Consider the following 72,089-nt stretch of genomic DNA (forward strand, 5'->3'; position numbering starts at 1 on the left):
ATTTCTCAGGTCGTAAGTGAATTGAGAAAGCTATATTTGGAGGATGGGAACAGGTGGATAAGAGACTTTCTCATAACTCACTTAAGAGTCAGTTATAATGACATGGGCACAATGCAAATCTCAGACCATAATTTTTTTTTTTTCCCCATATATTTGAGAATTGGGCAATTTGTTGTTTGGGTTGTTAGGTGCAATGGAGTCAGTTCCGACTCATAGGAACCACGTGTACAACAGAAGGTTCTGTCGTACATGTGGCCCTGTGCCACCCTCACAATAGTTGTTATGTTTGAGTTCATTGTTCCAGCCACCGTGTCATTCCATCTTGTTGAGGGTCTTCCTCTTCTTTGCTGACCTTCTACTTTAGCAAGCATCATGTCCTTCACTAGGGGAAGGTCACTGGTGATAATATGTGGAAAGTAGGTGAGACAAAGTTTCAACATCCTTGCTTCCAAGAAGCACTCTGGCTGTATTTCTTCCAAGACAGACTTCTTTGTTCTTCTAGCAATGGATGACATAATCAATATTCTTTGCTAACAGCATAATTCAAAGATATCAATTCTTCTCAGTTTTCCTTTTTCACTGTCCAGTTTTCACATGCATATGACACCACTGTGAATATCATGGCTTGGATCAGGCATACCTTGGTGCTAAAAGTGACATCTTTGCTTTTTAACACTTTAAAGAAGTCTTTTGCAACAGATTTGCCCTATGCAGCGCTTCATTTGATTTCCTGACTGCTGCTTCCGCAGACATTGGTTGTGGATCCAAGTAAAATGAAATTCTAGGAAATGTGAAACTTTTCTCCATTTATCATGATGTTGCTTATTTGTCTACTTGTGAGAATTTTTGTTTTCTTTATGTTGAAGTGTAATCCATACTGAAGACTGTAGTTTATGATCTTCATTAATAAGTACTTCAAGTCCTCTTTGCTTTCAGCAAGCAAGGTTGTGTCATATGCATGTTGCAGGCTGTTAATGGCCCTTCCACCAATGCCGATGCCACATTGTCCAGCTTCTCGGATTATGTGTTCAGCATACAGATTGAATAAGTGTGCTGAAAGGATGCAACCCTGATGCACACTTTTCTTGGTTTGAAACCATGCAATATCCCCTTGATCTGTTGAACTACTTCCTCTTTGTCTATGTACAGGTTCCTCATGAGCACAATTATGTGTTCTGGAATTCCCAATCTTCACAATATTATCTATAGTTTGTTATGATCTGCAGAGTAAAATGCCTTTGCGTAGTCAGTAAAACACAGGTAAAACATCTTTCTGGTATTCTGTGCTTTCGGCCAAGATCCATCTGACATCAGCAATGATATCCCTTGTTCCAGGTTCACTTCGAATCCTGCTTGAATTTCTGGCAGTTCCTTGTCAATGTACTGCTGCAACTGCTTTTGAATGATCTTCAACAGTTTTTTGCTTACATGTGATACTAATGATATTGTTTGATAATTTCCACATTGGGTTAGATCACCTTTCTATGGAATCAGCACAAATATGGATCTCTTCCAGTCTGTTGAACAGGCTGTAATCTTCCAAAATTCTTGGCGGAGACAAGTGAGCACCTCCAGCACTGCATCTGTTTGTTGAAATATCTCATTTGGTATTCTCTCAGTTCCTGGAGCCTTGTTTTTTGCCAATGCCTTCAGTGCAGCTTGGAGTTCTTCCTTCAGTACCGTCGGATCTTGATCGTATCCTATGTCCTAAAATGGTTGAATATTGAACAATTCTTTTTGGTAGAGTGTCTGTGTATTTCTTTCACCTGCTTTTGATGCTTCCTGCATTTTTCAATATTTTGTTCATAGAATCTTTCAAAATTTTAACTCAAGGCTTGAAATTTTCCACATGTTTTTTCAGCTTGAGAGTTGCTAAAGATGTTCTTCCCTTTTGGTTTTCTAACTCCAGGTCCTTGTACATTTCATTACAATATTTGACTTTGTCTTCTCGAGCTGCCCTTTGAAATCAACCATTCAGCTCTTTTACTGCATTTTTTTTTTCCTCTCACTTTAGCTACTCTATGTCCAAGGGCAAGTTTCAGACTCTTTTGATATCTAGTTTGTTCTTTTCTTTCTTTCCTGCCTTTTTGATGACCTTGTGTTTTCTTCATGCATGATATCCTTGATGTCTTCCCACAACTTGTCTGGCCTTTGATATTTAGTGTTCAATGTGTCAAATCTATTCTTTAGATGGTCTCTTAATTCCAGTGGAGTATACTCAAGGTTGTACTTTGGCTTTCATGGACTTGTTTTAATTTTCTTCAACTTCAGCTTGAACTTGCATATAACAAATGGACGATCTATTTCACAGTCGACCCCTGGCCTTGTTCTGAGTGATGATATTGAGCTTTTCCATTGTCTCTTTCCACAGATGTATTCAATTTGATTCCTGTGTATTTCATCTTGAGAGGTCTACTTGAATGGTCACCATTTATGTTGTTGATAAAAGGTATTTGCAATGAAGAATTTGTTGGTCTTTCAAAATTCTATCATGCCATCTCTGGCACTGTTTTTATCACCAAAGCCATATTTTCCAACTACCAGTCCTTCTTCTTTTTTTCCAAATTCTGCATTCCAATCACCAGTAATTATCAATGCACATTGATTGCATGTTTGATCAATTTTGGACTGCAGAGGGTGGTAAAAATCTTTAATTTCTTCATCCTTGACCTTAGTACTTGGAGCATAAATTTGAATAATAGTCTTATTAACTGACTTTCCTTGTAGGCTAATGAATATTATCCTATCACTGGCAATGGTGTACTTCAGGATAGATCTTGAAATGTTCTTTTTGATGATGAATGCAATGTCATTACTCTTCAAGTTGTCATTTCCAGTATAGTAGATCATAAGATTATCTGAATCAAAATGGCCAATACCAGTCCATTTCAGCTCACTAATGCCTAGGATATCAATGTTTAGGTGTACTATTTCATTTTTAATGACTTCCAATTTTCCTAGTTTTATACTTCTTACATTCTACGTTCTGATTATTAATGGATATTTATAGCTGTTTCTTCTCATTTTTAGTGATTCTTTATCTGCCTGACTCCACCCACATCATTAAGGCTGACCTCACTTTGAGGAGGTAGTTCTTCCCCAGTCATATTTTATATGCCTTCCTACCTGAGGAGCTCATCTTACAGCAGTATATAAGATAATGTTCTGCTGTTATTCATGAGGTTTTCACTGGCCAACTGTTTTTTCAGAAGTAGACTGACAGTTTCTTCTTCTTAGCCTGCCTTAGCCTGGAAGCTTTGCTGAAACCTGTCAAGCAAGGGTGACCCTGCTGGTATTTGAAATAACAGTGGCAAAATCTTCCTGTATCACAGCAATCTGCAAGCTACCGCAGTACAACAAACTGAAAGATACATGGTAGTTTGATTTGTAGCGGATCATTAAAAGGCAAAACTTTCTGCGGAGAGAACTTGTATAGCAGTACTTCCTGTAAGAATAGTTGATAAGGCAATTGGCTTATAAAAGATATATATATATCTTTCTTAGTTTGGTTAGAGTGTGGTATTTACAAGGGCATTTGATGGGAGGGGGAATCACAGTGTAGTTATGTCATCATTACCAGACATTCAAAATGTAGTTAAAACAAAAAACCCAAACCCAGTGCCGTCGAGTCCATTTCGACTCATAGCGACCCTACTGGACAGAGTAGAACTGCCACACACAGTTTCCAAGGAGGGCCTGGTGGATTCAAACTGCTGACCCTTTGGTTAGCAGCCCTAGCACTGAACCACTAGGTCACCAGGGCTACGTCATCTGTATCAAACATTCTTCCGTTAGAAACACCAGGGAAGATGACTGCCACTAGAGAAAAAATGGTAGCAGCTAACAAGGATTTGCACCAAAAGTTCAAGACAGTCATTTCAGAATTTTTCAGGTACCTCACTTTAAATTTCCCTTACACAGGTTTAAGGATCTTTATCTCAAGATCTAAAAGATATTGACATCTACCCTCTTTAGAGTCTAAATATTTCGTTTTGATTTTAAGTGCTTGATCTAACTAAAATTAATTTTTACATGATATGCAATAAACGTCAGCTTCAACCTCTTCAGTAAGGATAATTATATTATCAGTTAACTTGTCTCCCAGAATCTATGTGCCACCCATTATTGCCTATGTTGGTGGTATTTTTCATGCTTCTTTACTTACAGTAGCAGCTTTTAACCTCTCCTTCTGTGAAATTAGAAATGTCTTGTGTGATATCCTTCTACTTCTTGCTATCTCCTGTTCTGACACTCACATCAACTATCGTCTACTCTTCTGCTTTGTGGGTTCTGTTGAGATATTCACTGTCTTGATTGTCCTGATCTCCTACAGTTTCATTTTTTTGGCCATTCCGAAGATGCGTTCTGCTGAAGAGAAGCAAAATGTGTTTTCCGCTTGTTGCTCTCCCCTAATTAGATTGTCAATTTAGGCTGGAAAAAAAACACTTTATGTACATGGGGTTAAGTTCCAGCTATGCTTTTGTTCATGACATGATAACGTCAAAATTTTACACTTCTCTGATAGCTGTACTGAAAACCATCCTATACAGTTTGAGGAACAAAGGTGTAAAAGAAGCAGTAAAAAAAAAAAAAAAAAGTGAGAAAAATTGGTTTACAAATAAAGTATATTTTTAGCACTAAAAATTAAATTAAAAAAAATAAGAGACTAGCCTATGTCTCGATATGAAGAAGATATGACAAAAGTGAAATTTTTGTTTTAGTTTATTGGTTTCTTTCAATTCTTCTTAAACATTTTGAAATAAAGTTCAGGGTCAGCCCTCAATATATGCTATTTTAACATGTGCAGGAAAAAAATGTGCAATCAATTTGCTTCTTACTATGTTCATACTAACTTATGTATGTGTAGGTGTGCATGTATATATACATATATATTCATTTGTATAACCTACATACAAATATGATTCCTATGGACATATATACACACACATATGTGTATATAATCTTTACTTAAAGCATTGTATGTTTTTATTCTCTTGCTTATAAAAGTGTTACTGGAATAAGGTTCTTGCCTCTCACTGGTCAAAAATGAGCAGGTAAGGCACGTAGTTTTCCACACGAGCAAAGCTTTATTGAAGAGGCTTGCAAGTGGAGACAAGGAGGTCCTAGAGCAATGCTTACCCTCATCTCACAGAACAAAAGAGAGACCCGAGTTTTTAAAAGTTCTTGGAGGGGAAAAGATTCATGTTTATTCACAGGCAGAGGTAGGGATATGTTAGCTAAGGTGCACATGCAACAGCTTTCCAAGAAGGCTCCCGTCCTGGAGGCCTCTGGAATTCATAGCGGGACTTATTATTATGCAGTGTCGCATCTGCGCAGTCTCTCGCTCCCTGGGTTCGATTCCCTGGCTGGGGCTGTAGCCCCTCACTGCCCTGGTGGAAGGTCACACAGCGGTCACAGGTGGATGTTCTGCGCATGTCCCTGGGCCTGGTTTTCTCCAGCTGCTTCTGAAAGGCAACTTTAAAGACATTTGCTGATCATTTTTATATACCCGGCCCTATTGTTCTGGGGAATGGCTTTGTTTCTGTGCCCTGGCCTATTTCTTGTTGCTTTCTTTGCAGATTTGTGAGCCCCTATGTTCCTTGTCTTACTAAGTCTCTAGGTTTCATACTCAACCCGCTATTACCTCCCTTATAAAAAACTAAAATAGTATAGTCTATTTCTCTTTTACTTGCTTCTCCCCTATCCACACCAGTCTCTTCACTATTTTTCAAACAGGCACCCTCCGATCTCAGGGCCTTTGCTCCCTGTCTTAAAAGTAAATTGGAAAATGGAAAGGATAATAAAACATTTATTTATATTTTATAACTTGAAGCATTAGAAACATTGAGAACTAAAATTTTAATTATTTTTTTTTTAAATATGAATCTGGAGTAGTTTGGACAGCCCTTGTTTTCTATTTCTAATGAATTTTATATATGCAGCAAAATCAGTGAATAATATACAGTTAAATGAATCAACTCGGATAAGTCCACAAACATACATGAGTGACAAAAAAATGCAGAATAAAACACTCAGTATTATAAAAAGTAATTAAAGATATGTTCATAACTGCAATGTTTCAATAATGAGTGCATAAATATATAGTTACCTAGTAACCAAAAGCCTGTTAATAAAAATTGTTTGTGTTATCTCTGGTTAAGGAGACCCTGAATGGATACTTGTGAAAGATTCATGGTTTCAATCCAACCAGAGTCACCTCGAAAGATTTTCCAAAAGATCACAGCCATTTAAAACCATATGGAATGCAGTTGTACTCTGATACATTGGAGTTGCCTTGATCAGAACCGGCTAGATGGAGACTGGTGTTAGATATTAGGAACGCCAAAATTAAGAAGGAAGAGTTGTATCCTGCACAAAAGGAGTGAATATTTTAGGGAATGAGATGCTAGTTGTCACAGTTTCTTTCTGAAAGTTAAACTAACATTGAAAATTCATTACAGTGCTGGAAACAATATTCTGATATTTAATTTCATGGTATAGAATGGATATTTCATTCATTCATTCATTCCATTGGTCAGTGAGTTAGTTAACAAATAATTTTTGAATACCTTCTCTTTCCTGAGTATTATTTTAGAAACTAGTAATAAAAATGTAAAATATCTAGACATACCCCTTTCTGCTACAAAGCTCATGGACTAGAAAATGCCCCAGAGGGAATAAGAAAAATTGTTATTTATATTTAGCAGTAATAACTATACAATATTTAAAGAAAATTGCAGGCTGATATGAAAATATATTTTTCACTCAAATAAATTGAACAAAAAAAAACTAGAAATGATACCAGATATGATTTATACACTGATTAATAAAATAGATAGTCTCTACAAATTTCACATTATGTATTTGGCAAATATCATCTGGTTTTCACAATAAATATACCAGGGCTTGTTCTTGACACTAGAAGGGAGGCTTTGTGTTAAGTTCTATCCCTAATATTCACATTAAATTTGTTCATTGGAGCCAGAATCCTGGGCTTTCCAACTGTTGAATTTTCTTCAGCCGGCAGCTAAGAGTACTGCCCCAAGAATATAAGGGTACATTAAAAAAAAAAAAAAAAGATGGAATTATTGTATATATTTGTTATTCAATGTCATCATTTAAACAAGTCCTTAGGCTATCTCCACATTTTCACTGGGTGAAATTTTGAAAGGAGCCTTGCCTAATGAGCCTTCAATTTGTCTTTTCTTTCTCTGGGGAATCAGACTTTTATCTGGGAATTCTAGTCCTCATGTTCAGGGATTGGGACCTAGAAACAAACATATTTTAGTGAGAAGGTTTTCAGGGACTTCAGACCTTTGTAAAACTCTCCAGCATGCTTCATGGAGTAAACTTAGGGGTGGATCTCAGCAGATCTCTCTGCACGGGTAAGTTAAACCAAATGTTTTACCTATTACTAGGTCTAGTTGTAATAACTAAGTATCCTGAAAGCTCTAGCCATTCAAATCAAACGCAGACCTGAAATGATTCCTTCTCTGTCCTCTTTTCTAAGTGACTACACTCTTTGCCCACTGATTGCTCAGTGAAAGTGGCAGTTGTGTAATGCCTTAAATAATAATCAAACACACTTACTGATAAATGAGACTGAGCATTGTTAAAGACGTTGTGTTAAAAAAAAAAAGAAGAAGAAGAAGTAAAATCAGTGACCAGCTTTGATTATCTAAACGATTGGAGAAGAATTGAGCATACTGGTTTTTACATATGTTGAATCTGATATTTTTAGGGAAGCAGGTTTTTACCAGATAGTCTTAATCCAGGTACAGTTACTGCAAAAACATCCAGCTGTAATGAGTTGTGACAGGGTCCTGTAGTTTTGGAGCACAAAAATGGAAAGATACTAAACCTCATCTTTTAGCAATGAGACTAACAATGAATTGAGAATTACAAAATTTCTGTATGCAGATGTCAATGTTGAAAATGTTTTTGATCATTTTTTAAATCCTTGACTAATTATACCTTACCCGGCACAGTGTTACATTATGAGCAGTTAGATGTACAAAGAACAGAAGTAATTTTGTGCCCTAATTTCTTCCATTGTTTATGAAAGCCAGGAAGATGGGATGATATGGCATAGGCTTGATTCTTACTTACAGTCTAAAGAAGTGAACATGATGATATTTGATAACACAGCAATAACTTTATGAAATTAAATATATATGTATATATATAAACACGTATACATACGGACTCACATATATATGTGTGTTTGCATATATGAATATTTTAAGCATACACATATTTATAAATCTTACACAGATGGGAAGTAGAAATTTTATTTAAAGTCGTAGTGAAACACTATTAAAATACATTTTTCATATAAAAGTAGTTCAAATTAACGAAATTAAAGAAAAATAAGTACATGATAATACTGTGCATATAAAAATATGGCAAAGTTTTCAGACATTATATACATATTGAAAATTTGGGAATCCAATTTCCAGAGCAATACAGAAAATGAATGGTCATTCCAGGGAATATACATCACCTTGATATAAAGGGAAATATTTTCTGCCTTAGAAATAGCAGAACTGATGGATGTTTTAGAGGGCACACTATACCAGATAAGGAACCTCGGTGACACAGTAGTTAAGTGCTCAGCTGCTAACCAAAGCATGGGCAGTTCGAACCAACCACCTTATCCGCAGGAGAAAGACTTGGCGGTCTGCTTCCATAAAGATTACAGCCTTGGGAACCTGATGGGGCAGTTATGTTCAGTCCTATACGGTCACTCACTATGAGTTGAATCAACTGAACAGCACTGGGTTTGGTTAGGTTTTCAGTCTATACCAGATAGGAAACTTCTCAAGTGTTCCTGAAATACAAGGTTCTACATCTCCAAGAAGGAGCTTCAAAATCTCTTACAGTCAATAAAATTGAGGGTTCCCCCCCCGCCCCTTCCTGATTTTTGCATTGCCCAGGGTGACAAACCGTAGGAAGAAAAGAATCCCCGGTCAATGGTGGCCACTGAGAGTCCATACTGAGAAGCAACTTTTGCCCTTAACACGCTACACCTCCAAAACCTCCAAATAAGTTAAATGGGGATATACTCTTGAAATCAACTCAGAAGCATTTTAAGAATTAGCTGACAGCATCATTTCTTTTCCAAATTATGACACTTTTGAAAGTGAGAAGGGACATTAAAACCATTAACATTAGGTACATTTTCTCAAAAATGTATTTACTGACAAGTTATTATGTGGGTAGGTCTATAAAATATTTCTGTTTAAAAAATAAATTGAAAATTAAAATCATCATTAGTACATTAACATAAGTCTTTTTTGGGATGAATGCTAAATCAGACAAGGTGCTGGGGTGGGGGGAACAGGAGAAAATGGAGGCTGTTCTACAGAAGCTATTTTTCTGACATATACTCACTGAAATAGGGCAACTCTAATGTTTCCATCATTTGTATATCAAAGGAGAAGGGAACTAACAAAAAACAAACATACTAGATACATAGGAACTTTCTCCCTCCACACAACTAATTGCACAAATGCGTAGTAAATGGTGCACTGAGTGTAGCAACCAGACAGGAAATATTTTCATCAAAGTGAGTGTTGCTATGAGATTTTCCAGGGTGAGCTTACCTTGATATAAAACTTGTCATTTTGATTTCATGGTAGGAGACAAAAGATATGGGCTAGTTGGTGCAACACAATGAGATCAGATTATCTGAAACATTTGATGTAGGGAATAAAGTGCCTTCAAAAGAAAAAAAAAATTGGGGGGGGGAGAGTCATGTTTGTGGAAAAACATGTTTTGCTAAAGATATAGTTAAATATTAGGTGGTCCAGTATTTTGCAGACACCAAAACCAAGAAAACAAACTCTTTGCCATCAAGTTGACCCCAACTAATAATGACCTTATAGGATAGAGCGGAACAGCCTCATAGGGTTCCTAAGGCTCTAAGTCTTTACAGAAGTGAACTGCCACATGTTTCTCCTGCAGACTGGTTGGCGGCTTTGAACTGTCAACCTTTCACTTAGCAGTGGAGCACTTACCCACTACGCCACCACAAACACCTAATTTACATACAGAAAAGTATACTTCAATTGCTATTTCTTTTTTGGCTATAAGACCCTTCAATCAAGTAGAATGTGACCCTGATGTTGAAATTAAAAAAAAAAAAGAAACAAAAAAAGAATAAAATTACTCAAAGCAATCTAACAATAATAATAACAACAATAAAAACTACATATAACATCTATTTGAAATCATTAAGTGCCAGGCTTTGTGCTCCCTAAACTATATTTGTGCATTTTTAATTTAATTTGCACTATAAGAGAATAGAAGTCCTGGTGGTGCAGCAGTTAAGAATTTGGCTGCTAACCAAAATGTTGGCAGTTCAAATCTAGCAGCTGCTCCTTGGAAACCCTACTGGGCAATTACACTCTGTCCTATAGGGTCTCTATGAGTCAGAATCGACTCGATGGTAAGGGGTTTACACAACAATATAAATATTTGATAAACTGCACAGAGCTCTTATTTGGTGGACTAAAACAACAACAAGAAAAAGAACAGCAAACTAAACAACACAAATTAAAAAAAAAAAGAAATCAAACCATAAGTTTAGTCCATGTCCAATCAATATCCTATGCAGACTCTGAGTAAGTTAACTTCACTGGGCCTCAGTTATCTCATCGGACATGGAAATACTTACATCCATCTCTTAAAACTCTAATGCTAAACAAGAGATAATTATTTCAATATATTTAGCATACTTCTAGGCACATAATGGGAGTCCCTGGGTGGCGCAAAAGGGTAAGCACTGGAATACTAGCAGAAAGTCTGGCGGTTTGAACCCACTCAGAGGAGACATGACTGACAATCAGAAAAGCGGACTTAAAATCACTATGGAGCAGTTCTCCTCTGCATGTGTGGGGTCCCCGTGAGACCGAATCTGCTATATGGCAACTACGACAGCAACAAGAAGTCCATAATGGACCCCCCAATAAAACATATTCTATCACGCTCATTTTTCTATAGAAGCAAAGTGAAATGATTGAAGTTAACAAATCAAAAATGTAAGTAATAAAAATTAACTACAGCACCAACAACAAAACAGGCTTCAAACAGTTTAAGAAAAAGGGAGAAGCTGGAAAGGAAGGAAGGTCTGCTAAAAAAAAAAAAAAAGAGAGAGTTGTCTGGGAAGGAAATCTCAGTGATGGTCTGGTGTATTTGGCAGAAGAAAGAAAATGTGATTAAGAAAGAAAGATGCAGTCTTCCTGCAACTATAGAAGGAAAAGTATTGAGATGCAGGTCTATTTGTGCATAGCTGAAGCAGAGTGACGTGGTACAAAATTGTTAAGGAAAAAGCCACAGTGCTGGAAGTGTTTTCCACTATACACTGAAATACCTAAAATATCCACACGTGATAACAAGGTATGGGCTGGAGGGGAGGCATGTGGCAGTTAAGCAGAAAGATAGCTGGAGGTCACTCTGGCTCACCAGCTACAACTCCTCAAAGACAGTTCTTTTTTATCATTACAAAAACAGTGGGAGAAAATATATACATCTCATCCAATATCATTGGAAAACATGCATACATATGTATTATGAATTATGAATACTTTCTAACTACTGTTCCTTTTTCTTTGTTTCCAAATTTTACATTTCAAACACCAGTAATTATCAGTGAATGTTGACTGCATGTTTGATCAATTTCAGGCTCCAGAAATTGGTGAAAATCTTCCGTTGATTCATATTTGGCCTTCGTGGTTGGTGGCTGGTATTTGGATGGAATATACAGGAATCAAAATGATTGTACCTGTGGAGAGAGATGATGGAGATGTTCTGTGTCATTAGCCAGAAAAAGGATAGAGGCAACAGCGCAAGAGACCATAATTTGCTCGTACACAAGTTCAAGTTGAAGAAAAAGAAAATTAAAACAAAAGTAAAACCTTGAGTATATCTCACCTGAATTCAGAGACCATCTCAAGAACAGATCTGACACATTGAACACTCATGATTGAAGACCAGGCTATTTGTGGAATGACATAAAATAGAACAAATACATAGAGTCACTGCACCAAAAATAATTGGTCAATGTTCAACCATTTCAGAAGGTAGCATTTGATCAAGAACTAATGGTATTGAAGGATGAAGTCTTAGCTGCACTGAAGGGATTGGCAAAAAAACAAGGCTCCAGGAATTGACAGAATACCAACTGAGATGTTTCAGCAAACAGACGCAGCACTGAAGATGCTCACTCATCCATGCCAAGAAATTTGGAAGGTAGCTACCTGGCCAACTGACTGGAAAAGATCCATGTTTCTGCTCATTCCAAAGAAAGGTGATCCAAAAGAATGCAGAAATTGATGAATAATATTAATATCACACATAAGTAATTTTTGCTGAAGATACTTTAAAAGCAGTTGAAGCAGTGCACTAACTGGGAACTGCCAGAAGTTCAAGCCAAATTCAGAAGAGGAAGTGGGATAAGGGATATCATTGCTGATGTTAGATGGATCTTGGCTAAAAGTAGAGAATACCAGAACGAAGTTTACCTGTATTTTATTGACTATGCAAAGGTATTCGTCTGTTTTGTTCATAACAAATTTTAGATACTATTGTGAAGAAGGGTTATTCCAGTACACTGAATTGTGCTCATGAGAAACCTGTACATAGATCGAGAGGCAGTCATTAGAAAAGAACATGAGAATGTATAGTTTAAAGGAAATGTGTACATCAGTGTTGCGTCCTTTCACAATATGTATTCAATCTGTATGCTGAGCAAATAAGCCAAGACGCTGGACTATATGAAGAGTGCAGCATCACGGCTGGAGGAAGACTCATTAACAACACGCAATGCACAGATGACAAAACCTTGCTTCCTGAAAGAATGAAGACTTGAAGCACATACTGATAAAGATCAAAGACTATAGTCTTCATCATGGATTACACCTCACATAAACAGGACAGAAATCCTCACAAATGAAGCAATAAATAACATCATGATAAATGGAGAAAATATTGATGTTGGATCCACAATCAATGCTCATGGTAGCAGCATTCATGACATCAAACCACAGACATTGCATTGGGCAAATCTGCGGCAAAAGATCTCTTTAAAGGGTTAAAAAAATATATGTCACTTTAGGACTAAGGTGTGCTTGACCCAAGACATTGTATCTTTCAATATTCTCATATGTACATGAAAGCTGGACAATGAATAAGGAAGTACTAAAAAGAATCGGTGTCTTTGAATCTTGGTGTTGGCAAAGAATACTGAATATACCATGAACTGACAGAAGAACAAAGAAATTAGTCATGGGAGAAGTACAGTCAGAATTCTCCTTAGAAGGAGGATGGCGAGACACCCTCTCACATACTTTGGGTCAGTTCTGAGGAGGGACCAGTCCCTGACATCATACTTGGGGGTCAGCATAAAAGAGTAAGTCCCTCAATGAGATGGATTTACACAGTGACTGCAACTATGGGTCAAATATAGTAAAGACTGTGAGAATGGCACAGGCCTGAGCAGTTGTTTCCTTCTGTTGTAAGTAGGGTCTCTATGAATTAGAACAAACTGGGAGGCACCTAACATTAACATATGATAGATATGACATATGTATATATAATTCAATATTTAAACTATATTTAACACTGAACAAATAGTTTAGAAAAGCTACTCTAAGAATAACCAGTTTTTCTCTGATGAGTTTGTGTTTCTGAAATTCGTGAAAAGATGGAAAGAATAACAATCAAGAACTGAAACTCTTTAGTGTTTGTAAGGAAAAGTAAACTGGTTTTCAATAAAAATTTTACAAGGAATAACCCTCTAAAAGCAAAATTAATTTTATCGTCTGTTAATCTCATTCCATTTTTCCCTTTTAGAGATGAAAGCGACACAATTAATGGCTACAGGGAATCTCACCCAGGTGGCTGAGTTCATTCTCATGGGAGTCTCAGATTATCCTGAGCTCCAGGTCCCCCTTTTCTTTGGCTTCTTGGTGATCTATGGGCTGATGGTTACAGGGAACCTGGGCATCATCACCCTGACCAGTGTGGACCCTCGACTTCAAACCCCCATGTACTTTTTCCTTCGACATTTGGCTATCATCAATCTTGGCAATTCTACTGTCATTGCACCTATAATGCTGGTCAACTTCTTGGTTAAGAAGAAAACTATCTCCTACTATTGCTGTGCAGCTCAACTTGGGGGATTCTTAGTTTTCATAGTGACTGAAATTTTCATGCTGGCTGCCATGGCCTATGACCGTTATGTGGCCATTTGCAACCCCCTGCTCAACATGGTGGTGGTATCTCGGCAGATTTGCCTTCTGCTAGTGTTCCTCACATACCTCTACAGCCTGACCACAGCACTGACTGTCTCTTCCTGTGTGTTCTCTGTGTCATACTGTTCTTCCAATGCAACCAACCATTTTTACTGTGATAATGTCCCTTTGCTAGCATTGTCCTGTTCTGATACCTAAATTCCAGAAACAGTAGTGTTTATCTCTTCAGCAACCAATTTGTTTTTTTCCATGATCATTGTTTTAATATCCTACTTCAACATCATTCTCACCATTTTGAGGATAGAGTCCTTATAGGGGAGAAGAAAAGCTTTTTCCACCTGTGCTTCTCACTCAATGGCAGTCACTGTGTTCTACGGGACTCTCCTTTTCATGTATTTGCAGCCGAGGACCAAGCACTCATTAGATACTGATAAAATGGCCTCAGTCTTTTACACCCTAGTGATACCAATGCTGAATCCCCTCATTTACAGCCTAAGGAACAAGGAAGTGAAGGATGCACTGAAGAGATTCCTGAATAACCCATGCCAATTGCTCAAACTAATATATGACTACAACTACCTTCTTTTAAAAGTCTTAATTTGCTACTGACTAATCTTCTGTTAAGTGAAGAGACACTAAATGGTTAATTTAAAAAAGTATGAATTTCAATGGAAAAAATACTGATGCATTTTATCTCAATTCAAATGTGAGTCTTCCTAGAGAGAATGCTTCAATTATACAATGAAAATAAACTTATATAAGTAATAGACAACTATTTGAAAGTAAATAAATACACATTATAAGTAAAATGTAACCTACTTAAAACACTAGAAATGGAAATACCATATGATCCAGCAATCCTACTTCCAGTAATATACCCTAGCTGGCACATGATTTTTTTTTTTTGTCACACGAATAGACGTATGCACAAATACGTTTATTGCAGCATTATTCGCAGTAACAAAAAGATGGAAACAACCTAAGTGCCCATCAACAGAGGAATGGATAAAAAAATAATGGTACGTACACACAATGGAATAGTACACAAGGATAAAGATCAATGATGAATTTGTGAAACATCTCACAACATGGATGAATCTGAAGGGCATTATGCTGTGTGAAATAAGTCAATCACAAAAAGACAAATATTGTATGAGGCCACTATCCTAAAATGTTAAGAAAAAATATACACATAGGAGAAAAAAAAATCTTTGATGGTTACAAGGGAGCATAAAGTTGGAGAGGGGAGGGGAAGTCACTAACCAAATCGTAGACAAGTGTTAACTTTGGTGAAGGAAAGACAACACACAATATAGGGAAAGTCAGCACAACTTGACAAAGACAAAGTCATAGAAGCTTCCTAGACACATCCAAACACCTGAAGGATTGAGTTACTGGGGCTGAGGGTTGGCAATCACAGTCTTGGAGAACATCTAGGCCAAATGACATAAGATAGTTCATAAAGAAAATGTTCTATACCCTGTTTTGGTGAGTAGCACGTGGTGTCTTAAAGCTTGCAAGCAACTGCCTATGTTACGTCTGTTGGTCCTGTCATGTTCAGGGCAAAGGACAATGAAGAAAACCAAAGACGCCAGGAAAGTATTAGAAAGGTCTAACGGACTACATGAACCGCAGCCTCCAACCAGCCTGAGCCCAGAAGAACTAGACGGTGCTTGGCTACCACCGTTGACTGCTCTGACAGGGATCAGGATAGAGGGTCGGACAGAGAGGGAGAAAAACATAGAACAAAACTAATTCACAAAAAAGACCAGATTTACTCGTCTGACAGAGACTGGAGGAACCCCCCATGACTATGGCCCCTGGACACCCCAATAATTAGGAAGTGAAGCCACTTCAGAAGTCCACCTTTCAGCCAAAGATTAGATAGGACTATAAAACAAACAATAACCCTAGTGCAGAACATGCTTCTTAGTTCAATGAAGTAGACAAGACCAAACGGGCAACACTGTGCAAAAGCAGATGGATAGGCAGGAAGGGACAGGGACACTGAATGAATGGACACAGAGGACCCAGCGTGGAAAGGAAAGGGGAGACAGTGCTGACATATTGCCAGGATTGCAACCAATGTCACAAAACAATTTATGTATAAATTTTGAATTAAAAACTAATTTTTGGGGTAAACTTTCACCTAAGACACACACACACACAAGAATGTAAGCTATTAAAAGGATTCATTCTTACAGACTGTAAATATGGTATCTAGTTGTGCAAATAGTTTGAGCTAATCTAACTCTCGGTGGATCTAACCTACCCAGCGGTACCACAGAAGGCCTGGTGATCGTCTTTCTTTAAGGTTACAGCTAAGAAAGCACTATCGGGAAGTTCTATTCTGTAACACATGGGGTCTTCAGGGGTTGGAATTGACCTGAAGGCAACTAACAACAAAACACAGTCTCTAAGCAAGGAAGGAAAAGCCTGATGACGGATAGTGGAGGTACATGAGAGTCATTGCTTGGAAGATGATAGAAAGCCAGATCTTTCTCCTTGGCACATATACCATTTGTCCAAGGACTTGGCATTTCATTAGAATTTTACTTTTTCTTTTCTCTTTTATACCATTTGACAGTTTTTATAGAAATCGTTCTGTGACACTGGTTACAATTTTCACAGTGTGTGAGCATTCTCTTTACTTCTGTTCTGTTTGCTCTGTTAACTTCGATCTAGGTTCCCTGCCCTTCCTTGCCTTGTCAACTTTGCTTTTCGCTAAATGTTGACCTTTGGTCACATATAGTACATTGTTTAAGGGACCACATTGTTGTTGTTGTTGTTGTTAGGTGCCATCGAATCAATTCCAACTTATAGCTACCCTATGTACAATAGAATGAAACACTGCCCCGTCCTGCTCCATTCTCACAGTCGTTGTTATGCCCAGGCCCATTGTCATAGCCACTGTGTCAATCCATCTTATTGAGGGTTTTCCTTTTTTTCACTGCCCCTCTACTTTACCATGATGTCGTTCTCCAGGGACTGCTACCTTCTGATAACATGTCCAAAGTGTGTGAGATGTAGCCCCACCATCTTTGCTTCTAATAACCATTCTGGTTGTACTTCTTGCAAGAAAGATTTGTTCATTTTTTGGCAGTCCATGGTATATTCGATATTCTTCGTCAACACCGCAATTCAGAGGCATCAATTCATCTTAGATCTCCCTTGTTCATTGTTCAGCTTTCGTATGGGTGTGATGCAATTGAAAACACCATGGCCTGGGTCAGGCACACCTTAGTCCTCAAGGTGATGTCTTTGCTTTTTAACACTTTAAAGAGGTAATTTTTGAAGCAGTCTTGCCCTGTGAAGTGTGTCTTTCTATTTCTTGACTGTTCCTTATATGATTACGGATCCAAGTAAAATGAAATCCTTGCCAGCTTCAATCTTTTCTCTACTTATCATGATGTTGCTGATTGGTCCAGTTGTGAGGATTGCTGTTTTCCTTATGTTGAGATGTAATCCATATCTAAAGCTGTCATCTTTGATCTTCAGCAAGTGCTTCAAGTCCTCTTCACTTTCAGCGAGCAAGGTTGTGTCATCTTCATAATGCAGGTGGTTAATGAGTCTTCCTCCAATCTTAATGCCACTTTCTTCACCATATAGCTCAGCTTCTAAGATTATTTGCTCAGTATACAATTTGAAGAAGTATGGTGAAAGGATACAACCCTGGTGCACACATTTCCTGACTTTAAACCACACATTGCCCCTCTGTTCTTTTCTAATGACTACCTCTTGATTTATGTACAGGTTCTTCAAGAGCACAATTAATTATTCTGAAATTCCCATTCTTCACAATGTTATCCATAATTTGTTATGATCCACACAGTTGAATGCCTTTGCATGGTCAATAAAATACAGGTAAACATCTTTATGGTATTCTCTGCTTTCACCCAGGATCCATCTTACTTCAGCAGTGATATCCCTGTCCCACATCCTCTTCTGGATCTAGCTTGAATTTCTGGCAGTTCCCTGCTGGTATATTTCTATAGCCACTTTTGAATGATCTTCAGCAAAATTTTACTTGCATGTGATATGAATGATATTATAATTTCTGCATTCTGTTGAAACACCTTTCTTTAGAATAGGCATAAGTATGGATCTCCTCCAGTCTGTTGGTCAGGTAGCTTTCTTCCAGATTTCCTGGCATAGAAGAGTCCAGCTGCATCTGTTTGTTGAAACATCTCAATTGCTATTCAGTCAATTCCTGGAGCTTTGCTTTTTGCCAGTGCCTTCAGTGTAGCTTGGACTTCTTTCCTTCCCAACCTTCGGTTCCTGTTCACATGCTACCTCCTGAAATGGTTGCACGTCCACCAATTCTTTTTGGTATAGTGACTCTGTGTATTCCTTCCATCTTCTTCTGATGCTTCCTGCATTGTTTAATGTTTTCCCTGGAGAATCTCTCAAATATTGCAAATCGAGGCTTTATTTTTTTTCTTCAGTTCCTTCAGCTTCTGAAATGCCAAGCATGTTCTTCCCTTTTAGTTTTCTGTCTCCAGGACTTTGCACATGTCATTATTTTACTTCACTTTGTCTTCTTGAGCCACCCTTTGAAATCTTCTGTTCAGCAGTTTTACTTCATCACTTTAGCTACTCTAAATTCAAGAGCAAGTTTCAGAGTCCGTTTTGGCATCCATTTTGATCTTTTCCTTCTTTCTTGCCTTTTCAATGAATGACTTCTTGCTTTCCTCATGTATGATGTCCTCAATGTTATTCCACAACTCGTCTGGTCTTTGGTCATTAGTTTTCAATGAATCAAATGTTTTCTTGAGGTGGTCTTTAAATTCAGGTGGGATATACTCAAGGTCATAATTTTGCTTTCCTGGACTTGCTCTAGTTTTCTTTAGTTTCAGCTTGAACTTGCACATAAGGAATTGATGGTCCCTTCATTTTTTTCCATGGTTGGCCCCAGCCTTTTTCTGACTGATGATATCGAGCTTTTCCCTTATCTCTTTACACAGATGTAGTAGATTTGATCCCTGTGCATTTCATCTGGAGAGGTCCATGTGTAGAGTCACCATATTTGTTGTTGAAAATAAGCTATTTGCAATGAAGAAGTTATTGGTCTTGGAAAATTCAATCATGTAATCTCCAGCATCATTTCTATCACCAAGGCCATATTTTCCAACTACTGATCCTTCTTCTTTCTTTCCAACTTTCACATTCCAACCACCAGTAATTACTAATGCATCCTGATTGCACATTTGATCAATTTCAGACTGCAGAAGTTGGTAAAAAATCTTCAAATTCTTCATGTTTAACCTTAGTGGTTGGTGTGTAAATTTGAATAATAGTCATATTAAGTGGTCTTTCTTGTAGGGATATGAATATCATTCTATCATTGACAGTGTTGTACTTCAGTATAGATCTCGAAATGTTCCTTTTGAGGATGAATGCAATGTCATTCCTTTTCAAGTTGTCATTCCTGTCATAGTAGATCACATGATTGTCCAATTTAACAGGACCAGTCCATTTCATCTCACTAATGTGTAAGATATTGATCTCATGCCTTCTATTTCATTTTTTATACTTTCCAGTTTTCCTAGATTCATACTTTGTACATTCCACATTCCAATTATTAATGAATATCTGGAGCAGTTTCTTCTCATTCTGCCACATCAGCAGATTAAGGCCTGAAAGCTTAACTCCATCCAAGTCATTAAGGTTGACTCTACTTTGAGGAGGTAGCCCTTCCCCAGTCATATTTTGAGTGCCTCCCAACCCGAGGGGCCCATCTTCAGGCACAATATCAGACAATGTTCCCCTGGTGTTCATGAGATTGTCACTGGCTACTTCTTTTCAGAAGTAGACTTCCAGATCCTTCTTCCTATTCTTAGTCTGGAAGCTCAGCTGAAACCTGTCTGCCATGGATGACCCTGCTGGCAACACTTGAACACCAGTGGCACAGCTTCTGTCATCACAGCAAAATGCAAGCCCTCACAGTGTGACAAACTGATAGACTTGTGGAGGATGGAGCACATTACTTGTGATTTTTTTTTTTTTTATGATAAGCTAATTTATTATTTATCTGAAATGTGACCTTCATTAGTGGCTTTAGTTCCAAATTAAAAGGATATCTTAGGGGCAGTAGTCTCACTGGTTACTCTAGTCTTTACTGGTCCACTAATTCTGATATTTTTTAAAAATTTGAATTTTATTCTACATTTTTCTCCCATTCTGTCCATGACCATCTGTTGTGTCCCTCATCAGAACAGCCAGTAGTTGTAGCCAGACACCATCTAGTTCTTCTTGTCTCAGGCTACAAGAAACCATGTTTCCTGTGGGTTATTAGTCCTGTGGACTACTTTCTTCTTTGAGTCTTTGATCTCCTTCATTCTGTTTTACTTCAGATGAGTAGAGAGCAATAGCTGTATCTCAGATGGCCACTAGCAAGCTTTTAACCCTCCAGGGATCCATGCCTTTTTAAGGACATATATCAACCTTTCTAGAAAAGCTACATATGTAGGGAAAGGAAATTAAAAAGTAGATGGGCATGAGGTCTGCTTATGGTCATGGGATATAGTATTAGAGTAGAAGTAAAGCAGCAAAGCACTATAGAAAGCCGTTCAGGACAAGCACACAGTTATGGCATACTGTGAGTTTGATCCTGTGATACCACAGGTGAGTTGGTTTAGAACTCTGTCACTTCACTACAGCTAACTACAAGGAAGGGTGAGAATTAGTCTAGCCAAGTTCCCAGGAAAAAAAAGAAAAAATATTGGGTAATCACCCAGCCAGTCTGCTATAGGGAATGTTTCAGGGTTTTTTTTTTCCCCCATTTCAATGTCTACTTTATAAACATTACCCTAAAATTATCACTACTAAAGACACTGAAATATTAAAACTATATTAAAATTACATGTTTAGGGAGGAAACTGGAAGGCATTATGCTGAGTGAAATTAGTCAGTTGCAAAGGACAAATATTGTTATAAGACCACTATTATAAGAGCTTGAGAAATAGTTTAAACTGAGAAGAAAACATTCTTTTGTGGTTACAAGAGGAGGGAGGGAAAGAGAGTGGGAGAGGGGTATTCACTAACTAGATGGTGGGTAAGAACTACTTTAGGTAAAGGGAAAGACAACACACAATACAGGGGAGGTCAGCACAACTGGACTAAACCAAAAGCAAAGAAGTTTCCTGAATAAACTGAATGCTTCGAAGGCCAGTGTAGCAGGGGCAGTGGTTTGGGGACCATGATTTTAGGGGACAAGTAAATCAACTGGCATAATAAAATCTGTTAAGAAAACATTCTGCATCCCACTTTGAAGAGTGGCATCTGGACTCTTAAATGGTAGCAAGCAGCCATCTAAGATGCATCAATTGGTCTCAACCCCCCGGATCAAAGGAGAATGAAGAACACCAAGGACACAAGGTAATTACGAGCCTAAGAGACAGAAAGGGCCACATGAACCAGAGACTACACCATCCTGAGACCAGAAGAACTAGATGGTGCCTGGTTACAACTGATGACTGCCCTGACAGGGAACACAACAGAGAACCCCTGAGGGAGCAGGAGAACAGTGGGATGCAGACCCCAAGTTCTCATAAAAATACCAGACTTAATGGTCTGACTGAGAAGGAAGGACCCTGGTGGTCATGGCCCCCAGACCTTCTGCTGGCCCAGGACAGGAACCTTTCCTGAAGCCAACTCTTCAGACATGGATTGGACTGGACAATGGGTTGGAGAGGGATGCTGGTGAGGAAGGAGCTTCTTGGATCAGGTAGCCACTTGAGACTTTGTTGGCATCTACTTCCTGGAGGGTACATGAGAGGGTAGAGGGGGTTAGAAGCTGGCAAAATGGTCACGAAAAGAGAGAGTGGAGAGAGAGAGTGGGCTGTCTCATTAGGGAGAGAGTAATTGGGAGTATGTAGCAAAGTATGTATAAGTTTTTATGTGAGAGGCTGACTTGATTTGTAAATTTTCACTTAAAGTGCAATAAGTTTTTTTTAATTACATGTTTATGTCTCTATTACAATCTCTTTTTTATTATTTACTTGATTGTTCTTAATGCATTTTTGTATTTAAAATCCAGACCAGTATTTAGAATATTTTTGAAATAATATTTATCCTATCATATCTAAAGTTATATATAATTATAATTATTTTACTTGTTTTGATATGTACATATACATATCAAAGTAAATAAAAATAATTGTAATTCCATGCTGTTAAATATAATTAAATGTTTTATTTCAATTTCTTATCAAAAAATTAGTATTTGGTTGTTGTTGTTGTTAGGTGCTGTCAAGTCAGTTCCGACTCATAGCGACCCTACGCACAACAGAACGAAACACTGCCTGGTCCTGTGCCATCCTTACAATCGTTGTTATGCTTGAGCTCATTGTTGCAGCCACTGTGTCAATCCACCTCGTTGAGGGTCTTCCTCTTTTCCGCTGACCTTGTATTCTGCAAAGCATGATGTCTTTCTCCAGGGATTGATCCCTCCTGACAACCTGTCCAAAGTATGTAAGACGCAGTCTCGCCATCCTTGACTCTGAGGAGCATTCTGGCTGTGCTTCTTCCAAGAGAGATTTGTTCATTCTTTTGGCGGTCCATATTATATTCAATATTCTTCGCCAACACCACAAGTCATAGGCGTCAACTGTTCTGTGGTCTTCCTTATTCATTGTCCAGCTTTCACACGCAAATGATGTGATTGAAAATACCATGGCTTGGGTCAGGCACACCTTAGTCTTCAGGGTAACATCATTGCTCTTCAACACTTTGAAGAGATCCCTTGCAGCAGATTTGCCCAATGCAATGCATCTTTTGATTTCTTGACTGCTGCTTCCATGGCTGTTGATTGTGGATCCAAGTAAAATGAAATCCTTGACAACTTCAATCTTTTCTCTGTTTATCGTGATGTTGCTCACTGATCCAGTTGTGAGGGTCTTTTTTTCTTTATGTTGAGGTGTATCCACACCGAAGGCTGTGGTTTTTGATCTTCATTAGTCAGTGCTTCAAGTCCTCTTCACTTTCAGCAAGCAAGGTTGTGTCATCTGCATAACACAGGTTGTTAATGAGTCTTCCTGCAATCCTGATGCCCAGTTCTTCTTCATATAGTCCAGCTTCTTGGATTATTTGCTCGGCATGCAGATTAAATAGGTATGGTGAAAGAATACAACCCTGATGCACACCTTTCCTAACTTTAAACCAATCAGTATCCCCTTGTTCTGTCCGAACAACTGCCTCTTGATCTATGTAAACGTTCCTCAGGAGCACAATTAAGTGTTCTGGAATTCCCATTCCTCGCAGCTTTATCCATAGTTTGTTATGATCCATACAGTCGAATGCTTTTGCAGAGTCAATAAAACACAGGTAAACATCCTTCTGGTATTCTTTGCTTTCAGCCAGGATCCATCTGACATCAGCAATGATATCCCTGGTTCCACGTCCTCTTCTGAAGCTGGCCTGAATTTCTGGCAGTTCCCTGTCAATATACTGCTGCAGCTGCTTTTGAATGATCGTCAGCAAAATTTTGCTTGAGTGTGATATTAATGATATTGTTCTATAATTTCCACATTCGGTTGAATCACCTTTCTTGGCCTTAGGCATAAATATGGATCTCTTCCAGTCAGTTGGCCAGGAAGCTGTCTTCCATATTTCTTGGCATAGACGAGTGAGTACCTCCAACACTGCATCTGTTTGTTGAAACATCTCAATTGATATTCCATCAATTCCTGAAGCCTTGTTTTTCCCAATGCCTTCAGAGTGGCTTAGACTTGTTCCTTCAGTACCATCGGTTTCTGATCGTATGCCACCTCTTGAAATGGTTGAATATCAACTAATTCTTTTTGGTATAATGACTCTGTGTATTCCTTCCATCTTCTTTTGATGCTTCCTGCGTCGTTTAACATTTTCCCCATGGAATCCTTCACTATTGCAAAGCAGGGCTTGAATTTTTTTTTCAGTTCTTTCAGCTTGAGAAACACTGAGCGTGTTCTTCCCTTTTGGTTTTCCATCTCCAGATCTTTGCACATGTCATTATAATACTTTACTTTGTCTTCTCGAGAGGCCCTTTGAAATCTTCTGTTCGGTTCTTTTACTTCATCAATTCTTCCTTTTGCTTTAGCTACTCGATGCTCAAGAGCAAGTTTCAGAGTCTCCTCTGATATCCATCTTGGTCTTTTCTTTCTTTCCTGTCTTTTCAGTGACCTCTTGCTTTCTTCATGGATGATGTCCTTGACGTCATTCCACAACTCATCTGGTCTTCAGTCACTAGTGTTCAATGCATCAAATCTTTTCTTGAAATGGTCTCTAAATTCAGGTGGGATATACCCAAGGTCATATTTTGGCTCTCGTGGACTTGCTCTGATTTTCTTCAGTTTCAGCTTGAACTTGCATATGAGCAATTGATGGCCTGTTCCACAGTCGGCCCTGGGCCTTGTACTAACTGATGATATTGAGCTTTTCCGTTGTCTCTTTCCACAGATGTAGTCAATTTGATTTCTGTGTGTTCCATCTGGCGAGGTCCATGTGTATAGTTGCCGTTTATGTTGGTGGAAGAAGGTATTTGCAATGAAGAAGTCATTGGTCTTGCAAAATTCTATCATTCGATCTCCGGCATCGTTTCTATCACCAAGGCCATATTTTCCAGCTACTGATTCTTCTTCTTTGTTTCCAACTTTTGCATTCTAATTGCCAGTAATTATCAAAGCATCTTGATTGCATGTTTGATCAATTTCAGACTGTAGCAGCTGATAAAAATCTTCTGTTTCTTCATCTTTGGCTCTAGTGGTTGGTGAGTAAATTTGATTAATAGTCATATTAACTGGTCTTCGTTGTAGACGTATGGATATTATCCTATCACTGACAGCGTTGTACTTCAGGATAGATCTCGAATCGTTCTTTTTGACAATGAATGCAACACCATTCCTCTTCGAGTTTTCATTCCTAGCATAGTAGACTATATGATTGTCCGATTCAAAATGGCCATTACCAGTCCATTTCAGGTCACTAATGCCTAGGATATCAATGTTTATGCATTCCATTTCATTTTTGATGATTTCCATTTTCCTAGATTCATACTTCGTACATTGCAGGTTCCGATTATTAATGTCTGTTTTGCAGCTGTTTCTTCTCCTTTTGAGTCATGCCACATCAGCAAATGAAGGTTCCGAAAGCTTTACTCCATCCACGTCATTAAGGTCAACTCTACTTTGAGGGGACAGCTTTTCTCCAGTCATTTTTTGAGTGCCTTCCAACCTGGGGGGCTCATTTTCCAGCATTATATCAGACAGTGTTCCGCTGCTATTCATAAGGTTTTCACTGGCTAATGCTTTTCAGAAGTAGACTGCTGGGTCCTTCTTCCTAGTCTGTCTTAGTTTGGAAGCTCAGCTGAAAGCTGTCCTCCATGGGTGACCCTGCTGGTATCTGAATACCAGTGGCATAGCTTCCAGAATCACAGCAACACACAAGCCCCCACAGTATGACAAACTGACAAACACATGGGGGTAGTATGTGGTAAGCAGTATAAATTAATAAGTTGATGTCAGGAGTCTTAATTTTTATGTTCCAATGCTGGAATACATATTAATAAACCCCAGCCCACTGCCATGGAATTGATTCTGACTCATAGTGACCCATAGATTTTCCAAGTTTATAAATATTTACAGAAGCAGCCTGCCACATCTTTCTCCTGTGGAGTGGCTGATTGGTTCAAACCACCAACCTTTTCGTTAGCAGCCAAGCATATTGATAAAAGTAATCTTGAAATAGATCCATCATTCTATAAAAAAGTACATAAAATTGCTTATTTTTCTTGAATCTGGACCTAACCCAGGGCATATTTCAGACAACTGCACTCAGTGATCTGTAAAAAGATACACACAAGATTGTTATTTGTGGTGATGCCTGTAGAAGTCAGGGGTTACAATCTAGCTAAATGTCTATTATAGAAATATTTTAAAAAACAGATGATCTTAATATCATTCAAGAGAAGGCAGTAAAGAATTAGAGCATATGTACTGACAATGCTCAAATTTGTCTGAATTTTGTGACTCTGAAAACCAGCAAAGGTTAAGAAATCCTCCAACCCTTTCCTGTTCAGAGAGACAGCTTACTGCCAAGAAACATCCATCACCACATGGCTTATGTAAGAACCAGGGATGCTTCCCTTGTTTACCTGTGACAAGGCCAGACACAGACTCCCCAGATTCCCATCCTTTGCCTCATAAGTGATTCTCAGAGCTGCTTGTCCCCCACTGATAAATCAGAGCAAGATGCTTGTCAACGAAATTCTGGTTAAGGTTCTCTCCTCCCTCTAGGTCCCTGAACTTTGGGTCCCCCCTCAGCTTGAGTCAGCATACAAAACTAAACCCAAACTCCTTTTGTGAAGCTGACTCTTGTCTATAATCTAAATGGAAGCACATTTCAAGACTTTTCTTCCAAGGTCTCTCTGGGTATGTTTGAACCGTCAACCTTTAGGTGAGTAGTCCAGGGCAAACCATTTACACCACCTATTTTTTTATGGGACCTTCATGCAGCCACTTCTTAAGTGCTCTTCCAGGAGAGTGATTGGCCTCAAGGTAAAAGATGCTCTGATTCTATCTCACCGCGCTTTGATCCTACTTCCCCACATCTCATTATTTCTAGTCTTGTTTAATCTTTACAAAATAAACTTATTGCCTGAACACTTGAGAACTTTGCAGACCATATGACAGAGTATTCTCCCTAAGGTAATAGTCCCTTCCTTCTTCCCCCATTCCTTACAATATTTTTCCAAATAAGTCTGTAGTTACAAAGTCTTGATTTGATTTATTTTATTTGGCACTAGTAAAGTGGATACATCTCAAAAACATAGTTGAGTAAGAATCATGGTAATCACAATGGCATATATAACAACATCTACATAAAAAATAAAACATATGCCATATTTACTTTATAAGGACGTATGCTTCTTTAAGGATATATATCAACTTTTTTAAAAGACCAAGGTATGTAGGGAAGGGGAATTGAAGTGAATATGGGGCATGTGGACAGGTGATGGAAACCCTGGTGGCATAGTGGTTAAGTGCTACAGCTGCTAACCAAGAAGTCAGCAGTTTGAATCTGCCAGGCTCTCCTTGGAAACTCTATGGTGCAGTTCTACTCTGTCCTATTGGGTCTCTATGAGTAGGAGTCAACTCTAGGGCAGTGGGTTTGGTTTTTGGTTTGGATAGGTAATGGTAATGGGGATATACTATTAGAGTGGGATGATCTCAATTTAGTCCCTGAGATTAAAAAAAAATAAACAAAAATGAGTTACATACATATTCGTAGCTTGTATTCCCTCTGCACCTTTAACAAAAATACACTGTAGAAAGTGTTTGAAGAGTTCTGCCTTCATCATCAGATATAAAACTTGGTGAAGCTACTGTGGAAGATTCTGAATATTAATTTAGGGAAAACTGAATTATGTTTTCAAAAAACAGTGTACCCAAATCCAAGTCTTCATGTGGTGGCAGTTAAAAAAAAAAAAAAATTACAAGGAAAGGAGGGGGATTGCATATTAAAGAATGTTCCCTCAATAGGGAAATCAAAGGTGTCATGGATGATTAACAAAGACCCAATGGCATTGCTTCCTGTTCTCAAACACTTTGGGATTAATGAGGAAATGTGTGTTCAAATTCCCAGGGGAGTAGGTGAAAGGGGCCAGACACTCATAAATTCTTCTTCTGATTGCAGTCAAATCAGAAATCACATGGGGGAACAAGAACTTATTCATCACCTTAGGTGAGTAAATGGCACTGATCTTCATAATTATCAATGAGCTCCAGTGACTAATCTTGACCTCTGGCTTCAATTTACATTATAGTTATGAGTATATTCACCAAAGCAAGACTCAAGACACTGTATCATGCATTCTAGTAATCTCTTTATTTAACTAGGTTTTCTGGAGTAATCATGTATTTTTATCATCATTATTATACTCTTTAAGGAAAGTAAGAAACTTCACTTTTATTTGATATGATTTTGATATTGATTCTGGGATTCTAAATAATGAATATGCTAAAGAGAAGTGAGCATTATTTGAAAGCTTTGCCTAGAATGTTGTCTAAACCAAGATACTGATGATCAGGCAAGAGCTAATGATGCTAAGTGAGTGTTTATGTCCCAAATACTAATAGTTGTCTGATATGACTTCCTGTTATTCAGTAATGTGATAATATCATCACATCCTATTTTCATGCATTTGTAGAATTTTATTTGTTCCTGGGGTATTTTATTTGTGATTCCATGCAACAATTTCATACAAGCAACTGGGATTTCAGAGTTTAAGCTCCCCCATGAGCAGAACCTGGGTCAAAGACTTGGCTATTTATTTGGTAGTTGATTCCCATAAGCATAAATGAGAAAATGGGGAAAATCTAATGGTGTAAAGAGCAGGTTACTGTTGTAAGCAACTGTGGCTGAATTACTTGAGATATTTTGAGGAGTCCTGCAAAACGCTTCTTGGAATTGTCCTAAGAAAGGAAATCCAGGGACCTGAGGTATTTATTCACTGATTCTTATCACTCATTGGTTAAGAATCGCTCACTGACATAATAAATGCTTAGAACTTCGAAACTACCTTGCGTATATGATTTGAGTAACTCTCAAGCAACTGGCAAAAGCCCTTCAAGCAAGAAGTAAAAACACTTGGGATGGTACCAGCCAGCATGCCAGAAAAAGTCTACCAGGTCTACAATCAGAGGTAGTCCAAGAAGATTACAGGTGGGAAAACATATGTTCTCTTTGTAGTGACATTTGCAGTACAAAGTTGATGACAAAGACAAAATAAAATATTAGGCATCTTGATTTAAGATAATATACTCATCTAACTGCAAGAATAGCATGCCTGGCCCCTACTATGTCTTTATTACATTTCCAGGAGTTTCCGTAGGGCATTGAGCCTCAATGCTTAGAAGCATCTCCAAATATATTTTTAATGAAGGCAAGACTGAGTTTTAAATCAGCACAATTAAAATTTCAGGGATTGTCAACCCTCAGAAGAATTATAAATCAAGTATATGCATTCTACTTTCAGCATTGCTGAACTTCCAACACCCCATAGGTCCAGACTTGGGTATTTCTTTCTCCTCTCATTCACTAATGAAGTTTTCACCCTAATCTGTTCTCCATGTCATAATTTCTCATATCAAAGTTGAATTAGGAATATGATTTTGAAGGATGGAACAGGGGGTAAGAGACCTTCTCTTACCTCCCATAAGTGCCAGTTACAATGGCCCAGGTATAATGCAAAGCATGAATCTCCTCAGTCCATAATTTTTTTTCCATGTATTTGAGTCTCTAACACAGTGGGATTTAATTATAATCAAGAAGCACTGTTAAAAAAAAAAAAATCTTCAAGGATCATAACAAGCCACATGATAGAGGTTTGAGGGTGGGCAATGAATACCAAAGCTGGTGAGTATAATATCACATATCTTTTCTTAAGTTACCAAAAATTGGTATTTGCTGAGTAGGATTCATCAAGGGCTCATTTTGTCCAATTTCAAGTTGTAATGAGAAAAAGTGTATGTGGATTTTATATCATTCACCGATGACCCTGTATTGTGGAGTTAGTATTTGCCTATTGAGTTGGTGCATTATATTTTACTCAGTAAAGTGTGGAAACATGTCCCTGTTCACTGTGTGGGATGAGAGGAATACGAGTGTTTGTCTCTTTTGCTTTATTGCTTGCATGGGAGCATAATAATCTCAATTTCACAGACACATTTACCTTAGTTGAGACAAGTTTCTACATTTTATAGAAAACTTAGTTGAAATTGGAGGTTCCATTTGCTTAAGATGATGTCCTTGGGCTTCAGGTCCATTCCCCAATTCCCAGTGCTGCCCTGGAATTTGTGCTGCCATGAGATCAGGGTCAGGCCGGCTGCTCGGTTTCTCCATTTCTTCCAATCATAACCAGGGTGGAAAAATAAGGACATCAACTCAGAAAGACATCCATAGACCTGTGTTTGACAGAGCTCCATGTTACAACAGGACAGTGAAGGGAGCTGGAATTATGGTTATCCCTATAAAAGAGGGTGAAGAGAGATAGTTATTTCATACCACATAAAATCAATCCTAGATAATTTCTTTTACCACATGGAAGGTTTCAGGACTTCAGAAATTTGTAAAATTTCAATAGAATGATTCTTGAGATGAAGAGGCTTGCTGAACTGTACAAATTTTGTGGATTATTTCTATTTTTAGATACAACTTTTTATAGCTTAAAGCATTAGGCTTTGCCATTTTCCTTACTGAGTTGCTCCTAGGTAAATGTTTCTTTTTACTTTTTCTACATATATATATTTTTTAATTCCATGAGTAGATCTTTAAACAGAGTGGATTTTATAAGGTAGGTTTATTCTGGCAATTAACCTAGAATTTTTACTCGGATTTTCTGTTTAGGGAAATCCAGAGGTCTAGTTACTAAAGTAGTTGCTTTTTTTTTTTTTTTTTAAATAAAAAAGAGTACTTAAATATGGTCAAAAAAAATATGGTTAGCTGCATTAATTTTTTTATTGTTAAATTTTGGGGGTCTGTTTCAAAAATGTTTATCTCAAAACATTGACATCTATGCTCTTTAGAGTTTGAATATTTTGACAGTAAGTGCTTTGAAAAACTAAAATTAATTTATTTATCTATGGGAAAAAAATCCCCTGGTGGCATAGTGGTTAAGTGCTACAGCTGCTAACCAAGAGGTCGGCAGTTCAAATCTGCCAGGCGCTCCTTGAAAACTCTATGGGGCAGTTCTACTCTGTCCTATAGGGTCACTATGAGTCGGAATGGACTCGACGGCACTGGGTTTGGTTTGGGTATAGGAATAACGGGAACTCTATTTTTTTTTTTTTTTTTTTTTAGTGACATAGTGGTTAAGCGCTACGGCTGCTTACCAAGAGATCAGCAGTTCGAATCTGCCAGGTCCTCTTTGGAAACTGTGGGGGCAGTTCTTCTCTGCCCTATACGATCGCTCTGAGTCGGAATCGACTCAACGGCAGCAGGTTTGTTTTTGTTTTGTTTTATAGGAATGATTATATTATCCAGCTCCATTTATTGAATAGACTTGTTTCATCTCACTGTCTTAACAGGCCACTTCTGGTATGCAGCACAGTTCCGCAAGTATATTGGTTTCTTTCTGGGTTCTCTATTCTGTTACATTGATACATTTGCTTTTTCTTATGCCATTGCCACGTTGTATCAATAACTGTAGTTCTATAAGTCTTGATATCTGATAAAACAGGTTATCTTTAAGAGTGTCTTGCTTTTCCTTTACCATTTGCATTTTCTATACACATTTTGGAACCCAAGCCAAGGCCCGTTGCGGTCAAGTCCATTTCGTCTCATAGCGCCCCCATAGGACACAATAGAACTGCCTCATAGTTTCCAAGAAGCCCTCAGTAAATTCAAACTGCCGACCTTTTGGTTAGGAGCGGGAGCATTTAATCACTATTCCCCCAGGGTTTCCACACATTTTAGAGGCAGTATCAAATTCCACAGAATCCCCTGCTAAGACTTTGATTGTATTGACATTGGAAGAATAGATCAATTTGGGCAGAACTGACATGATTATGACATTGAGTTGTGTAATTCAGGAACGAGAGTTTCTATCAGTTTATTTAAGATTTCTATAATTTCTCTTGGTAAAGTTTTAACATCTCATTTTTACAGTCAGTTTATTTGGGTATTTTTCAAAATCATTTTACCAAGTTGTGGAATTTTCCTTCTATTCCAAATTTGTGAAGTCTTTGTGCATTCTAAATGAGTGTTGGTTATTATCCAGTGTTATTTCTTTGTCTATTCAAATGCTCATAATATTGTTTTTATTTTAATTTGTTAATATGGTCAATTATATCTATGAATTTTCCAGAATTAAACCATCCAGGTCAACCTGGGATCATTCAGTTTGGTCATAAACCAAAACCCAAACTCTTTGCCATTGAGTCAATTCCAACTCATAGTGACCCTATAGGACAGAGTCAAACTGCTCCATAGGGTTTCCCAGGCTGTAAATCTATGCAGAAGCAGACTGCCATGTCTTTCTCACACAGAGCAGCTGGTGAGTTCCACCAATCTTTCCATTAGTGTTCAAGTGCTTTAACCATTGTACCACCAGGGCTCTTCAATTTGGTCAGAGGAAGTTACATTTGTCCACATTGTAAGATATATAATATCATTTAAGATTTTTGCATCTACATAAGTGAAATTGTGGGTCTTTAAATATTTTTTTAATTATATATTTAATCTTATTCAGTGTTATAATGACCTTCTAAGATGAGTTTCAGGGTAGCATTCATTTTTTGTAATCTGTAAGAGTTTGTACCAAATTTGGATATATCTCTTCCTTAAAAGTGTGGAAGCACCAACCTTTAAGATGATCTGGAAGAGAGAGAAGTTGGGTAAAATAAAGGTAGAGAAAACACAATCCTCAAACTACCATTTATTAATTCAAAATATTTGATGTATACTTCATAGAAGAGGACATAAAGATATAAAAACACTATCCAAAATTAAACTATAGCAAACTACTCCACTCCTTTCAGTGTTGTCTGGTAAAAATAAATGATTCATCTGCTCCACGTACATTTAAATAAATAAACTTTGGGTATTTTAGATGAGGCATGCGATACTCAGCTTCCCTGCTTCCTTGTTGCTCTCTTTACTTCAGTACAATACTTTGTCCCAATCCCTGAAGCATTTCAGATAACATTGCCAGCTTTAGAATCTGGTTTTCACTTTGTGGTATATTTACAGCAGTTTACTAGATAATTTTAGGTGTTTCATTAACAAATACATTTTATAATGTATTTGTGTTAGAAAATTCTAACTAGAACATTAAACCCATATTTCAGAGATGCTAGTAAGCAAATGTGAGAGTGTCCGTTAATCTTTCTTTTTCAGACTGAATATATTACTCATGCAGCACTGCCTTGATATTCAACACAGCAAAAAGCAGACAGGTTGCACTCACGTGCTGAAGTGTCAGACACACTGCTCTAGAGGAAACGGAAAAAGTAGTTTAAGTGCATTAGAGTAGGGATGCTGGAGGCTCCTGCAAGCTAGCAATGTTCTTATCTATCATTACAGAAAGAATTAAAAAATGTTTAAAACTTACAGAAGCATAGAAGAGTAAGAATACACTTTTTTCCTTCCTTCCTTCCTTCCTTCCTTCCTTCCTTCCTTCCTTCCTTCCTTCCTTCCTTCCTTCCTTCCTTCCTTCCTTCCTTCCTTCCTTCCTTCCTTCCTTCCTTCCTTCCTTCCTTCCTTCCTTCCTTCCTCCCTCCCTCCCTCCCTCCCTCCCTCCCTCCCTCCCTCCCTTCCTTCCTCCCTTCCTTCTCTTCCTTTCTTTTTTTACAGAACAAACTAGCTTCTCACTAAAGGTTTAGTACACATATGGCTTTGTGACATTGGTTACCTACCGTACCACATGTCAACACTCTCCCTTCTCAGCCTTGGGTTCCCTATTACCAGCTATCCTGTCCACTCTTGCCTTCTAGTCCTTACCCCTGGGCTGCTGTGTAACCCTTTAGTCTCGTTTTGTTTCATGGGCCTGTCTAATCTTTGCCTGAGGGGTGAACCTCAGGAGTGACTTCATTACTGAGGTAAAAGGGTGTCTGGGGTCCGTATTCTCAGAGTGTCTTTCTCCAGTCTTTGCCAGGACGGTAAGCCTACTCTTTTTTTATGAGTTAGAATTTTGTTCTACATTTTTCTCCAGCTCTGTCCCAGACCCTCTATTGTTATCCCTGTCAGAGCAGTCAGTGGTGGTAGCCGGGCACCATCTAGTTGTACTGGTCTCAGTCTAGTGGAGGCCGTGGTAGATGTTGTCCACTAGTCCTTTGAACTAATCTTTCCCTTGTGTCTTTAGTTTTCTTCATTTTCTCTTGCTCTCGAAGGGGGAGACCAGTGCAGTATCTTAGATGACAGCTTACAATCTTTTAAGGTTCCCAGACACTACTCACCAAAGTAGAACGTAGAACATTTTCTTTATAAACTATGTTATGAAAACTGAGCTAGATGTTCCCCGAGACCATGGTCCCCACATCCGTCAGCCCAGTAATTCGGTCCCTCAGGGAGTTTGGATGTGCCTGTGGTACTTCCATGATCTTGCCTTGAACAAGTTGTGCTGGTTTCCCCAGTATTGTGTACTGTCTGTCTTACACTTCACCAAAGTTACCACTTATTTATTTTCTATTTAGTGTTTTTCTATCCTCACCACCTGTAAACACCAAGGATTGTTTCTTTTTGCGCATAAACCTTTTCATGAGTTTTTTTTTATAATAGTGGCCTCATACAATATTTGTCCTTCTGTAATTGACTTATCTCAGTCAGCATAAAGTCCTCCAAATTCATGCATGCTGTGAGGTGCTTCACAGATTCATCGTTGTTCCTTATTATTGCATAATACTCCACTATGTGCACTATATTTATCCATTCATCTGTTGATGAGCATCTAAGTTGTTTCCATCTTTTTTGCTATTGTGAACAATGCTGCAATGAACTTGGACGTTAATGTGTCTATTCTTGTGGCTGCTTTTATTTCTCTAGGATATATTCCTAGGAGTGTGAATGTTGGATTATCCGGTATTTCTATTTCTGGCTTTGGAAGGAAGCACCATACCTTTTTCCGAAATGGTTGTACCATTTCGCATTCCCACCCAGCAGTGCATAAGAGTTCCAATCTCTCCACAATTTACCCAACATTTATTATTTTCTGTTTTTTTTTTTTTTTTCTTTATTCCTGCTAGTAATGCCAGGGCGAGATGGTATTTCATTCTGGTTTTGATTTGCATTTCACTACTGTCTAGTGACCAGGAGCATTTCCTCATGTGTCTGTTAGCCGCTTGAATGTCTTCTTGGGTAATGTGTCTGTTCATTTTCTTTGCCCATTTTTTAATTAGATTATTTGTCTTTTTGTTGTAGAGGTGTTGGATTTTCCTGTAGATTTTAGAGATTAGAACTGTCAGGTTTGTAATAGCCAAAAATATTTTTCCAGTTTGAGGGTTCTGTTTTTACTTTTTTAGTGAAATGTTTTGATGAGCATAAGTGTTTAATTTTTAGAAGATCTTAGTTATGTAGCTTATCTTCTGGAGTTTGTGTATTGTTAGTCATGGTTTGTATCCTGTTAATGCTGGGTATTAGGGACTCTAGCACTGATACTATTTTTTTTCTATGATCTTGGTTTTATATTTATTTACGTCTTTGATCCATTTTGAATTAATTTTTGTGTATGGTGTGAGATAGGTGTCCTGTTTTATTTCTCTGATGACGGACATCTAGTTTTGCTAGCACCATTTGTTAAAAAGATTGACTTTTCCACATTTGTTGGACTTTGGACTCTTCTCAAAGATCAGGTGACCATAGGTGGATGGATTTACATCTGGTTTTCAATTCTGTTCCACTGGTCAACGTAACTGTTGTTGTACCAGTACCAGAGTGTTCTGACTACCAGACCCCTCCTACTTTATTTTTCTTTTTCAATAGTGTTTTACATATCCAGATCCTCTTTCCCTTCCACATAAATTTATTAATTAGTTTTTCCATCTCTTTAAAGAATGTTGTTGGTGTTTGGATCCAGGTTGCATTGTGTTTGTAAATTGCTCTGGGTAGAATTGTCATTTTCACAATGTTGAGTCTACCCGTCTACGAGCATGGAACGTTTTCGCATTTATGTAGATCTCTTTAAGTGTGTCGCAGTAGTGTTTTGTAGCTTTCTTTGTATATATCTTTTATATCCCTGGTTAGATTTATTCCTAAGTTATTTATTTTTTTAGAGGCTGTTACAAATTGGGAAGCCCTGATGGTGTAGTGGTTAAGTACTACGGCTGCTAACCAAAGGGCCGACAGTTCGAATCCATCAGGCGCTCCTTGGAAACCCTGTGGGGCAGTTCTACTCTGTCCTATAGGGTCGCTATGAGTCTGAATCGACTCGACGGCACTGGGTTTGGTTTTTGGTGTTTTGTTATAAATTATATTTTTTCCTGATTTCTTTTTCATTGTTGTGTTTATTGGTGTATAAGAATTCAACTGATTTTTGTATATCACATATCCTGCTACTCTATTGAATCTATTAGTTCCAGTATTTTTCTAGTGGAGTCTTTTGGGTTTTCTTTGTATAGTATTATATCATCTGCAAATAGAGACACTTTTACTTCTTCATTACTAGTTCGGATGCCCTTTATTTCCTTTTCTTGCCTTACTGCTCTTGCTGGAACTTCCAGCTCAATTTTAAATAGGAGTGGTGGTAAAAGCCATCCTTGTCTTGTTCCTGTTTTCAAGAGAAATGTTTTCAGCCCCTTCCCCTTAAAAATGATGTTGGCTGATGGTTTTGTATAGATGCCCTTTATTATGTTGAGGAATTTCCCTTCTATACCTATTTTGCTGAGAGTTTTTATCAGCAATAGTTGTTGGACTTTGTTGAATGTCTTTCTGCATCGACTGAGAAGATCATGTGATTCTTTTATATTATTTAAGCAGTGGATTTTGTTGGTGGATCTTCTTTCATAACTGGTATGAATCCCATTTGGCCATGGTGTGTGTTTTTTTTTTTTTTTTTTTAATATATGATGCTGAATTCTATTGGCTAGAATTTTGTTGAGAGTTTTTGCATTTATGTTTATGGGAGATATACCCAGAAAACCCAGTGCTGTAATAGGTTTGTTATTTTCTTTTTTTGTGGTGTCTCACTTGGCTTTGGTATCAGGGTTATCCTGGCTTCATAGAATGAATTTGGAAGGATCCCTTCCTTTTCTATGTTCTGAAATAGTAGTGCTGGTGTAAGCTCATCTCTGAATATTTGGTAGAATTTTCCAGTAAAGCCATTTGGGCCACAACTTTTTTTGTTGTTGGGATTTTTTTTTTTTTTTGCTTTTTTAATCTCTTCTCTTGTTATGGGTCTGTTCAGATTTTCCACATCATTTTGTGTTAGTTTGTGTAGGTAGCGTGTTTGTAGAAATTTGTCCATTTCCTCTAGGTTTTCATATTTGTTGGAGTATAGTTTTTCCTAATACTCTCTTATGATCTTTTTTATTTCAGTTGGGTCTGTTCTAATGCCCCCCATTTCATTTATTTTGGTTATTTGGGTCATCTCCTGGTTTTCTTTTGTCAGTTTGGCCAGTGGTTTGTCAATTTCGTTGACCCTTTCAAAGAACTAATGTTTGGTTTTGTTGATTCTGTCTATTGTTTTTCTATTCTCTATTTCATTTAATTCTGCTCTGATCTTTACTTCCTTTCTTCCGGTGGCTGCAGGGTCCTTTTGTTGTTCTTTTTCTATTTGTTTGAGTTGTGTAGGTAATATTTTATTTTTATCCCTTTCTTCTTTGTTGATGTTTGCATCTGTTGCTATAAATCAACCTCTGAGCACTGCCTTTGCAGTGTCCCAAAGGCTTTGATATGATGTGTTTTCAGTCTCATTTGATTCTAGGAATTTTTGATTCCATCTTTGATTTCTTCTATTACCCAGTGGTTTTTAAGCGGGATGTTATTCAGTTTCTGTGTAACGAATTTTTTTTTTCCTCCCTCTTCCTGTTGTTAACTTTTTTTTGATGGCATTTTAATCAGAGAAGATACTTTGTATTATCTCAATTTTGGGGATTTTGCTGACTGTTACTTTGTGGTATAAGAAGTGTTCTATTCTGGGGAAGGTTCCATGTGCTTTGGAAAAGAATGTGTACTTTACGGCTGTTGTTTGGAGTGTTCTATATATGCCTCAGAGGTCAAGTTGGCTGTTTTGTCCTTTCGATCCTCTGTATCTTTGTTGAGTTTCTTTCTAGATGTTCTGTCCTTTACTGAGAGTGGTGTGTTGAAGTCTCCTGCTATTATTGTAGAACCATTGATTTCTCTTTTCAGTGCTGTTAGAATTTGTTTTACGTGTTTTGCAGCCCTGTCATTGGGTGCATAGATATTTATCATAGGCATGTATGTCTTCATGATGGATTGTCCCTTTAATCATATAATGCCATTCTTTGTCTTTTAACGTAGATTTTGTTTTAAAGTCTACTTTATCTGAGATTAGTATTGCCACTTCTGCTTTTTTTTGGGGGGGGGGGTATTTGCTTAATATATATATATTTTTTCCATCCTTTGAGTTTTAATACATTAATGTCTTTGTTTCTAAGGTGTGTCTGATGTAGACAGCATATTGATGAATCCTGTTTTTATTTATTTGATTGATTGATTGACTGATTTTAAAATCCATTCTTTCACTCTCTTTCTTTATGGGTGCATTTAGGCCATTTATGTTCAGTGCAAGTATTGATAAATGTGAGTTTATTGCTGTCATTTTGTAGTTTATGTATTTATTTATTCACTCATCTATGAATTTGTGGTGCTGATGTTTTCTTTTTTCTTCTTGCTCTCCCATGCTGAATTCCTTTTGTTTGTGGGTTTTTTTTTTTTTTTTGTATTTGTTTTTCTCTTGTTTTTGTAGATTATGTGTTTGCTTATACTTTATGTCTCTCTATTTTGTTGACGAGGATTGTCAACTTTCTTTATGGTTACCTTGAAATTTATACTTATCTTCCTAAGTTTAAACCAGTCTTTTATTACTTGGCATTTTCTTGCTTTCTTCTCCATTAGAAAGTTCTATACCTAAACCATTTACTCCCTGTTTCATCGTTCTGAAGTTGTTGTCATTTACAGATTGACATCTCTTTTCCCTGTTGTAAATCTTTTAAGTTGGATTAATCCTCAAGTGTTCATTTTCTAGGTTGGTATCTGGCTGGCGTGGCCTTGAGTCCCAGATTCATTCTGCCTTCTGAGGTTGTTGGGTCTCAAAACAAAGGACTCCCTTTAATAATTCTTGTAATTTAGTTTGGTTTTTATATATTCCCTTAATTTCTGTTTGTCTGGAAATGTCCTAATTTCACCATCATATCTGAATGAGACTTTCGCAGAACATATTTTTCTTGGTTCGCCTTTTTTTTTTTTTTCCTCTCACGGTTTTATGTATATCATCCAATTGCCTTCTTGCCTGCTTAGTCTTATTGTTTCCATTCTGTGTGTGACTTTTGGGTTTCCTTGAGGTGCTCTTATGATACTTTCTTTGTCTTTGGTTTTAGCGAGTGTGATTATGATATGCCTTGGTGATTTTCTTTCCGGTAGTATCATATATGGGGTTTGTTGAGCTTCTTGAATGGTCAACTTTTTAACTTCCATGATATTAGGGAAGTTTCTGTCAGAAATTATTCAATGCTCTTCTCTGTGTTTTCCGTTTTCTCCCCCTGTTCTGGAATCCTGATCACTTGCAAATTTTGGCTTTTGATTGTATCCCATATCATTTTCATGGTTTCTTCTTTTTTTTTTTCTAATTTTTTATCAAACATGGTGGTATCCAAGTATTTGTCTTCAATTTTGCTGATCATATCTTCAATTGTTTCAAACCTGCTCCTCAGACCCTGTATGACACTGTCCATTTCTGAAATATTGTTGTTTATCTTTTGGATTGCTGATGGCTGTTTTTGTATGATTTCCAGTTGTGAATTTATTTTGGCATTTTTGTTCCTGTATTATTTTTCTGACTTCTTTCATTGTTTTGTCTGTTTTTTCCATGATTTTGTATATTTTTTTCCTCATTTTTCTCTGCTTTTCCTTTCAACTCTTGAATAGTCCTAAATATTAGAGATTTGAATTCCCAATCAGGTAGTTCCAATGCCTTTTCTTCTGCTGGAAGGTCATCTGGTGTATTATTTTGGACAGCAACTAGAACCATTCTGTCCTATTTTTTTTTTTTTTTTTATGTTTTGACAGTGTCTGCTGTCTTTGGGACTTTCAGTAGTTATTTTATTTTCTTTATTGATCATAGATCTGTTTGTTGCATCCTGCTTTTTGTTTTATTTGGTTAAGTCTGAGCAGGCTGAATGTCATTCTTTGTTGTTTGCTAGTCTGTGGGCACAGTACTTCTCATCACCTTGTCCAATGGACAGGGCCAGTCACTCTTCCATGGTGCAGCAGGGCAACTCCAGTGGGTTCCCTGTCTCCTACTGGGAGCTCTGTGAGCTGCTTTCCTGTACTCCCTGTCTGCCATTCTCAAACTGTTGTCCAAGTTGGTGAAACTGTGCTGCATTAGCTGATAGGGGCCCTCCACCCCATATCTCTCCTTCCTCTCTTTTCTCTTATTCCATTTGGTGCCTCGTTAAGTTCTCTGTCTCTTCATTTAAACTTTAGGGTTTCGGGATTGATGTTTGTCTCTGTTTTACTTCGTTTTTGGGATTGTTGCTGTTGAGGGATGTTGATGGGGTTTCTGTCTATAGCACCATGTTGGCTCTGCCTCCAAGAATACACTTTTTAAAAATCAAATGCTTACTGGAGAAGAATATCATTTAGAAATACTGTTGATAACAGGGAAAAAAAAATCAAAGTGTGTTAAATGCGTTACTAATGGTTTTCTCTGGGTATTGGGGCTGAAGACGCAGGAGCAAGGAGCAGAAGTCTATACCTTTTTATTATAATTTCTCTTAAACTTTGATGTTTTTACTAATTATATGTATTTTAAAATTAAAAAAAATAATAGAATGTTAGCTTTTCCAATCTAGTTCAAATATATTTTATGTTCTATTGCTGAAAGAATTGTATACCTTGCAATGATAACCAGTATATAACACAAAAATAGAATTATTGTAATATATCAGCCACTCCTTGCAAACCTTATGGGATAGTTCTATTTTATATGGTGGGGTCACTATGAGTTGGAATCGACTTGAGAGCAACAGTTTTCTTTATGCTATAACAATTTCTAAATTTGGTTCTAGGTTCAATGACAAAGACGGGTTTTGTTTGAATTACTTCATCTGAAAAGATCAATTTATCTCACACATAATGGCTTTGTATACTAAAGTTTTACCTGGTGATAACTTCGGAAACTTAATAACTATTCTGATGGTTCTTCCCACAGTATGTTTCCTTAATGGCATGGATGGATAAGCAAAACCTAACAGTGATAAAGGAATTCATACTAATGGGGATCACAGACCGCCCTGAGCTCCAGGCTCCATTCTTCGGGTTGTTCCTCATCATCTACATGATCTCAGTGGTAGGCAACTTGGGCATGATCATTCTCACCAAGATGGACTCCAGGCTAAAAACACCCATGTACTTTTTTCTCAGACATCTGGCTTTTATTGATCTTGGACATTCAACTTCTGTGGGACCCAAAATGTTGGTAAATTTTGTAGTGAATCAAAATACAATCCCCTATAATTGGTGTGCTATACAGCTAGCCTTCTTCATAATGTTTGTCATTAGTGAACTTTTCATTCTGTCTGCAATGGCCTATGACCGCTATGTGGCCATCTGTAACCCTCTGCTCTACAAAGTCATCATGTCTCAAAGAGTATGCTGGGGTCTGGTGATAGTTCCCTATCTCTACAGTGCCTTTCTCTCTCTCCTGACCACAATAAAGATTTTTATTTCTTCCTTCTGTGGTTATAATGTCATTAGTCATTTCTACTGTGACAGTCTTCCATTATTAACATTGCTGTGCTCAAGCACACTTGATGTTGAACTGATAGTACTCATCGGTTCAGCATTAAATTTGGTTTCATCCCTTCTGATAGTTCTTGTGTCCTACATGTTGATCCTTGCAGCTATCCTTAGGATGAACTCTGCAGAGGGGAGGTACAAGGCCTTCTCCACATGTGGATCTCACCTGATAGTAGTATTTGTGTTATATGGGACTCTATTCTTTATGTATGTGCAACCCAAATCCAGCCATTCCTTTGACACTGATAAGATGGCCTCTGTATTTTACACTGTGATAATACCTATGCTAAATCCCTTAATATATAGTTTGAGAAACAAAGAGGTAAAAGGTGCCTTGCATAAGGTATTGAAAAATTTATGCAAAATTCCCGTTTAATGTTGAATGTAGAGTGCATATTCAACAAATAAAGTTATAGACAGTAGTTTATTATAGCTTCTAGGTTTTTAGAAATAAAATGTGTAAAAGGCATGGGATACTAGAAATTTTCCTTTGATTTCAATTAAAATATATACCTTATAGATGTTGAAGTACTGATTTTCCTTCTGGTATCAATGTTGGTTTGGGCTCAAGTTCAGCACATGTGCCTGAATTTGACATCACTGTTGTCACATTTCCAAATATGTATGTTACCTTTAAGTGAAGCCTTTTGTATCGATCTCTCAGTAACAATCTTTTCTAAAAAATTAAATCATAAATTTTTAAAAATATATATTTTCTTTGTGTCTTGCATATCATTTAAACCACAGTGTTTGTACCTTGCTTATATATAGCAAATATTTTAAAAACATCTTTCTTCACAACACTTCACCTCTGTCTCCCTTATAATAGATGATACCTCAGATTTCTGTTGAAATAAAAGTTAAATATGTGACTAAGCAGGAACAGAAGTGTAACTGTTTTCAAGTGACATGACTGTGTACATAAAAAACCCAGAATAATGTATCAGCCAAAGAGAAAGAAATAACTTTTCAAGGTTGACAGATATGAGATTAATATATTACAAAAAATAGATTGTTTTGCTATGTACTAGTAACATGTGGAAAAAAAATTTAAAAGTACGATTTGCAATAGCACAAAAATAAAAAAAAATAAGAAATTATCTAATGTAAGATTTGAAGACATCAAGGCTAGAAACTGCAAAATGTTACTGGGTTATTAAAGAAGATATAAAGGCAGAGACATACCATGTCCATGGGTTGAAAGAAATAAATATTATGAAGATGTCAAGTCTTCTTAACTTACCCCATAAATTTAATGCAATTTCAATACAAATTCCAATATATGTGTATGTTTGAGTGTGTGAGTATATACATTTACATATATATATAAATATGTATATATATATATATATATATTTATGTATGTCATTGTTAGGTGTTGTCAAGTCAGTTCCAACCCATAATGAATTAAAGACGCAAGAAGTTAGAGCAAAATATTATAATGACGTGCAAAGACCTGGAGTTAGAAAACCATAAAGGAAGAATATACTTGGCCTTTCTCAAGCTGAAAGAAATGAAGAAAAAGTTCAAGGCTCTACTTGCAATATTGAAGAATTTTGTGGGGAAAATATTAAACAACAGAAAACATCCAAAGAAGATGGAAGGAATACACAGAGTCACTATGTCAAAAATAATTGGTGGGTGTTCAACCATTTTAGGAGGTAGCATTTGATCAGGAACTGATGGTACTGAAGGAAGAAGTCCAAGCTGCACTAAGGCATTGGTGAAAAACAAAGCTCCAGAATTGATAAGACACCAATTGAGATGTCTCAACAAACAGATGCAGAGCTAGAATTGCTTACTTATCCATGCCAGGAAATTTGGAAGACAACAACCTGGCCAACTGACTGGAAGATATCAGTATTTATGCCTATTCCCAGGCAATTTAATCCAACAAAATAGAGAAATTATCAAGCAATATCATTAGTATCACACACAAGTAAAATTTTTCAAAGATCTTTCAAAAATGACCACAGCAGTTATCAACAGGGAACTGCCTGAAATTGAATCTGGATTCAAAAGAGGGTGTGGAACCAGGTATATCATTGCTGATGTGAGATATATCCTGGCTGAAATCAGAGAACACCAAAAAGTGTTTACCTGTGTTTCACTGACTCTGAGAAAGCATTCAACTCTGTGGATCATAAGAAATTGTGGATAACATTGTGAACGATGGGAATTCCAGAACTCTTAATTGTTCTCATGAGGAATCTGTGCATACACCAAGAGGCAGCCATTTGAACAGAACAAGGGGATGATATTGCATGGTTTAAAGTCAGGAAAGGTGTGTGGCAGGGTTGTATCTTTTCACCATACCTATTTAGCCTATATGTTGAAGAAATAATCTTAGAAGCTGGGCTATATGAAGAAGAATGGGGCATCAAGTTTAGAGGAAGACTCATTAACAACATAGGCTACACAGATGACACAGCCTTTCTTGTTGTAAGTGAAGAGGACTTGAAGTACTTACTGATGAGGATAAAAGACTATAGCTTTCAGGATGGATTACATGTCAATATAAAGAAAAGAAAAATCTTCACAGCTAGACCTATAAGCAATATCATGATAAGCAGAGAAAGATTGAAGTTTTCAAGAATTTCATTTTATTTGGATGCACAACCAATCCCCATGGAAATAGCAGTCAAGAAATCAAAAGATGCATTGAATTGGGGAAATCTGTTGAAAAAGATATCTTTAAAGTGTTGAAAAGCAAAGATGTCACCTTGAAGACTGAGGTGAACCTTACTCAAGCCATGAAATTTCAATGGCCTCATATGCATGTGAAAGTTGGATGATTAATAAGGAATACAGAAGACTGACACCTTTGAATTGTGGTGTTGGTAAAGAATATTGGATATACCATGGACTGCCAAGAGAATGAATATATCTGGTTTGGAAGAAGTACAATCAGAATGTTCCTTAGAAGCAAAGATGGGGTAGAGGGTCAGGAAAAAAGAGGAATACCCTCAAGGAGATGGAATGACACAGTGGCTGCAACAATGAGCTCACGCATAACGATTGTGAGGAGAAGCAGAACCAGGCAGTGTTTCCTTCTGTTGTACATAAGGTCACTATGAGTCAGAACTGACTTGATGGTACATAACCACAACAACAATAAAAATTGGCAAAACTTATCAATGCTGTTCTCCCACATGTCTGTCAGTTTGTTGTACTGTGGTGGCTTGCATGTTGCTGTGATATCGGAAGGTTTGCCACTGGTATATCAAACATCAGCAATGTCATCCATGGCAAACTAGTTTCAGTGGAGCTTTCAGACTAAGACAGACTAGAAAGAAGGACGTTGCAGTGTACTTCTGAGAAAATTAGCCACATAGGGTTTTATCTTATGAATAGCAGTGGAACATTGATATCGTACTAGAAGATAAGCCCCTCAGCTTGGAAGACACAGTAAAGATGACTGGGGAAGAGCTTCCTCCTCGAAGCAGAGTCAACCTTAATGATGTGGATGGAGTCAGGTTTTGGGGGCCCTTCATTTGCTGATGTGGTATGATTCAAAATGAGTAGAAATAACTACAAATATTCACTAATAATCAGAGTGTGGAATGTACAAAGTATGAATCTAGACAAATTAGAAGTCATCAAAAATGAAATGGAATGCACGAACATTGATTTCTGAGGCATTAGTGAGCTGAAATGGACCGGTACTGGCCATTTTGAATCAGAAAATAATAAGGTCTGTTATATCAGGAAGGAAACATTGAAGAGGCATATTGTCCCACTCATTGTCAAAAAGGACATTTCAAGATGAATCCTGAAGCACAATGCTGTCAGTGATAGGATAATATCCGTGCACCTACAAGGACAATCAGTTAAGACCACTATTATTCAAATTTACCTCCTGTTGTACATGGGGTCACTATGAATCGGAACTGGCTTGATGGCACCCGATGACAACAACCACCTATTCTATTAGAAGTCAGCATAGTGGTTATATTTTTGGGTTGCTGCTAATGATATTTGTTGCTGTTATTAAATACAGATTCTAGTTAAAAAGATGTATTAAGTATTTAAAAATGTATTTATGCTGCACACACACTTCAATAATAAATGGATAGCACCATACCAAAAACAAAACCAAACCACTTCTCATCAAGTCAATTCCAAATATGGGAGATCCATGCGTTTCCAAGTAGACATCCATTTCACAGGTTTTTCAGTGCTGTCGCCTTTCAGGAGCAGATCACCAGGCCTTACTTCTGAAGTGTCTCTAGATAGGTTTGAACCACCAGCGTATCAGTTAATAGCCCAGTGCTTAATGCTTTGCCCCACCCAGGGACTCCCTCAAAACACCATGAAAATGGAGAAAACAGCTACACGTATAGATCTATAATTTTCCCTTGTGAATTTTTAAAAAATTATGTACTAGGTAGAATTTATACATGTCTCTATTCTGTTCTTATAGGTAGAATATTTTGATTTTAGATTCCTAGATGGCAGCAGAGTAGGCTTATCACAGAGAAGTTGTGAAAAGTTACCTATAATAATCCTCCTCCTATGGGAATATAAAGGTATTTTGTATAATTAGCAGATATCTCATCAGCTTTCTTTGAACCTTTCAAATGCTTTAGGAGTAATTAACAAACTGTATTCCTTCCCCTCAGGGAGAGCCTCAAAGGAAGAAAGAAGCCCATAAATTCTCCTTAGTGGGCTATGTTAGCTATGCAAGGGAAGCAGACAGGGATTCTTCATTAGTGGTGAGTAGGGTAGGCGGCACATATTCCTGTGACTACCCCTCAGTGTTCCAGTGTTTTTTCATGACCCCAACTGCCATTTAACCTCAAACCCACACTAGAGGACTTAGTCACAGGAGGTAACAATTCTCTTTGATAACCATAATTTCTGAGGTAGCATGATGTTGCAACCACCTTCATAGTCCTTGAGGAAAATTAGACATATAATTCCATTTCTTCCACGATTAGTTGATATTCTTCAGATCGTAAAAAATGCCAGCTCAGAAGGTGCAGTTAATATTGTTAACTCCCCTTCCAAATCCATAAGATTTTCATGATCCTTTTGGTGTAGTGGTTAAAGGGGTCCACTGCTAACGGAAAGGATGGCAGTTCCACCCCACCAGTGGCTCCGAGGTAGAAAGACGTGGCAGTCTGCTTCTGTAGAGATTTACAGCCTTGGAAATGCTATGGAGTCACTTCAAGTCAGAATCAACTGAGCGGCAGTGGATTTTGCTTTTTCAGGCCCTCAATTAAGATGTCAGATGTGGTATTGCCATTTGTAGGTAATCGGATTTGTTTTACAATTGTTAACCTCAATTAATAACAGATTCGCATATTGTTTTCTGGTTTCATTTAAATTTAAAAAAACTACTAATATTTTGATGATCCTAGCATTTGCCGTTTTTCAAATATATCATGAATATTTCATGTATTTCCTGAATTTACCAATATCACCAAGGGATCAAAGACACCATTTCAGTTGGAGGCATGGCCAAAGCAAAATATTAAAGTATCCATTTTACTACATCTTGCGCCTTTCAGGCCATGTCTGATCAGTGAGAGGACTGCCCCTCCCCCATCCTTCAAAGGCTGGATGGAGTCTTTGAAATGTCATCAAATTATTCCGTGAATGAGTAAGTAAATACACATCTAATGCAGATGAGAAATAAGATTAAACTCTGCACAACTCTAGGTTTAAGAAAATAAGAGACCTTGCAAAGTTAAAATCAGCAAAATGTATTATGCTTTAAATCGAGGCGTCTTTTTCTCTCATTTGTTAGTAGCTCTGGGTCTTTTTTCTCCCTCAAAAATTACTTGCATATTTAAGTAAATATATTTCAATGCATATTTTCCTTGATACTCGCATTGTGGAAAAACATTCATTTTCACCTAACTTAGTGTTGGGAGCCCTCAGATGGTGCAAAGGAATTAGTCATTGAAAACCCTATGTGGTACAGCTCTATCGTGACACCCATGGGGTCTCCATGAGTGACGGTCTACTCCACAGCAAATGGCTGGTCATCAAAACACCCTGTAAATGGAGAAGTGGTGGTTTAGTGGTAGAATTCTTAACCTCCTTGCAAGTGACCTGGGTTCAATTCCTGGCCAACATACCTCGCGCACAGCCACCAACTGTCCCTCGGTGGAGGCTTGCAGGTTGTCATGATACCGAACATTTTTCAGCAGAGCTTCCAGACTAAGAATGACTAGGAAGAGAGGCCTAGCAGTTTACTTCTGAAAATCAGCCTGTAGAAACCCTGTAGATCACAACGGTCTGATCCACAATGGCGCAGGGAAGGCAGCGTTTCCTTCATTTGTGCTTGGAGTTGAGGCTGACTCCATAGCAGCAAACAACAGCAGCAAAGTCTCCACACGGCCTGGTTTTCTAATAACAGTACAAGTCTACGCACCGTCCGTGAGAGGTTCTTCCATGTTTTGAGAGTCTGGCAAAATGCAGATATATTAAATAATGATAGTAATAATAATAATACAGCTTAAAATGTCAGAACCATGTTATCCTCAATAATCATATAAAATAATGTAAATAGTCATATAAAATCATGTAAAAAAGATTTCAGTGCTTTACATAGAACTCGAGAGATGTGACAGAAATGTCATGTGTCTTTTCTCACTTATAGGAAAATGTGTACACTAGCATGGTTTGGGGGAAAAAATCACTTTTTCCGTATGTCATTGATTGTTCCAGATAAAAGTTATACTGCTTTTTTATTGTACTCATTAGGATAATGTCCTAAATGCATTGGCCCTTGAGAATTATTTTAGTTTTACTGAAACAAGCCAGGAGTCTTGGTGGTTCAGTGGTTAAGAAGTCAGCTGCTAACTAAAAGGTTGGCAGTTCACATCCACTAGTCGCGCCTCGGAAACCCTGTGGGGCGGTTCTACTCTATCCTGTAGGGTTCCTGTGAGTCAGAATTGGCAGCCTCTGTTTTTTTTGTTTGTTCATTTGTTTTGATTTTTGGATATATGCCATGAAGCATTATATATATAAATAGAAAGATATATATTTATATATAAATAGAAGTATATATATTTACTATATATAAAACCCAAACCTGTTACCATTGAGTCGATTCTGACTCATGGCACCCTCATGTATTACAGAATAGAATTGCTTCACAGGGTTTTCTTGCCTGTAATCTTTACAGAAGCAGATGGCTTGACCTTGTCATCTGGTGCCACTGGGTGGTTCAAAGAGGCAAACTTTAGGTGAGTAGTCCATCTCAAACTACTTGCACCACCCAGGAATCCCATAAAGGTCAGGAAACTGTATCAGAAGGTCATGGTCTTGTAACCATTCTCGATGTGAGATATTTGGTTGCCACCTATTAGCTCAATAAATTTGTTACAGAACTGTATGTTTTGAAATGCAAAGAAGAAGAAACACTTGAGACAGGAAGCTGCTAACATGCCAGAAAAAGTCTACCAGGACTACCATCAGAGGTAGTCCAAGGTGATTCACAGTAGGGAAACAGATGTTCTCTGCAGTGATTTTTGAAGTAGATAGTTGATGACAGAGCCAAAATAAAATATTAGGCATCTTGACTTAAGATAATATACCCATCTTACTGCAATAATAGCATGCCTGGCCCCTACAATCTTTGTATGACGTGTTTCCATAGAGAAGTGAGCCTCAAGGCTTAGAAGCATCTCCAAGTATATTTTTAGTAAAGGCAAGACTGAGTTTAAAATCAGCACAATTCAAAGTTCAGGGGGTGTCAATCCTTGGAACCTTTAAATCAAGTATATGGGTTCTACTTTCAGTGCTGTTGAACTTCCAACACTCCGTAACTCCAGGCTTGGGGATTTCTTTTCTCCTCTCATTCACTGAGGGAAGCTTTCATCCTGATCTGTTCTCAACTCAAAGGTGAATTGGGAAAACTATTTCCAAAGGATGGAAACAGGAGGGTAAGAGACCTTCTCATGCCTCACATTAGTGCCAGTTATAATGCACAGGTGTAATGCAAAGCATGAATCTACTCAGTCCATAAGGTTTTTTGCATGTATTTGATTCTCTGACGCAATGGGATAAAATTATAGTCAAGAAGTACAGTTCAAAAAAAAAAAAAAATCAAAGATCATAACAAGCCACATAATAGAGGTTTGGGGATTAACATTGAACATCAAATTGGTGAGTATCTTTTCTTAAGTTACAAAAAATTGATATTTGCTAAGTAGGACTCTTCAAGGGCTCCTTCTGTCTGATTTCAAAGTTTTAATGAGAAAAGGTTTACGTTGATTTTATTTCATTCATTGGTATCCCTCTATTTCAGAGTTAGTATTTCCCTATCGAGATGGTGCAGTATATTTTACTCAGTAAAGTGTGGGAAGATAAACAAGGGCTCAAGTCCCTGCTAACTGTGTTGGATGAGAGGAATATGCGTATTTGTCTCTTTTGCTTTATTGTTTTAAATAATTAGTATGTGTACATGTCTCTGTCATATTAACTCACCCAAAGACAGCAAGACCTGATGTATTTTTAGGGCCATTCAAAATTCTTCCTTCCCTCCTTCCTTTGGATGAGAACAGAATGCTCTCAATTTCATAGACAGACACATTTACCTTAGTTGAGACTATTTTCTACATTTTATAGAAAACTTAGTTGAAATTGGAGGTTCCGTTTGCTTAAGATGATTTCCTTGGGCTTCAGGTCCATTCCCCAATTCCCAGTACTGCCCTGGAATTTGTGCTGCCATGAGATCAGGGTCAGGCCTGCTGCTCAGTTTCTCCATTTCTTCCAATCATAACCAGGGAGGAAAAATAAGGACATCAACTCAGAGAGCCATAGACCGGTGTATATGACAGAGCTCCATGTTACAACAGGGAAGTGAAGGGAGCTGGAAATATGATTATCCCTATAAAAGAGGATGAAAAGAGATAGTTAATTCATACCATATAAAATCAATCCTAGATTGTTTCTTTTACCACATGGAAGGTTTCAGAACTCCAGAAGTTTGTAAAATTTCAATAGAATGGATCTTGAGGTGAAGAGGCTTGCCTAACTGTACAAATTTTGTGGATTATTTCTGTTTTTAGCTATAACTTTTTATAGCTTAAAGCATTAGGCTTTGCCATTTTCCTTGCTGGGTTGCTGCTAGGTAATTTTTTTTTTTTTTTACTTTTTCTACATGTTTTGTTACTTTTATGTAGATCTTTAAACAGAGTGGATTTTATAAGGTAGGGTTATTCTGCCAATTAACCTAGAATTTTTATTCTGAGTTTCTGGAATTTTTTGTTTAGGGAAATCCAGAGGTCTAGTTTTTAGTTACTAAAGAAGTTTTTTTTTTTTTTTTTTTAACAAACGAGAGTACTTGAGTTAAATGTGGTTAGCTCTATTAATTTTTTATTTTTAATTTTTGGGGATCTGTTTTAAAAATGTTTATCTCAAGATCTAAAAGATATTGACATCTATGCTCTTTAGAGTTTGAATATTTTGTTTTGACAATAAGTGCTTTGAAAAACTAAAATTTATCTGTGGAAAAAATCTATTTTAACCTTTCTTTAGAAATAATTATATTATCTAGCTCCATTTATTGAATAGAATTGTTTCACCTCACTGCCTTAACACACTACTTCTGGTATGCAGCACAACTCCATAAGTGTATTGGTTTCTTTCTGGGTTCTTTATTCTGTTACATTGATACAATTGCTTTGTCTTATGCCATTGCCACATTGTATCCATTACTGTAGCTTTGTAAGTCTTGATATCTGATAACACAGGTCATCCTCAAGAGTGTCTTGCTTTTCCTTTACCATTTGCACTTTCTATACACATTTTAGAGCCCAAGCCCAGGCCTATTGCGGTCAAGTCTATTTCAACTCATAGCGACTTATAGGACACAATAGAACTACCCCATAGTTCCCAAGGAGCACCTGGCAAATACAACCTGACAACCCTTTTGGTTAGGAGCGGGAGCATTTAACCACTATGCCACCAGGATTTCCACACATTCCAGAGGTAGTGTCAAATTCCACAAAATCCTCTGGTAAGACTTTGATTGTATTGACATTGGAAAAATAGATGAATTGGGGCAGAATTGACATGATTATTACATTGAGTTGTGTAATTTAGGAAAGAGAATTTCCATCTGTTTATTTAAGATTTCTATAATTTCTCTTGGTAAAGTTTTAATTTCTCTCATTTTCAGAGTTGGATTATTTGGGCATTTTTCAAAATCATTCTACCAAGTTGTAGAATTTTCCTTCTATTCCAAATTTGTGAAGTTTTTGTCCATTCTAAATGAGTGTTGGTTATTGTGCAGTGTTATTTGTCTATTCAAATGTTCATATTTTGTTTTTAATTTTAATTAGTTAATACAGTCAATTATATTTATGAAATTTCCAGAGTTAAACCATCCAGATCAACCTGGGATCATTCAGTTTGGTCATATGCCAAAACCCAGAATCCTTGCCATTGAGTCAATTCAAACTCATAGTGACCCTATAGGACAGAGTCAGACTGCCCCATAAGGTTTCCCAGGCTGTAAATCTATACAGGAGCAGACGGCCGTGTCTTTCTCACACAGAGCAGCTGGTGAGTTCCACCAATCTTTCATTAGTGTTCAAGCACTTTAACCACTGTTCCACCAGGGCTCTTCAGTTTGCGCTGAGGTACTTACATTTTTCCACACTGTAAAGTCTGTAATATTGTATAGGATTTTTGCACCTACATAATTGAAATTGTGGACCTTTAATATTTTTAATTTTATATTTAATTTTATTCAGTGTTATAATGACCTTTTAACATTAGTTTCAGAGTAGTGTTTGTTTTTTGTAATCTGCATAGTTTCTACCAAATTTGGATAGACCTCTTCCTTAAAAACACAGAAGTACCTGTCTTTAAAACAATCTGAAATAGAAGTTGGGAAAATAAAAGTCGAGGAAACACAATCCTCAAACTAAAATTTATTAATTCAAAATATTTGATGTATAGTTAATAGAAGAGGATATAAAGATATAAACCTAGTATCCAAAATTAAATTATAACAAAATACTCCTTTCAGTACTGTCTAGTAAAAATAAATTATTCATCTCGTCCACGTACATTTAAATGAGTAAACCTTGGGTATTTTAGATGAAAAACCGTGGATATTTTAGATGAAAAACCTTGGGTATTTTAGATGAAAAACCTTGGGTATTTTAGATGAGGCATGCAATATTCAGATCCCCTGCTTCCTTGCTGTTTCTTTACTTCATACCAGGAAACTACATATACTACTATGTCCCAATCCCTGACGCATTTCAGATAGCACTGCCAGCTTTAGCACCTTGTTTTCACTTTGTGGTATATTTATAGCAGTTTACTAGATAATTTTAGCTGTTGCATTAACAAATACATTTTATGAAGGTACATTCGTGTTAGAAAATTCTAACTAGAGATGTTAATATTTAGATCAAAGCAAATGTGAGAATGTCTGCTAATCTTTCTTTTTCAGACTGAATACATTACTCATGCAGCACTAACTTGATATTCAGCATAGTGAAAACCAGAAAGGTGGTACTCATTTCCTGAAGTGTGGGATACGCTGCTGTAGAGGAAAGGAAAAACGAAAAAAAGTGGTTTAAGTTCATTAGAGTAGGCATCCTGGAGACTCCTGCAAGCTAGGAAACTTCTTATCTATCATTGTAGATACAAGTAAAAAAAAAGTTTAAAACACATAGAAGCTTAGAGGAGTAAGAATACATTTTTTTTTTTTTTTTACACAGAACAAGTTAGCTTCTTACTAAAGGGTGAGTACACATATTGTTTTGTGACATTGGTTACCGAACCCAAGATGTGTCAACACTTTCTCTTCTAGGCCTTGTGTGCCCTATTACCAGCTTTTCTGTCTTCTTCTGCCTTATAGTCCTTGCCTCTGGGCTAGTGTGCCCCATTAGTCTCCTTTTGTATTATGAGTCTGTCTAATCATCTGCTAAAGGGTGAACTTCAGGAGTGACTTCATCACTGAGCTAAAATGGTGTCCGGAGGCCATACCCTAAGGTGTTTCTCCAATCTCTGCCAGGCCAGTAAGCCTGTTCTTTTTTTGTGAGTTAGAATTTTGTTCTACATTTTTCTGAAGTTCTGTCTGGGACTCTTTGTGACCCCTGTCAGAGCAGTCAGTGGTGGTAGCTGGGCACCACCTAGTTGGACTGGGCTCAGTCTGGTGGAGGTTGTGGTAGTTGTGGTTCATTAGTCCTTTGGACTAATCTTCCCCTTGTGTCTTTAGTTTTCTTCCTTCTCCCTTGCTCCCGATGGGGTGGACCAGCATAGTACCTTAGATGGATGCTCACAAGCTTTTAAGATCCCCAGACGCTACTCACCAAAGGAGACTGCAGAACATTTTCTTTATAAACTGTGTCATGACAATTGAACTAGACCTTCCCCAAGACCACGGTCCCCACAGCCCTCAGCCCAGTACTTTGACCCCTCAGGGAGTTTGAATGTGCCTATGGAGCTTCCATGACCTTGCCTTGTACAAGTTGTGCTGGCTTCCCCAGTATTGTGTACTGTCTTACCCTTCACCAAAGTTACCACTTAGCTATTTTCTATTTAGTGTTTTTCCATCCCCACCACTCGTAACCATCAAGGATTGTTTCTTTTTGGGCGTAAAGCTTTTCATGAGTTTTTATAGTAGTGGTCTCATACAATACTTGTCCTTTTGTAATTGACTGATTTCTCTCAGCATAAAGCCCTCCAGATTCATGCGTGTTGTGAGATGCTTTACGGATTCATCATTGTTTCTTATCATTGCATAGTACTCCATTGTGTGTATGTACTGCACTTTATTCATTCATGTGTTGATGGGCATCTAGGCTGTTTCCATCTTTTTGCTATTGTGAACAATGTTGCAATGAACATGGGTGTGCATGTGTCTATTCATATGACTGCTCTTATTTCTCTAGACATATTCCTAGGAGTGGGATTGCTGGACCATGTGGTACTCCTGTGTTTGTAAGGAAGTATCATATCATTTTCCAAAATGGTTGTACCATTTTGCATTCCCACTAGCAGTGCATAAGAGTTACAATCTCTCCTCAGCTTCCCTAATATTTGTTATTTTCTGTTTTTTTGGTTCTTGCCAGTAATGTCAGGGTGAGATGGTATTTCATTGTGGTTTCAATTTGCATTTCTCTAATGTCTAGTGATCTCGAGCATTTCCTCATGTGTCTGTTAGCTGCTTGAATGTCTTCTTGAGTGAAGTGTCTATTCAATTCCTTTGCCCATTTTTTAATTAGATGATTTATCTTTGTGTTGTAGAGGTGTTGGATTTTCCTGTGGCTTTTAGAGATTAGACCTTTGTCGTATTTGTAATAATCAAAAAAGTATTTTTCCAGGCTGTAGGAAATTCCACTTGGTCATGGTGTATTATTTTTTTGATATGATGCTGAATTCTATCGGCTAGAATTTTGCTGAGAATTTTTGCATCTATATTAATGTGAGATGTTGGTTTGTAATTTGCTTTTTTTTGTGGTGTCTTTGCTTGGTTTTGGTATCAGGGTTATCCTGGTTTCATAAAATGAATTTGGAAGTATCCCTTCCTTTTCTATGTTCTGAAATAGTAGTACTGGTGTAAGCTCATCTCTGAATGTCTGGTAGAATTCTCCAATGCAGCCATCTGGGCCAGGACTTTTTGGTTGAGAGTTTTTTCGTTGTTGTTTTGTTTTTTACCTTTTCAATCTCTTGTTATGGGTCTGTTTAGATTTTCCACATCATTTTGTATTATTTTGGGTAGGTATTGTGTTTCTAGAAATTTGTCCATTTACTCTAGGTTTTCAAATTTTTTAGAGTATAGTTTTTCATGATACACTGCTATAATCCTTTTTATTTCAGTTGGGTCTGTTGTAATGTCCCCATTTCATTTCTTATTTGGGTTATTTGAGTCCTCTCCTATTTTTCCCTTTTTTCCAATTTGGTCAATGGTTTGTTTTTTTTTTTAACCCTTTCAGAGAACCAAATTTTGGTTTTGCTGATTCTTTCTATTCTTTATTTCATTTATTTCTGCTATGATCTTTATTATTTCTGTTCTTCTGGTGGCTGTGGGCTCTTTTTTTTTTTTTTTTTGCTGTTCTCTTTCTATTTTTTCAAGTTGTATAGCTAATATTTTGATTTTGCCTGTTTCTTCTTTTATTGATGTTTGCATCTATTCCTGTACATTGACCTCTGAGCACTGCCATTGGTATGTCCCAAAAGTTTTGGTATGATGTGTTTTCATTCTCATTGGATTCCAAAAATTTTAGTTCCCATCTTTGCTTTCTTCTATAACCCGGTGGTTTTTTAGCAAGTTGTTATTCAGGATGTTATTCAGTTTCCATGTAATTGATTTTTTTTTTTTCCTTCCTCTCACTGGTTTTAATTTCTACTTTGATGGCATTGTGATCAGAGAAGATACTCTGTATTATCTCGATTTTTTGGAATTTGTTGACTGTTACTTTGTGCCCTAAGATGTGGCCTATTCTGAAGAATGTTCCATGTGTCTTTGAAAGGAATGTGTATTTTGCAGCTGTTGGGTGGGGTGTTCTATATATGTCTATATGGTCAAGTTGGCTGATTGCGTCCTTTAGATCTCTTGTCTTTGTTGAGTTTTTTCCTAGATGCCCTGTCCTTTACCGAGAGTGGTGTGTTGAAATGTATTGCTATTATTGTGGAACTGTCAATTTCTCTTTTCAGCTCTGTTAGAGTTTGTTTTATCTATTTGGGAGCTCTGTCATTGGGTGCATAGATATTTGTTATGGTTATGTCTTCATGACGGATTGTTCCTTTAATCATTATGTAGTGCCATTCTTTCTTTTATGGTGGATTTGTTTCAAAGTCTGTTTTTTCTGAGATTAGTATTGCCACTCCAGTTTTTTTTTTTTTTTAATTTTTCTGAGGTGGGGGGGGGTAACTGTTTGCTTAATATGTTTTTTTCAGTCCTTTGATTTTTAACAAGTTTATGTCTTTGTTTCTGAGATAGGTCTCTTTTAGACAGCATATTGTTCTTTTTTTTTTTTTTTTTTAACCCACGCTTGCACTCTCTGTCTCTTTATGGGTGCATTTAGGCCATATATATTTGAGGGCACTGGGGGTTGTGTATGTTCATTGTAAGTATTGCTAGATGTGAGTATATTGCTGTCATTTTGTAGCTTTTTTTTTTTTTTTGGTGGTGCTGATGTTTTCTTTGTTCCTCTTTCTCTCCTGTGCTGAATTCCTTTTTTCTGTGTCTGAGTGTTTTTTTTTTTTTTATTTCTTTTGTTTTTATAGATTTTGTGTTTACTGAAGCTTTATGTTTTTCTTCTTTTTTTGATGAATAGGTTTGTTAATTTTCTTTGTGGTTACCTTGAAATTTACCCTTATTTTCCTAAGTTTCATTCAGTCTTTAATAACTTGGTATTGCCTTGCCTTCTTCTCCATTAAAAAATTCTATACCTACTTCCTTTATTTCCACTTTCATTGTTCTGAAGTTTTTGTCATTGTTTCTTGTTCCCTGTTATAAATATTTTAGGTTTGATGAATCCTCATGTGTTCATTTCCTAGGTTGGTTTCTAGGTCTTGAGTCCTAGGTTCATGCTGTCTTCTGATGTTGATTGTCCTCAAACTGAAGGATTCCCTTTAATAATTCTTGTAATTTGATTTTTTTTTTACATATTCCCTTAATTCCTGTTTATCTGGAAATGTCCTAATTTCACCATCATATCTGAATGAGAGTTTGGCAGAAAGTATTATTCTTATTGGCATTTATTTTTTCTTTCAAGGATTTATGTATATCATCCAACTCTCTTCTTCATTGCATAGTTTCTGCCGAGTAATCAGAACTTAATCTTATTGTCTCCATAGTATGACTTTTCAGTTATCTCAGGCTGCTTTCAGGATTCTTTCTTTGTCTTTCATTTTGGTGAGTGTGATTATGACATGCCTTGGTGATTTTATTTTTCGCTGTATCCTATATGGGGTTTTTTGAGCTTCCTGAATGGTCAGCTTTTCATATTTCATGATATTAAGGAAGTTTCTGTCAGCAATTCTTAATGATCCTTTCTGGGTTTTCTGTTTTCTTCACCTTTTGTGGAACTCCAATCACTCATAAATTTTTGATTTTTACTGAATCTCACATCATTCTTGCGGTTTCTCATTTTTCTTTGTTCTTTTTCTGATTTTCTTCAAACACAGTGGTATCCAAATACTTGTCTTCAGTTTCACTGATCGTATCTTCCATTGTTTCAAACCTCTTCCTCAGACCATCTATGACACTGTCCATTGCTGAAATCTTGTTTTTTATCTTTTAAATTTCTAATTGCTGTTTTTGTATGATTTTTAGTTGTGAATTTATTTTGGCATTTTGGTCCTGTATTATTTTTCTAAATTCTTCCATTGTTTTGTCTGTCTTTTCCATGATTTTGTCTATTTTTTTCCTCATTTTTCTCTGCTTTTGACTTCAACTCGCAGGTAGCTCTGAATATGAGAGATTTGAAGTCCCTATGATGTAGCTCCAGTGCCTTTTCTTCTGCTGAAAGGTAATCTGGTGTTTTATTTTGGACACCTACTGGAACAATTCTGTCCATTTTTTTAAAAATGTGTTTGATATTTTCTGTTGTCTTCAGGGCTTTCAGTAGTTATTTTCCTTCTTTATTAATTGTAGATTTGTTTGTTTTTTTCTGCTTTTCTTTTTATTTAGGTATCTCTGAGCACACAGGCTGTCCTTCTTTGTTGTTTGCTTATCAGTGACCACAATATTTCTTACCATGTTGTCCAAAGGGCATGGCTCAGCTGTGTTCCAGATATGGTTCTCTGCCTTCTGCTGGGAGCTCCATGAAGCTGTTCTCCTGTACTCCCTGTTCACAGATCTCCAAAATATGTCCAAGATAGAAAATCTGTGCTGCATTAGCTGAAAGCAGATCTCCATTTTATATCTCTCCTCGCTGTTATCTGGCAGTTTCTTATTACATCTGGTGCTTTGTTGAGTTCTTTGACATTTCATTTGATGCATAGGGCTCTGGATTGATGTTAGTCTCTGTTTTACTTAGTTTTCTTGGGGTTTTGATGTTAAGGGATGATGTGGTGCTTCTGTCTATAGCATCGTGTTGGCTCCGCCTCCAAGGATATATTTTTCAAAATCAAATATTTATAGGATAAGAATGTCATTTAGAAATATTGTTTGATCACAAGGAAAAGATATCAAATTTTACTAAATGAATTAATAATGGTTTTCTCTGGGTATTGGGACTAAAAATGCAGGAGCAAAGAGCAGAGGCCTATACATTTTTATTATAATTCCTTCTAAACTTTGATGTTTTTACTAATTATATGTATTTTAAAATTAAAAAAATAATAGATTATTAGCTTTCCCAATCTAGTCCAAATGTATCTTATGTTCTATTGCTAAAAGAACTGTATACCTTGCAATGATAACCAGTATATAACACAAAAATAAAATTATTTTAACATGTCAACACTCCTTGCAAACCCTATGGGATAGTTCTACTCTATATGGTAGGACCACTATGAGGTGGAATCAACTCTACAGCAACAGTTTTCTTTATGCTCTAATGGTTTCTAAATTTGGTTCTAGGTTCAATGACAAAGATGGGTTTGTATGAATTACTTCATCTGAAAAAATCAATTTATCTCACACGTAATGGCTTTGTATACTAAAGTTTTATGGTGATAACTTCTGAAACTTAATAACTATTCTGATTGTTCTTCCCACAGTACGTTTCCTCAATGGCATGGATGGATAAGCAAAACCTAACAGTGATAAAGGAATTCATACTAATGGGGATCACAGACCGCCCTGAGCTCCAGGCTCCATTTTTTGGGTTGTTCCTCGTCATCTATGTGATCTCAGTGGTGAGCAACTTGGGCATGATCATCCTCACCAAGATGGACTCCAGGCTAAAAACACCCATGTACTTTTTTCTCAGACATCTGGCTTTTATTGATCTTGGATATTCAACTGCTGTAGGGCCCAAAATGTTGGTAAATTTTGTAGTGAATCAAAATACAATCCCCTATAATTGGTGTGCTATACAGCTAGCTCTCTTCATAATGTTCATCATTAGTGAACTGTTCATTCTGTCTGCAATGGCCTATGACCACTATGTGGCCATCTGTAACCCTCTGCTCTACAAAGTCATCATGTCTCAAAGAGTATGCTGGGGCCTGGTGATAGTTCCCTATCTCTACAGTGCCTTTCTCTCTCTTCTGACCACAATAAAGATTTTTATTTCTTCCTTCTGTGGTTATAATGTCATTAGTCATTTCTACTGTGACAGTCTTCCATTAGTAACGTTGCTGTGCTCAAGCACACATGATGTTGAACTGATGATACTGATTGGTTCAGCATTTACTTTGGTTTCATCCCTTCTGATAGTTCTTGTGTCCTACATGTTGATCCTTGCAGCTATCCTTAGGATGAACGCTGCAGAGGGGAGGTACAAGGCCTTCTCCACATGTGGATCTCACCTGATAGTAGTATTTGTGTTATATGGGACTCTGTTCTTTATGTATGTACAACCGAAATCCAGCCATTCCTTTGACACTGATAAGATGGCCTCTGTATTTTACACTGTGGTAACACCTATGCTGAATCCCTTAATATATAGTTTGAGGAACAAAGAGGTAAAAGGTGCCTTGCATAGGATATGGAAGAATTTGTGCAAAAGTCCTATTTAAAGTTCAGTGTAGAGTGCATATTCAACAAATTAGTTATTGACAGTTGTTTATTAAAGGTTCTAGGTTTTTAGAAATAAAATGTACAAAAGGCATGGTAAACTAGAATAATTTTCCTTGTTTTCAATCAAAACATCTAACTTACAGATGTTCAAGTACTGATTATTCTTCTGGTATCAACGTTTGTTTGGACTTAACTTAGAACATGTGCCTGAATTCCATATCAGTGTTCTTGCATTGCCACTAATATATGTTATCTTTAAAGAGAGTCCTTTTTTATGCATCTCTTAGTAAAAAATCTTTTTTTAAATTTAAATTAAAATATATATATTTTCTTTGTGTCTTACATGTCATTTAAACCACAGTGTTTGTACCATGCTTATATATAAAAAAATTTTTTTTTTGTTTTGTTTATAGCAATGAGAAATATTTTAAAAATGTTTTTCTTCACACTTCAAATCTGTCTCCCTTTATAGTGGGTGACACCTGAGATTTCTTTTGAAATAAAAGGTGTATGTTCGATAAATCAGAAATAGAGTTGTAAATGTTTTCAAGTGACATGGCTCTACATAAAGAATCCAGAATAATGTATCAACTGAAGAGAAAGAAATAACTTTTCAAGGTTGATGGATATGAGATTAATGTATTAGAAAAAATCAATTGTTTTGCTATGTACTAGTAACATGTGGAAACGAATTTAAAAGTTTTATTTGCAATAGCACAAAAATAAAAAAGAGCATAAGAAATTATCTAACGTAAGATTTAGAAGACATGAAGGCTACAAAATACAAAATGTTACTTTGTTCTTAAAGATGACATAAAGTTAGAGAAATACTATGTCCATGGGTGAAAGCAATAAATGCCATGAAGATGTCAAGTCTTCCTAAATTACCCCATAAAATTAATGCAATTACAATACAAATTCCAATATATATGTATGTTTGTGTGTGTGTATATATATATACATATATATCTACATGTGCAAAGACCTGGAGTTAGAAAACCAAAAAGGAAGAACATGCTTGGCCTTTCTCAAGCTGAAAGAAATAAAGAAAAAATTCAAGCCTTGAGTTGCAATATTGAAGAATTCTGTAGGAAAAATATTAAACAATAGAAACTTCCAAAGAAGATGGAAGGAATACACAGAGTCACCATCAAAAATAATTGGTGGATGTTCAACCATTTCAGGAGGTAGCATTTGATCAGGGACTGATGGTACTGAAGGAAGAAGTCCAAGCTGCACTGAAGGGACTGGTGAAAAACAAGGTTCCAGGACTGATAAGACACCAGTTGAGATGTCTCAACAAACAGATGTAGCATTAGAATTGCTCATTCATGTATGTCAAGAAATTTGGAAGACAACTACCTGGCCAGTTGACTGGAAGAGATCCATATTTATGCCTATTCCCAAGAAAGGTTTTCCAACCAAATAGAGAAATATCAAGCAATATCATAAATATCACACATGAGTAAAATTTTGCTGAAGACCATTCAAAAAGACCACAGCAGTTATCAACAGGGAACTGCCTGAAATTGAAGCTGGATACAGGAGAGGACATGGACCCAGGTATATCATTGCTGACGTGAGCTATATCCTGGCTGAAAGCAGAGAATACTAAAAAGACATTCACCTGTGTTTCATTGACTCTGCGAAATCATTCTACTGTGTGGATCATAACAAATTATGGATAATATTGTGAAGAACAGGAATTCTAGAACACTTAATTGTGCTCATGAGGAACCTATGAATACACCAAGAGGCAGTCATTTGTACAGAACAAGGGGATGATATTGCATGGTTTAAAGTCAAGAAAGATGTGTATCAGGGTTGCATCTTTTCACCATACTTATTCAATCTGCATGTTGAGCAAATAATCTGAGAAGATGGACTATATGAAGAAGAATGGGGCATCAAGATTGGAGGAAGACTCATTAACAACATAGGCTACGCAAATGACACAGCCTTGCTTGCTGTAAGTGAAGAGGACTTGAAGCACTTAGTGAGGAAGATAAAAGACTACAGCTTTCAGTATGGATTACACGTCAACATAAAGAAAAGAAAAATCCTCACAGCTATACCAATAAGCAACAGTATGATAAGCAGAGAAAAGATTGACATTTTCAGGAATTTAATTTTACTTGGATTCACAACCAATGCCATGGAAGTAGCAGTCAGTAAATCAAAAGATGCATTGAATTGGGCAATTTTTTTTCAAAAGATCTCTTTAAAATGTTGAAAGAAGGACCTTTTATGGCTGAAATATTACACAACAGGAAACATCCAAAGAAGATAGAAGGAATATACAGAGTCACTGTATTGAAAATAATTGTTGGGTGTTCAACCATTTTAGGAGGTAGCATTTGACCAGGAACTGATGGTACTGAAGGAAGAAGTCCAAGCTGCACTGAAGGCATTGGTAAAAAAACAAGGCTCCAGGATTGACAGGACACCAACTGAGATGTCCCAACAAACAGATGCAGGGCTAGAATTGCTTACTTATCCATGCCAGGAAATTTGGAAGACAACAACCTGGCCAATTGACTGGAAGAGATCAGTATGCCTATTCCCAGGAAAGGTAATCCAACAAAATAGAGAAATTATCAAGCAATATCATTAGTATCACACACAAGTAAAATTTTTCAAAGGTCTTTCAAAAATGACCACAGCAGTTATCAACAGGGAACTGCCTGAAATTGAAGCTGGATTCAAAAGAGGATATGGAATCAGGTATACCATCGCTGATGTGAGAAGTATCCTGGCTGAAATCAGAGAACACCAAAAAGTGTTTACCTGTGTTTCATTGACTCTGAAAAAGCATTCGACTCTGTGGATCATAAGAAATTATGGATGATATTGTGAAGAATGGGAATTCCAGAACTCTTAATTGTGCTCATGAGGAATCTGTGCCTACACCAACAGGCAGTCATATGAACAGAACAAGGGGATGATATTGCATGGTTTAAAGTCAGGAAAGGTGTGTGGCAGGGTTGTATCTTTTCACCATACCTATTTAGCCTATATGTTGAAGAAATAATCTGAGAAGCTGGGCTATATGAAGAAGAATGGGGCATCAAGTTTGGAGGAAGACTCATTAACAACATAGGCTACACAGATGACGCAGCCTTTCTTGTTGTAAGTGAAGAGGACTTGAAGCACTAACTGATGAGGATAAAAACTATACCTTTCAGGATGGATTACATGTCAACATAAAGAAAAGAAAACTCTTCACAGCTAGACCTATAAGCAACATCATGATAAGTGGAGAAAGATTGAAGTTTTCAAGAATTTCATTTTACTTGGATCCACAACCAATGCCCATGGAAGTAGCAGTCAAGAAATCAAAAGATGCATTGAATTGGGCAAATCTGTTGAAAAAGATCTCTTTAAAGTGTTGAAAAGCAAAGATGTCACCTTGAAGACTAAGCTGAACCTTACTCAAGCCTCGATTTTTCAATGACCTCATATGCATGTGAAGTTTGGCTGATGGATAAGGAATACCAAAGAAGAATTGATGCCTTTGAATTGTGGTGCTGGTGAAGAATATTGGATGTACCATGGGTTGGCAAAAGAATGAACACATCTGCCTTTGAAGAAGCACAACGAGAATGTTCCTCAAAGCAAGGGAGGAAAGAGTGCTTCTCACATATTTTGAACATGCTATCAGGAGGGATCAGTCCCTGGAGAAGGACATCATGCTTGGTAAAATAGAGAGCCAGCAAAAGAGAGGAAGACCCTCAAGGAGATGAAATGACATAGTGGCTGCAACAATGAGCTCACGCACAACGGTTGTGAGGATGAAGCAGGACCAGGCAGTGTTTCCTTCTGTTGTACATAAGGTCGCTATGAGTCAGAACTGACTTGATGGTACATAACCACAACAGCAATAAAAATTGGCAAAACTTATTAATGCTGTTCCACCACATGTCTGTCAGTTTGTTGTATTGTGGGGGCTTGCATGTTGCTGTCATACGGGAAGGTTTGCCACGGGTATATCAAACACCAGCAACGTCATCCATGGCAAACTAGTTTCAGTGGAGCTTCCAGACTAAGACAGACTAGAAAGAAGAACCTTGCAGTGTACTTCTGAGAAAATTAGCCACATAGGGTTTTATCTTATGAATAGCAGTGAAACATTGACTGATACAGTGCCAGAAGATGACCCCCTCAGCTTGGAAGGCACACGAAAGATGACTGGGGAAGAGCCGCCTCCTCAAAGTAGAGTCAACCTTAATGATGTGGATGGAGTCAAGTTTTTGGGGCCCTTCATTTGCTGATGTGGCATGACTCAAAATGAGTAGAAATAGTTGCAAATATTCATTAATCATCAGAGTGTGGAATGTACAAAGTATAAATCTAGGAAAACTGGAAGTCATCCAAATGAAATGGAACACATGAACATTGATATCTGAGGCATTAGAGAGCTAAAATGAACTGGTACCGGCCATTTTGAATCACACAATCATACAGTCTTTTATACCAGGAATGAAACAGTGAAGAGGCATGTTGTCCCATTCATTGTCAAAAAGAACATTTCAAGATGAATCCTTAAGTACAATGCTGTCAGTGATAGGATAATATCCATTGACTACAAGGACAACCAATTAAGACGACTATTATTCAAATTTACCTTCTGTCATACATAGGGTCACTATGAGTCAGAACTGACTTGACGGCACCTAACAACAACAACATGTCAGCATGGTGGTTATGTTTCTGGGATCTTGCTAATGATTTTTGTTGCTATTGTTAAATGTGGATTCTGGTTAAAAAGATGTATTAAGTTTTTAAAAATATATTAATAGTGAGTGCATCTTTATATGTATGTTATATTTCAATAATAAGTTAATACCACCATACTAAAAACAAAAACAAACCAATTCTCATCAAGTCAGTTCTGACTCAGGGAGATCTCATGTGTTTCGAAGAAGAGACTCATTTCACAGGGTTTTCAGTGGCTGTCGCCTTTCAGAAGCAGATCACCAGGCCTTACTTCTGAAGTGTCTCTGGATAGGTTTGAACCACCAGCCTATCAGTTAATAGCCCAGTGCTTAATGGGTGCCCCACCCAGGGACTCCCTCAACACAACATGAAAATGGAGAAAACAGCTACACACACAGATCTATAACTTTTCCTTGTGAAATTTTTACAATTATGCAGTGGGTAGAATTTATACATGTCTCTACTGTGTCTTCACAGGTAGAATATTTTGATTTTAGATTCCTGGATGGCAGCAGAAGAGGCTCAACCCAGAGAAGTTGTGAAAAGTTACCTAAAATAATCCCCTTCCTATGGGAATATAAAGGTATTTTGCATAATTAGCAGATATCTCATCGGCTTTCTTTGAACCTTTCAAATGTTTTAGGAGTAATTAACAAACTGTATTCCTTCCCCTCAGGGAGAGCCTTAAAGGAAGAAAGAAGCCCATAAATTCTCCTTTTGGGTTATGTTAGGGACACAAGGGAAGCACACACAGATTCTTCATTAGTGGTGAGTAGGTGACACATTTTCCTGCAACTACCCCTCAGAGTTCCAGTGTTTTTTTATGACCCCAACTGCCATTTAACCTAATACCCACACTAGAGGACTTAATCACAGGAATTAACGATCTTCTTTGATAATCACAATTTTTGAGGTAGTTCGATATTGCAGCCACCTTTATAGTCTTTGAGGAAAATTAGACATAATTCCATTACTTTAATGGTTAGTTGATATTCTTTAGATAGTAAAACAAATGCAGTTAATGCTGTTAGGAAACGTCCCATTGAAATCGTTAAGGTTTTTATGATCTTTTTGGCATAGTGGTTTAAGGGATCAACTGCTAACCGAAAGGTTGGAGGGTCGAAACCACTAGAGGATCCATGAGAGAAAGATGTGGCAGTCTGCTTCTGTAGAGTTTTACAGCCTTGGCAACCCTATGGGGTCACTATTAGTCAGAGTCAACTAGATGGCAGTGGGTTTTTCTATCATTTGGGCCCTCAACTAAATGTCAAATATGATATTGTCATTGGTAGCTAAACAGATCTATTTCAGAATTTGTCACCTCAATTCATAATAGATTCCCATAGTGTTTTCGGGTTTCATGTAACTTAAAAAAAAAAAAGTAATATTTTCTATGATCCTAATTTTTTTTTTTTAACATTTGCTTATTTCATATATTTCCTGAATTTACCAATATCACTAAGGGATCAAACTCATGTGCAATATACAAATTTTTAGTTGGAGGCATGGCCAAAGTAAAATATTAAAGTATCTGTTTTACTACATCATGCCTCCCTCACATCATGTTTAATCAGTAGGAGGGCTGCCCCTCCACCATCCTCCAAAAGCTGGATGGAGTCTTTGGAATGTCATTAAATTACTCTTTGAATGAGTAAATACACACCTAATGCAGATCAGAAATAAGATTAAACTCTGCACAACTATAGGTTTAAGAAAATAAGATACCTTGCAAAATTAAAAAGCAGCAAACTATGTTATGCTTTAAATCAAAGTGTCTTTTTCTCTCATTTATTTGTAGCTCTTGGTCTTAGTTCTCTTATATCCCCCTCAAAAATTACTTGCATATTTAAGTGGGTATACTTAAATGCATATTTTTCTTGATATCTCATTGCAGAAATACATTTGTTGTCACCTAACTTAGTGTTGGGAGTCTTCGGGTGGTGCAGAGAAATTAGTCATTGAAAATCCTATGTGTTGTTGTTGTTGTTAGCAACCTTACGTACAACAGAATGAAACACTGCCTTGGCCTGCACGGTCCTGACAATCGTTGTTATACTTGACCACATTGTTGCAGCCACTGTGTCAATCCATTTCCTTGAGGGTCTTCCTCTTTTCCTCTGACCCTGGGCCTTTACCAAGAATGATGTCCTTCTCCAGGGACTGAGCCCTCCTGACAACATGTCCAAAGTATGTAAGACGCAGCCTTACCATGCTTGCATCTAAGGAGCATTCTGGTTGTACTTCTTCTAAGACAGATTTTTTCATTCTTTTGCCAGTCTGTGGTATATTCAATATTCTTCCCCGATACCACAATTCAAAGGCGTCAATTCTTCCTCAGTCTTCCTTTTTCATTGTCCTGCTTTTGCATACATATGATGCAATTGAAAATACCATGGCATGGGTCAGACACACTTTAGTCTTCAGGTGACATCCTTGCTTTTCAACACTTTAAAGAGGCCCTTTGCAGCAGATTTGCCCAATGTATTGCATCTTTGATTTCTCGACTGCTGCTTCTATGGGTGTTGATTGTGGATCCAAGTAAAATGAAATTATTGATAACTTCAATTTTTTCTCCTATGTAGCACAGCTGTATTATGACACACTTGGGGTCTCCATGAATGCTAGTCTACTTGACAGCAACTGCTTGGTCATCAAAACACTCTGTAAATGGAGAAGTGGTGGTTCAGTGGTGGAATGTTTGACTTTCACGTGAGTGATCTGGTTTCAGTTCCTACCCAATGGACCTCATGCACAGCTACCAACCAGCTGTCCCTCTGTAGAGGCTTGAAGGTTACTATGATACTGAACACTTTTCAGCAGAGCTTCCAGACTAAGACTGACTAGGAAGAGAGGCCTGGCAACCTACTTCTGAAAAACACCCATTAAGAACACTGTAGATCACAATTGTCCATTCCACAATGGTGCAGGTGTGGCAGTGTTTCATTCCTTTGTGCATGGAATCCATGCACAATCCATGGCAGCTAACACCAACAGTTCTACCCATGGCCTGGTTTTATAATAAAGGTACAATTCTAAGTGCTCCCTGCAGGTTTTTTTTTTTTTTTTCCCATGTTTTGAGAGTGTGACAAAAAAAAGATTAAAAAAAAAAATCAGGTTTAAAATATCAGAACCAGATTATCTTCTATAATCGTATAAAGTAATGTAAATAATCATATAACACCATGTAAAAATACTTTAGTGCTTCACTTAGAACTTTAAAGATGTGACAGAAATGTCATATATCTTTTCTCACTTACAGGAAAATTTGTATACTAGCATGGATTTAAAAAAGAGCACACTTTTTTTTTTTTTAATTAACTTTTATTGAGCTTCAAGTGAACGTTTACAATTCCAGTCAGTCTGTCACATATAAGTTTACATACATCTTACTCAGTACTCCCACTTTCTCTCCCCCTAATGGGTCAGCCCTTCCAGTCTCTCCTTTCGTGACAATTTTGCCAGCTTCCAACTCTCTCTATCCTCCTATCCCCCCTCCAGACATGAGATGCCAACACAATCTCAAGTGTCCACCTGATATTATTAGCTCACTCTTCATCAGCATCTCTCTCCCACCCACTGTCCAGTCCCTTTCATGTCTGATGAATTGTCTTCGGGGATGGTTCCCGTCCTGTGCCAACAGAAGGTTTGGGGAGCATTGCCGCTGGGATTCCTCTAGTCTCAGTCAGACCATTAAGTATGGTCTTTTTATGAGAATTTGGGGTCTGCATCCCACTGATCTCCTGCTCCCTCAGGGGTTCTCTGTTGAAAAAGAGCACACTTTTTCAGTATCTCATTGATAGGACCAGATAAAAGTTTACTACTTTTTTTTTATATTATATTCACTGAGACTATGTCCTAAATGTATTGTCCCTTGAGAATTATTTTAATGTTACTGATACAAGCCAGGACCCCTGGTGGTGCAGTGGTTAAGAGCTCAGCTGTTAATCAAAAGGTCAGCAGTTCAAATTCACCAGCCACTTCTTGGTAACCCTATGAGGCAGTTCTACTCTGGTCTATATTATCCCTATGACTCACAATCAACTTGATGGCAACAGGTAAAATGAAATGCTATTCATAAGGTTTTCATGGGCCAGTTTTTTTTAGAATTAGATTGCCAGGTCCTTTTTCCTAGTATTTCTTAGTCTGGAAGCTCTGCTGAAACCTCTTAAACATGGGTGACTGGCTGGTATTTGAAATACTGGTGGCATAGCTTCCAGCATCACAGCAATACACAAGCCACCACTGCAAGACAAAATGACAGATGAGTGGTGAAAGACAATTGTTACATTGATTGATTTTTGTATGTTGAACCACCCTTGGATTCCGGGGGTAAATTCCATCTGTTCACAGTACATAATTCTTCCTTTTATTTGGAAGAAGTGGAGCGAAAATTCTCCTTAGGAACAAGGATGGCGAGACTTCTTATCACTTACTTTGGACACGTTATCCGAAGGGATCAGTCCCTGGAGAAGGACATCATACTTGGTAAACCACAAGGTCAGCAAAAAAGAAGACCCTCAATGAGATGGATTGACACAGTGGCTTCAACAGTGGGCTCAAAGATAGCAATGATTATGAGGATGGAGAAGGACCTGGTAGTGTTTCCTTCTGTTGTAAGTAGGGTTGCTATGAGTCAGAAGTGACTTGACCAGACCTAGCAACAACAACAATAGTGACTAATGATGTTGAAAATTTTTTCACTTGCTGTTGATCATTTATAGAGCTTCTTGGAGAAATACTTGTTCAAATACTTTTTTTGTTTATTTGTTTGTTTGTTTTAATTGGGTTGCTTGTCTCTTTGTTGTTGCGCTGTAATAGTCCTTTGTACATTCTGGACATTAGATCCTTGTCATATATATGATTTGCAAATACTTTCTTCCATTCTGTGGGTTTTTTTTACTGTCTTGATAGTGTCACATCATGCAAAAAAGCTTTTAATTTGGATGGAGTTCAATTTAATGATTTTTTTTTTTGTTGTTGTTGTTGTTGCTTGGTCTTCTGGCTTTAAATCTAAGAAACTATTGACAAATCCAAGGTCATAAATATTTACCTATACTTTTTCTGTTAAGATTTTTGTGGTTTGGGCTCTTATATTTAGGCCTTTGGTACATTTTGAGTTAAATGTGGTATATGATTTGAAGTAAAGGAGCAATTTTATTCTTTTGTACTCAGGTGTCCACTTGTCTCAGCATCGTTTCTTAAAGAGACTAATTATTACCCATTAAATGGTTTTGCTGTCCTTGTCAAAGTTCCACTGACTGTAGAAGTATGGATTTATTTCTAGAATCTAATTCTAATCCATTAATCTATATGTCTATCATATGACAGGACCATAATATTTTGAGGACTGTATATGCATGGTGAGTTTTGAAGGATAGTTTTGCCTGATACACTATTCTTGGTTACATTTTTTTTTTTGGTCATCATTTTCAGTATGTCTTCTCACTCTCTCCTGGCCTCCATGATTTCTGATGAGAAATTATCTGTTAATCTTATTGGGAATCTCTTGTTTATGACAAGTCACTTCTCTCAATTCTTTCTTTCTTCTTTCAAGAGTCTGTCTTTGTCTTTCAGCAGTATGATTACAATATGCCTTGGAATGTATATCTTTTAGTTTACTTGGAGTTTCTAGAATGTGTATATTCATGTCTTTCATCAAAATTGTGACTTTTTGAACCATTACAATCATGAGTTGCATAATATCCCTTCAGGCAACATGTGGTCATCCATATAACCATGGTCCCATAAGGTTATAATAGAGTTCAGAACTCCTGATTGGAGAACAGGAAGTAGAGGATATAACCAGATGTAGTGAATACAATAGCTTCCCGCATGCAACTCGTGTGTTTCGTGTCTCTTGTATACAAAGTGATTGCACTGTCAGGTGTATAATTGTACAGTATGTATATAACCTGTAATACATATGTCTTAATAATCACAATAAACACCCATGTTACTGGCTTATGTACTGTACTATACACTACTTTCTACTGTCTCCAGGTTCAAACGTCTGACTTACATATAACCTGTAGTGACAAATCAATCCCCTTAAAGCCTATCATATTAAAAATTCTAGAAAAATACAATGGTTCATAATAACAAAGGGGTGCTTCTTTGTGAGGCACATCAAAACATTATTATTATTATTACTGAATTATTATGCTAAAGTAGTACCTATGGAAGTGTTTCTTTAATGTTTTTCTATATAGAAAGGTACACCATATACTCTATACTAAGATGAAAATTTGACTGACATTAGACAGGAACCATATCTAACTGTTCCAACTTACAAATTTGACTTAGAGACTTAGAAAATGTACTTGTTCATAATTCAGTGACCGAGTGTATATACTATGGTGTGACTGCGTGGATATGATATGGTATGGCACAAAGTCCAAGTCACATAACATCCTATTACACAGAATGTATCCTGGACATTAGCAATGCATGACTGTATTTCTTCTAATAATCTATCTGCTGCTTTCTCTCTCTCCTTCCTTCTAGAACTTCTATTTGCCTATGTTACTACACTTAGGCTTTGTTCATTTTATTTAATTATTTTCTGCCTATTAGACTAGATGATCTCAATTGACCTGTTTTCTTGTTCACTGATTCCTCCTTCCTGCTCAAATCTGCTTTTGAAAGCTTTTAGTTTTTACTTCAATTTTTGTACATTTATGCCTTTGAATTTCTTTTCATTGCTTTTTTATAATTTATATCTCCATACTGATATTTACTATTAGTGTGACGTAATTTTCCAGTTTACTCTGTGTGTTGATGTTTTCAATTTACAAAAAGATGGTTTCATTTTCTCTACCTTCTAGATTAGAGGGGAAATTTATATCAAACTCTGGAGCTAGAAATATAGATTGACCTTATATAAATATGTATATTCAGTAATATCTCTTGAAAGTTAGTGATTATTTTTATACGTTTTCATCTGTAGGTTTCCTGAGTGACCTGATGGACAAACACAATCTAACGGTGCTGAATGAGTTTATTCTAACGGGAATCACAGATCACCCTGAGCTGCGGGCTCCGTTATTTGGATTCTT

The 72,089-nt window shown here is 37.2% G+C and overlaps 3 protein-coding genes and 1 pseudogene across 3 annotated transcripts in view; all 4 read left to right on the forward strand.

Annotated features, from left to right (window-relative positions):
- Window positions 1-13,874: 13,874 nt before the first annotated feature.
- LOC126080506 (olfactory receptor 8J2-like) lies at window positions 13,875-14,864 on the forward strand (annotated as a pseudogene).
- A 26,272-nt stretch (window positions 14,865-41,136) lies between these two features.
- Window positions 41,137-42,078, forward strand: LOC126079430 (olfactory receptor 8K3-like). The gene has a single exon (XM_049890421.1). The coding sequence runs from the start codon at window positions 41,137-41,139 to the stop codon at window positions 42,076-42,078; it is 942 nt and encodes a 313-aa protein (XP_049746378.1).
- A 17,297-nt stretch (window positions 42,079-59,375) lies between these two features.
- Window positions 59,376-60,317, forward strand: LOC126079663 (olfactory receptor 8K3-like). Its single transcript, XM_049890796.1, has one exon. The coding sequence runs from the start codon at window positions 59,376-59,378 to the stop codon at window positions 60,315-60,317; it is 942 nt and encodes a 313-aa protein (XP_049746753.1).
- An 11,680-nt stretch (window positions 60,318-71,997) lies between these two features.
- LOC126080507 (olfactory receptor 8K3-like) overlaps window positions 71,998-72,089 on the forward strand; it is a 960-nt gene continuing 868 nt past the window's right edge. Inside the window, exon 1 of the mRNA XM_049891713.1 lies at window positions 71,998-72,089. This exon is cut by the window's right edge and continues 868 nt beyond it. Within this exon, the coding sequence (XP_049747670.1) occupies window positions 71,998-72,089 (92 nt within the window).

Source organism: Elephas maximus, chromosome 7 (assembly GCF_024166365.1).
Source record: "Elephas maximus indicus isolate mEleMax1 chromosome 7, mEleMax1 primary haplotype, whole genome shotgun sequence".
In the NCBI taxonomy this organism is placed as follows: Eukaryota; Metazoa; Chordata; class Mammalia; order Proboscidea; family Elephantidae; genus Elephas; species Elephas maximus.

Bases quoted from the DNA above. Each gene is read 5' to 3' on its own strand.
- LOC126079430 (XM_049890421.1), top strand. From the start codon at position 41,137: ATGGATAAGCAAAACCTAACAGTGATAAAGGAATTCATACTAATGGGG.
- LOC126079663 (XM_049890796.1), top strand. From the start codon at position 59,376: ATGGATAAGCAAAACCTAACAGTGATAAAGGAATTCATACTAATGGGG.